General features: G+C 35.7%; 1 protein-coding gene across 2 annotated transcripts; it reads right to left on the reverse strand.

The window, feature by feature from the left end:
- Window positions 1-537: 537 nt before the first annotated feature.
- CCDC39 (coiled-coil domain containing 39) lies at window positions 538-53,174 on the reverse strand. Of its 2 annotated transcripts, XM_044255116.1 has the most exons (20): window positions 52,985-53,174; window positions 46,146-46,265; window positions 44,210-44,356; window positions 42,570-42,728; window positions 41,660-41,752; window positions 41,407-41,535; window positions 38,165-38,356; window positions 28,265-28,368; window positions 27,595-27,727; window positions 24,976-25,170; window positions 23,876-24,040; window positions 21,135-21,272; window positions 18,588-18,796; window positions 8,978-9,101; window positions 4,522-4,681; window positions 4,001-4,107; window positions 2,943-3,083; window positions 2,631-2,810; window positions 2,400-2,485; window positions 538-797 (listed from the first exon to the last, which is right to left on the reverse strand). In XM_044255116.1, the coding sequence occupies exons 1-20, from the start codon at window positions 53,072-53,074 to the stop codon at window positions 641-643; spliced, it is 2,829 nt and encodes a 942-aa protein (XP_044111051.1). In that variant the 5' UTR covers window positions 53,075-53,174; the 3' UTR covers window positions 538-640. The 2 variants fall into 2 exon arrangements, with proteins under 2 accessions (XP_044111051.1, XP_044111052.1); XM_044255117.1 differs by lacking the exon at window positions 38,165-38,356.
- Between the last annotated feature and the right edge of the window lie 18,915 nt (window positions 53,175-72,089).

A 72,089-nucleotide genomic window follows, 5' to 3' on the forward strand; every position in this document is an offset into this window, starting at 1 on the left:
TATTGTTTTTGGGGGGGAGGAAATAAATGCTATTTTGGGGTTAAAAACTTTAGAATCCTACCGAAAGAAGAAACAAAAAGACTTCTCCCCCCAAAGCCCAAGAAACATGTTTCTCTGACTAAAGCAAACCTAATTTTAGGATTTTCTAGGGTAAATGAGAATTTTAGTATTATAAACTATCGCAGGACAGCAAATCTTCAGAAATTTCCAGAAACACTATGTCACATTAGAACTGAAGTTGTTTCATGGCTAGCATGAAATAACTGAAGGAAAGTGTTTTCTAATCTAACAAACATCAAAATAACAGTGAAAAACATCATTTTTTCTGCTTATAGAACATGTAGCCTTGTTAAAGAATCTGTGGTTACTGCTTTCCTTTTCTGTGAAGAAAACAGTATGGCAAAGGCTAAGGAAATTAAGCATTTCTTTGTCTTATGTGAAACCTAAATTGCTTGACTTTTTTAACAGTTTCACATTTTCCACTAAGTAAACTTTCATCTAGTTATTGCATATTTCTAACACGATCTCAGTGGGCCTCTCATCACTCCACAGCACCCAAAAGTGCAGGGTGGAATTCACTATCTTAAAAGTGAGATTTTTGCTTTTGTGTTTACAACTTATACAAAAGAAGTTGAAATGTTTATTTGCTGCCCTTTTTGTTTTTATCATTATTGGAGCTACTGGTTGTACTTGGTGGCCTAGAAATGTTGTCAATCACTGAAGAGGAGGCAGGGAAGTTCAGCTCTACTACTTTAATTGAAGTCTGAGAGGCAGTACTTGTGGTACTTCTCGATGACCTACAGGAAAAGAAAAAGAGCACTATTTTAAATTTAATTCAAAATCTATATTACTGAAGACCCCCTCATTAATGGCATTAGATACCATAACCCCATAAGGAATTAGATCAAAAAATACATACTAGTAATACTACTAAATTTTGAAAGCATAACCATTAATGTCAAAAAATTAGTTCAAAAGAAAAAGTAATGAACATAGAGTTTCAGACTAGTTCAACAAATATTTATGAAAAAAATATTTTCAGCTATAATCAATTTAGAGGTAGAATCATTAAACATTAAAAAGGTTTTGTAAAAATCATTAAGCATAAAAAGGCCATGGGAATTTGGGTGCTGGCAAGAGTGACTATAATAATAGGTTATGTAATCTAAGCTAAAGATAAGAAAATGAGGTCTATTGACAGAATAAAGTGGTGGGGTCATTTGAAAAACAACTAGCTATACAATGCTGAAATGCTAAGATTTAAAAATATGGAAATACAGTGATGATCAGGTGATTGCTTACCATGTTTATATAGAGAGAGCTTTGTTCTATTTTAATACTATCTTTTAGGGATACCCCTTTTATATTCTGAAAGTTCTCTGTGGACAAGTGAAAAGTAAATGGCTGCTAAACATAGAAGGATGGGAATTTTAAACATAGGAGGTTGGGAATTTTAAAATTAGGATCATCATTAATAATTTTTATTTTGTCAGCAAAGCACAAGAGTTGATTAAACATCAATCTACCTGATAGAATTCTGGGTAAATATAAACTGTAGAAGTAAAGAATAATTTCCGTTCCAGCAAAGCAGCAAAAATGAAATAAAATTCTGACTACTTAAAAACTTCATAATGTGGCTTTAATTATAAAAATCATACTCCATATGTCTGTACATCTAAGTTGCCTTTTATGGTTTAAAAAATTCACTCCAGAGGTGCCTGGGTGGCTCAGTCAGTTAAGCAGCTGCCTTCAGCTCGGGTCATGATCCTGGAGTCCCTAGATTGAGCCCCACATCCCACATAGGGCTCCCCACTCAGCAGGGAGTCTGCTTGTCCCTCTTTCTCTGCCCCTCACCCTGCTCATGCTCCCCCCCCTTTCAAATAAATAAATAAAATCTTAAAAAAAAATTCTCCCATACTCAGGGTTAACCATGCAAGATGTAACCTCCAAAATTTTACCCTGCTGTATCCTACTGAAATAGCTAAAAGTCACAAAACACTCCATGTTCTCATAGAAACTGTGACTTCAGACAGAAACCAGAAGGAAAGAGTTTTGCTCTGCTGGCTGTTATCTGCATACATGATACTAACAGAAAGGTGGGTAAGAGTAAGAAGAGCACTGATAGATCCGGTGGCTGTGGTGGTATTTGCATAGGATAGAGTTAATGAGATGATTTTTTTTTTTTAAAGATTTTATTTATTTGACACAGAGAGAGAAATCACAAGTAGGCAGAGAAGCAGGCAGAGAGAGAGGGGGGAAAGCAAGTTCCTGCGGAGCAGAGAGCCCTACGCGGGGCTCGATACCAGGACTCTGGGATCATGACCTGAGTCGAAAGCAGAGGCTTTAACCCACTGAGCCACCCAGGCGCCCCACGAGATGATTTTTAAACTTGGACTTACCTTGTTGATAACAGTGAAGTCTGTGAAGGAGATCTAGAACTCTGGCGACTGCCTTTTGGACCAGCTGTAGGTAGTTCTAAACCATTCTGGAGGAATATTCAATAGCGATCATTATTAGTACCACTCCATTTTAGAAAGAATATTTTTAATTAGACTTCACTTTATGATAAGTGCCATATTTATTTCATTAAATGTTTAGAAAATATTTTAGCTAGAAGGTACTATTATTACCTGTTGAAAGTATGTTTGAAGGATAATACGGATCTCAGCATTTTCTTCCATGACATCAACTAGCATTTGATCAATGATCTTGTGGAAATGTTTTACTTCACGAAGTCTGATGTCTTGTTCTTCTAGTGTTTCATCTTTTGTGTCTTTCAGAAGTCGGATTTCCTTGGTGAGTTTTGCACACTGTTGTTAGTCAATAGTAGTCAATTATTATTTAAAACTATTTCCCAGAACTTAATATTTTTTAATGGATGAAGGAGGATTTGGAACTCCAAAATATATAAATATGACAGGTTTTTAAAAAGACAGCAATACCTGTTTAGTTACTCTCTCTAATTTTGGCTTCTGTTCCTCAGTTTCTCTATTTAGTTGAGATGAATAAGTCTGCTTCTCTGATAATTTTTCTTTGACACTATTTGTTAAATGTTCTATAACTTCTAAAGTATTTTCCATGCTCTGGAGAAAATAAAGTGTTAACATACTTATTGGTTAGAATCAATAACATACAACTTGCCATTTTTCAAGTATTCATTTAATTTTAATTCATTTATTTTTGTATATAAATACATTATATTGGTAGTTAATAAGTATAATGGTCTTTGGATTAAGTTTTATATAGAATTCCACTAGAAAGTACTTTTTTGGTACTTGGGGGAAAATAAGTCAAACAGGGGCTATTAAAAGTATGCAATTTTCAAAGATTCAAAATTAATACCATTGGTTCCTTCAAATATTAGGAAAAACATTTTTTTTTAAAGATTTTATTTATTTATTTGACAGAGAGAGATTACAAGTAGGCAGAGAGGCAGGCAGACAGAGAGAGGAGGAAGCAGGCTCCCTGCTGAGCAGAGAGCCTGATGTGGGACTTGATCCCAGGACCCCGAGATCATGACCTGAGCCGAAGGCAGCGGCTTAACCCACTGAGCCACCCAGGCGCCCAGGAAAAACATTTTTAATTTTTATATAGAGTTTGCCCAGCACATTGTTTTTCAGTGATGTAGCTTAGTAACTACTTTCTACTAGACTATTTTTATCTTTCAAATTTTATTTAAGGGGGAATCTTTAAGGTAATCTTTAAGGAATTAAATGAAATAAAAGTTCATTAAATAAGTTAGTAGATATATCATAATTAGCTGGCTGTGATTCATCTAATTAACCAATCATTATCTGCTGTCCATCCTATGCTTAGTACTGTGATTTTAACTAATTTATTTAATACTTTGGCCACTTATTTTTTTTTCTCATTTTAATTAAAATGAAACTTTTACTATCTACTTTTAAAAATTATCTTCTTTGTACACGATAACAAGACAGTAGACATAATGATAGTTAACTTTTACTAAGGGCTTATTTCTAAAGCCTGTAGAATTTACCTGGATATCTTCCTGTAGTTCCCTGATTTGTCTTTGTTTGTATCTGTATTTTTCATCAATAGCTCTTTTTTGTTCTTCTAGTTGGATTTTTTGTTCATACTCATCACCTAAAATTAGAGAATTCTTTAAATTTTTAACATGTTATGTAGAAAGCAAGCTTCAAGTCTTACATATGTTGAACTTACAACATCTTTGTATAGGTTAAAATCCTTATATCTCCTTGTTGAAAACAGTATGAGCATGTAATGTAATAGCCATTCTTTTGTCAACACACAGCAGCCAATAGGCCGCCATTTTCTTCACATTTGAAATTAATTCACAGAGAAGGGATATGCAATACTGCTAAACTAATAATGGAAATAACAACTTAGCCCGTATTTTAAAGGGAGGGGGGAGGTGATTTTCTGACTCCATTAAACCTGGTACATTTTTGTTTTCCATGTCTCACAATGTTCCTCTTTAAAAATAATTACCCTTTAATTGCCACATTCATAAAAAAAATTTTTAAAACTCCTACATACTGGATGGAGTGACTTTTTTAAAAGATTGTTTGTAATTGTTGTTGCAATTTCTCAGCACTTGCAAGGTGTTTTCTAAAGCATAGATTTCTTTTTCAGCTTTGTTGATCTTAGCATCCAAACTGTCACCTTCCCTTTGAAGTTCTTCTTTTTCTTGAGCGGCCTGTGAAATACAGAATAGAAGTGACTGCACAAAAGTATCGTGGGAGAGAATGTCTGCTTCCAGGGCAGGAAATAGTTACTCCCAACAATACCAATTTACCTTGGGGCCTACATGCAGCATTAAGCATTCATTCTTGCAATTGATTTAGAGTAGAAGACTAAATCCCCAAGATCTTCAAAACAGAGTACACAGGATATAAAATGATAGAAGTGTAGCAGCTAACCAAAGCTTACATTGAAACTTTCCAACAAAAATTACCAGAAAGCTAAGCAGATTTAAACTTTACTGGAAAGAGATAGGGTTAACTGGGACGTGGCTTCAAACTAGATCTATTTAATAAGGAGAATGCATGTTTCTGGCCTGAAAGAGGCTTTCTCATTTTAAGTCTTAGGAATATAAGAAGTGAGTAAGGTACATGTAGAAATGTAAATGCATATTATTTCCAACACAGTTACATTGTTATTAGAACTAGGATTTCAACATTTTTGAACAGTTAAATAATATTAAAACTGGAGTACTCACTTCAGTTGCACATACTAAAATTGGAAAAAATAAAATTAGTGTGACACCTGCACAATAATAACATTCAAATTTGTGAAGCACTCTATATTTTCAAAGGAGAGCACTGCATGATTCCACTCACATGAGGTGCCTCTAATAGTCAAATTCACAGGGAGAAAGTAGCATGATGGTTGCCTGGGGTTGAGGAGAGGGAAAAATGGGGTCTCTGTTTAATGGGTAGAGTGTTTCAGTTTTGGAAGATGAAGAAGTTCTGGAGATGGAGGTTGGTATTAGTTGCACAAGAGTGGGGATGTACTTCATACCACAGAACTGTACACCTAAAAATTGATAAATGGCCAATTTTATCTGTATTTTGCCACATTTAAAAAATGTTTAAAAATTAGAGAAAAATAATTGATAAATATGGCTGGGAAAAAAATGCAGTCTATAAATTGTTGAAAACCAAAAATTCTCAGTAGTGGGCATACTCAGTGACTTTTTTCAGCTTAAATGTCACTGGGCTAAACTCTCTAGAGTTGTATCAAAAAAGTTCCAAAGGCCTTCCGCAATTAAATGTTGACAGGGATAACATGAATAGATATTTAAAAGTGCCAAAACCCATTTTTAATCAAAATTAAATTATTTCATTTGTTAATTTATCCAATCCCAAGAATGTGTATTTAATACACATCAGAATGTGGCCATCTGGACAGTGTTTTGGTAATTCTTTATCTCTTAACATTTTCACTGATATTTATTATACTTCAAAATATATTAACACATTTTTACAGTAAATAGTACATAATAAAAGAGTTAATAAAATTTCTTAGATAAATTATAATCTATAGTCTAAAATTGGCAACCTTTTCATTTAAAAAGATACTGTAGTGGAAGAGACCTAGTATGAATCAAAACAGCTAGATTTTAGTTATGGATTTCTTATGAACGAGATGAGTAACATTAAATTAATACATCCTCCTTCTCCAAGTTCAGTTTCTTTGTTTGCCAAACAAAGGGGCTGACTTTGTACACTTATATATATTTCTTGATCTAATTCCATATATACCTTAAACTTCTAAAAACTCTTATGATTCTATCTGCTTCTAAATCAGATTACAAAATATATACCTTTTATCCTAGATTTGAAAGCTTATATTAGAAATAAATTTTTATACATTTCTGTCAGCATTTTAAAACATTTTGTAGTAATTTCATTTTCTAATAGTTTCACTAAATTGTGGTCAGAATTGGACTCTATCCTTATGAAGACCACATAAGACACACTGAGTCTAGCTACAAATAAAGTTTCATCTTCACAAATCTGGCACATGTAAAGTATTAAGAGTAAAACATTTAAATATGCTATGTATTGGGGCTCCTGGGTAGTCCAGTTGTTATGTGTCTACCATTGGCTCAGGTCATGATCCCAGAGTCCTGGGATGGAGCACCGCATCAGGCTCTCTGCTCAACAGGGAGTCTGCTTTTCCCTCTCCCATTCCCCTCTTGTGTTCCCTCTCTCACTGTGTCTCTGTCAGATAAATAAAATCTTAATAAATAAATAAGTATATATATAAAGCTGTATAAACATAAATTAACAAATAAATATGCTATATAATGTGAAATGGAATAATGTGGCAAGCTGCAGACCCTAGAAAGGATGAAAAGTGAAGAGTGGCATTAGGAAATTAGGAAGGTAACTGATTGCCTTGATTCATCTTACATATGCCTTATGCTGATATTTATCCAGCAACTTTGCTGTGAACAGAAGAAACACACACTTCGTCATAAAATCTGCCTGTTTTCCTGAGAAGTGGATGCATCATCATCAATCATCATCATCACAGCAACAATAATGACAGCTAACATTTACTGAGGGCTCATATTATTCCAGATACTGCTTAAGGGTTTATGTGTATTTCTTCACATATTTACTTCTCACAACAAAAGTAATAATATCCTCATTTTGCAAGTGAGGAAACTAAGCCCACAAAATGGTTAAATAAATTAATCAAAGTCACCTACTTGGTCAGTGATAGAACAAAGATATGGACAAACGCACTCTAACACCAGAGCTTTTAGGTAACATCACAGAACATATTGAAAGAGGAACTTAAGTGGAATTGTAATATATATATATTCTTCCCAACACTGAACAACCTAGAACCCACCCTTCACCCCTCAACCTTTAAAATCTGAGAGGAGGAAAGTCTTGTTAGTATCAGATTGAAGCCTGAGGTACTACAGACTGATGAGTTACAAGAACGGGTTTGAGAACTGGGATTCATTTCTCATGTAAGTTAGGTGGAATTTCCTGAGGCAAAGTGGCAGGCATATCACACTCAGTGTGTGTGTTGGGGCACACTCAAAGAAGGGCTAAGAAGGAAACTTGGAAGATTCAGTACAAGTCAAAGGAAAGGGAACATCTGTCTAAAAGGGCCATCCCCTAAGGGTGTGAATTGGGAGATCTTTCTACTCCCATCGGTGTATGATAGAGGAAAAATGAATTAACATTAAAATTTCCACTCCTTTCTGGTGTTTTAAGTTCCCAGAACTCTGTGTAAAGGAAATTGCACCTGTTCAGTTTCTACATGGGAAAAAGGAGTACGGCAGTACTCAGGAAGGGAAATACATCCAGTTCTTGATCACTTCTCTATTTTCCCTTATGGGTTACTAGGTAAAGATAACCATGAAATGGCAGACAAATCTCAAACACCAGAAGACAGCACGTTCACCACCTGACCTGTCTCTCTCCCATCTAATACGAAGACAAAGAACAGGTCTCTTCCTTTCTGGACATTTGCCATACCAGAGCTGCACTGGTAAATTAGAGAATAAGATTTCAAAGGTGGTACAGCTCCAGGTGATGATATGGTCTAGGATGCAGCCATATGAGTGGATGGCTATAGTGACATAAGGCCTTGAGCCTGAGGTGTTAAACAAGTTAACACATGAATAAACACATGAATAGTAAAGATATGAAAGTGACAGCAGGTTGCAAGGCAAAACAGATTATGAATCTTGAATAAATGGGGGGAAATGACATGACACAAAGGATAGCCCTCCCCCCCCCTAAAAGATCAAAGAGCAGTCAAGTCCAGACCTCTTTTTGATCTCATGGACTTGAGATATATAAAAATAATAACTTCAAGGTGCCTGGGTGGCACAGGCAGTAAAGCATCCAACTCTTGGTTTTGGCTCAGGTCATGATCTCAGGGTTATGAGATTGAGCCCCATGTCAGGCTCTGCACCAAGCATGGAGTCTGCTTGAGATTCTCTATCCCCCCCCTCTGCCCACCCCTCTAAAGCAAATAAATAAATCATATATTTATATTTATATATTTATAAATTTATATTTATATATTATATATGTAATATATATATGGCTTCAGGGGGTGCCTGAGTGGTTCAGTCAGATAAGCCTCTGACTCTTGGTTTTGGGTCAGGTCATGACCTCAGGGCTGTGAGATCAAGCCAGTGTCAGCTCTGCACTCAGTAGAGTCTGCCTGAGATTCTCTCCCTCTCCCTCTGCCCCTCTCCCTACTCATGCACTATTGAGCACACCTGCACTCTCATTTAAATAAATAAATCTTTAAAAAAGATAGCTTCAGTACCTCCATTTAACAACTAATGTCTTATGGCCCTAATCAAGTGTAATAGCTACAAAACTGCTATGAAATTTAAAGTTGCAAGGTAAAAAAAAAAAAACAAAAACAAAAACAAAAAAAAAACAGCAAGCCATTTGGTTTACAGACTACAGACAAAGATACTTCACAACTATGAAATCAATTAAATTACCTTTATCACATAATAGGCCTGTGTTTTCTCCTCTTCTCCTTCAGGAGGCAGCATAACAACAGTAAGAATTTCGTATCTGTTCTTCAGCTTATCAATTTTACTTAGCCTCTCATGAAACTCAGCACTAACATGGAAAGAAAAAGAAAAACACTGAAAAACAAATAACATACTCTCTTTTAAAGAGTATATTTTCTTATATAAGATATTTTCATTAATACTGAAGTTAGATGTGCCTGGGTGACTCAGTGGGTTAAAGCCTCTGACTTCGGCTCAGGTCACGATCCCAGAATCCTGGGATCAAGCCCTGTATAGAGCCCTGCATCGGGCTCTCTGCTGGGAAGGGAGACTGCTTCCCTTCCTCTCCCTCCGCCTGTCTCTCTGCCTACTTGTAATCTCTGTCAAATAAATAAATAAAATCTCTAAAATAAAATAACGAAGTCAAACAGGTTAAATATGTTCTCACTTTTCAATTTTCTAATTAGTGGGAAGCATCTCGGGTTTCACCCTATTTGAAAGCTAAGAAGTTAGGCTGCCATAGTTTCATGGTTGTTGGCAGAAGACACAAGATTCCTAGGTCAGAGAAAAAGGACTTTGCCATTCCTGGTACACCAAGTAGCATGTGCCTCCTGCTTGCAGAGTTCCAAAGTCCCATGCAAGTGAGGAGGAGCTCAAGTGGATGTTATATACACTGAAGGTTTATACCACAGCTGAGGAACCTCAAGCTTACATAGTCCAAATACCTTATAATAGGAACTAAGCAAATACATCCAATCTTTACTCCAGCAAGAGGATACCACCTCTAACTTCTGAGGCTATTTACTATCTAAACATCTTTTAAAAGATAGTTTAATGCAAATTAAAACCACAATACGTTATTACCTCACAGTCTTTGGGTAGCTAAGGAAAAAAAAAGAAAACAAAAAGAAGAGAAAAAAAGGAAAGTATTGGCAGGGTGCCTCGGTCGCTCAGTTGGTTAAGCTGCCCATTCTTGATTTCAACTCAGGTCATGATCTCAGATTCCTAGGGGCTCTCAATGGGGAGTCTGCTTGAGATTCTCTCCCTCCTCCTCTCCCCCTCCCACTACTAGTGTATTCTCTTGATCTCTAAAATAAAAATATAAGTAAATCTTGAAAAGTACTGACAATAATGTGGAGAAATTGGAAACCTTGTGCACTACTGGTGGAACTATAAAATGATGCAACCACTATGGAAAACAGTATTGCAGTTCCTCAAAAAATTCCAAATAAAACTACCATATGAGGGGCGCCTGGGTGGCTCATTGGGTTAAAGCCTCTGCCTTCGGCTCAGGTCATGGTCCTAGGGTCCTGGGATCGAGCTCCGCATCGAGCTCTCTGCTCAGCAGGGAGCCTGCTTCTTCCTCTCTCTGCCTGCCTCTCTGCCTACTTGTGATCTCTGTCAAATAAATAAAATCTTTAAAAAAAAAACTACCATATGATACAGTAATCACACTTCCAGTTACAAAGCCAAAAAAATCAGAAGTAGGTACCTGAAGAAATCTCTGGACCACAGTATTCATAGCAGCATTATTTATAATAGCCAAGAGGTGAAGCAACCCAAATATTCATGGACAGATGAATGATACACTAAATGTGGTATATACATGCAATGGAATACTATTCACCCTTAAAAGGAAATTGTATCACCTGCTACATGGACGAACCTGAGGACATTATGCTAAGTGGAATAAATCAGTCACAAAAGACAAATATTGCATGATTCCATTTACATCAAGTATCTAAAGCAGTCAAATTCATACAGACAGAAAAAAAATGGTAGTAACCAAGGGTTAGGAGAAGGAGGAAATGATTAATGTTTAGAAGGTATGGAGTTTCAGTTTCAGAAAATGAAAGAGTTCTGGAGATCTATTGCACTACAATGTGAATATACTTAATAACAATGTGAATATAAACTTAATAATGTTTATAATGGTATATTTTATGTTTTCTGTTTTTTTACAAAAATTTTTAAGAAGATAGTCCAGAACAGGAACGTTAGTACATTTCCTTGCAAGACACACAGAAATATGAGAAACTAGAAAGAAGTGCCTCCCATGATTTAGACTTTTTTTACTTTGCTGATTATTTTTTTCCTTTCATTCTGGCAGATTGATATTTTATGAACTTTTAAAAAACTTATTTGCCTACTACAACCTTATGAAAGTGTACTCCCCTAGTATGGTGAGAAGAAATCCTCAACCTACCAGTTTTCCTACTCCTAAAGAAAATTTGGTGGTAAAACACATTAAGAAACAGAGTTATGGCTTTGCTTATTTTTAAGTATTACTGTTGTATCATCACAAAATATTTAGTCAACTTTTATATGATTGTAAAAGACAATACCTGTTGGCTTCCAGCCTAAGATGGTAAACTGAGCACTAGTACATCTCTTCTCCTTCCAAAAATGGAAAAGAATAAAAGGAGGGGAAAAAAACTGCCACAGTTCTGGGAAAGAGAAAGACACAATTCTGTCATGAATTCATGAAAAAAATGGGAAACAAATAGGATTTGATTGATGGAGGGAGAGGGAGGATAGAGATAAAAACCAAAAATTATTAATGCAGAAATAAGAGCCACGTTTCATCAAAGAAGTCTGGAGAAAATTCAAATCCAAAAATAAGAAATTAAAAGACGAAGAGTGATCTCTTAGGCTGATATTAAGGTAAGTAATGAAAGGATTGTCTACAGAACATCTGGGCCACTCTCCTCAACCCCTCAAAGTTTATAGAAATGTTGGCAGGAGTTATTTATGCTCCAATGATAAACCCCCAAATTAGCAGAGTTCCTAGCATTGTTTGTCGGCACTGAAGAAAAAAAGTAAAAAAGAGCATGATATAATTCCAGGCCCCCACAACAATGGAGATTAATAAAAACCAAAGTTTCACCCATGAAGTAAATAGTCTTTATCACCCAAAATAAATTCCTTAAGGGACAACTACTATGGTCATTAAGGGGCAAATTAGCCCAGTGCCCATAAGCAGCCCTCCCATTTAGAGGAGAAACCAACTGGAGAAAAAGATCTATCTAATTGCAGAAGAAACCCATACCAGCTGCTATATCAATCACCATGATTATTAATTAAATATTTGTTATTAAATATAACAGAAAGCCAAGGACTATCAGACATTTTGGAAAGTTAACAGCATGAATGAAAAGAACAAAATCAGCAAACACAGGACATACCCTAAGAAGAAAAACAAAAATAATGCATGGGATAGAATAGAACTTCCAAAGTATTCCAGTATCTCTAGAAGATGAGAGGATATTGATTCAAAACTATCCATAAATAAGAATGGACTGCTTTAAAAGGAAAGACCAGTGAAGGAACAAGAATCCTTGCAAATAGTTTCCCCATCTCAACTTAACAGTAGTAAGTAAGAAAGATTAATCAATGATCTAGAGAAAGGGGGACAAAGAATGGAGAGTAGGCCGAAAGAAAGAGACTAGGGAGGGAAAAATAAGAATATCTTAAAAAGGGGAATAAAAAGAACAGAAATTTTAAAATGAGAGTAAAGTTAAGAAGTCCAGAAGACAGACCAACACCCACTAAAAGTAAGCAACAAATGCAGAACACAGAGTGGTGGTGTGAGGAAAAAAAAATTAAAGAACTAATAGAAAAATATTTCCCTGATCTAAAGAAAAACTTGATGAAATAATTGAGAGTTCACCAAGGTTCAAACAATAAAAATGAAAGCCAAAAACGAAAAGCCAAAACAAACAAACAAAAAACAAAACAAAACAAAACAAAAAAAACGCACCCAGACACATAGAGAAATTCTGAAACCCGAAGGATAAAAAAAGTGTTCCAAAGCTTTTCAGACAGAAAAAAAAAAAGTTCCTTACAAGACAAACTGAATTAGTCTGAGTCAGACCTCTCATAAAAACACTGTCATCTAAAACAATATGAAACAATGCTTTCAAAGTCCAACTGTAATTCAAATATGAACAGAATAAGCTTTAAACATTCAAGAACTCAAACATTTCAGAAACCATCAATTCTGGGAAAAAAAAATTCAAAACATACTCCAGAGAAATGAAACGGGAATCCAAGAAAATAAGATGACAAAGGATACACAAAACAGTATTAAACCAAAAACAAGTAAAACATATAGCTAGGTGGAATTATTGCTGGCAATTGACTGTATTGTTTATGCAAGTTACAAGAAAGGAGTTCTTTAAAAATAGAAACATAATATTAAAAACAATAAATAACAACCTGAAACTATAATTGGTGGTTTCAACAACACAGGTGAGAAGGAGAGAGGAAATGCAGCAGTAAGATGCTAGAAGTCTTATCTCTTTTATGAAGGAAAAAAATTGTAAGCTAATTAATCCTCAGTTTTCACAGAAAAATAGGAAGGTTGAAGTTTCTCTTGAATTTAAGAATAACCAACAAGGGGTGCCTGGGTGGCTCAGTGGGTTAAGCCACTGCCTTCGGCTCAGGTCATGATCTCAGGATCCTGGGATCGAGTCCCGCATCGGGCTCTCTGCTCAGCAGGGAGCCTGCTTCCCCCTCTCTCTTTGCCTACCTCTCTGCCTACTTGCGATATCTATCAAATAAATAAAATCTTTAAAAAAAAAGAATAACGAACAAAATAATAAAAATTAGAATGCATATATTCCATACAATAAAAGAAGAAAGAAGAGAAAAACAAAATTAGTAAAACCAATGAAAGACAGAAAAGACAAAAAGAATACTATCATATAATCCACTTCTAGGTATTTATCCAAGAGAAAAGAAAGCATATGCTCATACCAAGCACATATATGTTCAGAACAGCTTTATCTGTAATAGTTAAAACTCAGAAACAATAAATGTATACACAAATTGGGGTAGAAATATGCAATGCAATATTACTATTAGTGATACAAATCTGGGGTCAACAAATCATCCTGCCTGTTACATGTTTTTGTACAGCCCATGAGGAAAAAAATGCCATTTACATTTTTAAAATGTATAATTAAATAAAAAATCAAGAGGAACATTATATTTAATGAAAAATAAAAATTCTATGAAATTCAAATTTCAGTGTCTGTAAAGTTTTATTGGAATACTGGCATGCTCATTTATTTCCATACTATCTGTGGCTGCTTCTGCTCTTCAATAGCAGAGTTGGATTGTTGCAACAGAGACCACAGGGCCCACAAAACCTGTAATGCTTACTATTTAGCCCTTGTAAAAATTGTGTAAGACACTGCTAAACTAATGTTTAACCTTCAAAGTTGAAATTTAACTCTCACTCTCTGCAGATAATATAATACTTTGTGTGGAAAACCCAAAAGACTCCACTCTAAAACTGCTAGAACTTGTACAGGAATTCAGTAAAGTGTCAGGATATAAAATCAATCTACAGAAATCAGTAGCATTTCTATACACCAACAGCAAGACAGAAGAAAAACAAATTAAAGAGTTGATCCAATTTACAATTGCACCCAAAACTGTAAGATACCTAGGAATAAACCGAACCAAGGAGGCAAAGAATCTGTACTCAGAAAACTATAAAGTGCTCATGAAAGAAATTGAGGAAGACACAAAGAAATGGAAAAACGTTCTATGCTCATGGACTAGAAGAATAATTATTGTGGAAATATCTATGTACCTAAAGCAATCTACATATTGATTGCTATCCCTATCAAAATACCATCAACTTTTTTCAAAGAAATGGAACAAATAATCCTAAAATTTATATGGAACCAGAAAAGACCCTAAATAGCCAGAGGAATGTTGAAAATGAAAGCCAAAGTTGGTAGCATCACAATTCCAGACTTCAAGCTCTATTACAAAGCTATGATCATCAAGACAATATGGGACTGGCACCAAAACAGACACATAGATCAGTGGAACAGAATAGAGAGCCCAGAAATAGATCCTCAACTCTATGGTCAACTAATCTTCAACAAAGCAGGAAGGAAATATTCAATAGATAAAAGAGTCTCTTCAGCAAATGGTGTTGGGAAAATTGGACAGCCACATGCAGAAGAATGAACTGGACCATTTCCTTACACCACACACAAAAATAGACTTAAATGGATGAAAGACCTCAATGTGAAATAGGAATCCATCAAAATCCTTGAGGAGAATACAGGCAACAGCCTCTTCAGCCTCAGCTGCAGGTTCCTAGAAACATCACCAAAAGCAAGAAAAGCAAGGGCAAAAATGAATTACTGGGATTCATCAAGATCAAAAGCTTTTGTACAGCAAAGGAAACAGTTAACAAAACCAAAAAACAACTGACAGAATGGGAGAAGATATATGCAAACAGCATATCAGATAAAGTGCTAATATCCAAAATCTATAAAGAACTTATCAAACTCAACACCCAAAGGACATATAATCCAATCAAGAAATGGGCAGAGGACAGAAACAGACATTTCTGCAAAGAAGACATCCAGATGGTCAACAGACACATGAAAAAATGCTCCGCATCACTCGGCATCAGGAAAATACAAATTAAAACCACAATGAGATACCACCTTGCACCAGTCAGAATGGCTAAAGTTAACAAGTCAGGAAACAACAGATGTTGGCAAGGATGTGGAAAAAGGAGAAGCCTCCTACACTGTTGGTAGGAATGCAAGCTGGTGGAGCCCCTCTGGAAAACAGTATGGAGATTCCTCAAAAAGTTGAAAATAGAGCTACCCTACGATGCAGCAATCGAACTACTGGGTATTTACCCTAAAGATACAAATGTAGTGATCCGAAGGGGCACGTGCACCCAAATGTTTCTAGCAGGAATGTCCACAATAGCCAAACTATGGAAAGAATCTATATGGAAAGATGTCCATCAACAGATGAATGGATAAAGAAGTGGCATATTTATACAATGGAATACTATGCAGCCATCAAAAGAAATGAAATCTTGCCATTTGCAATGATGTGGATGAAACTAGAGGGTATTATGCTGAACAAATTAAATCCATCAGAAAAAGACAATTATCATATGATCTCCCTGATATGAGGAATTTGAAAGGCAGAGTGGGGGTTTGTGGGGCAGGGAAGGAAAAAATGAAACAAGATGGGATCAGGAAGGAGACAAACCATAAGAGACTCTTAATCTCACAAAACAAACTGAGGGTTGCTGGGGGAAGGGGAGGAGAGGGGAGGGAGGCTATGGAGAGGGTAGTTGGGTTATGGATATTGGAGAGGGTATGTGCTATGGTGAGTGCTGTGAAATGTGTAAACCTGACAATTCACAGACCTGTACCCCTGGGGCAAATAATACATATATGTTAATAAAAATAATAATGAAAAATTCACAAAGTTGAAATTTATAATTAGCTAAGTGTCTATCTCAAAAAGTTAAGCACATCAAAATAAACCCATAAAAATAGAAGGAAAAAAATAGTAAATGTGAGAGCAGCAAGGAATAAAATAGAAAAGTGGTGACCTGGGTGGCTCAGTCAGTTAAGCATCCAGTTCTTGGTTTCAGTTTAGGTCAGGATCTCAGGGCCGTGAGATCAAGCCCTGCATGAGGCTCTGGGCTTGACTTGGGGCCTACTTGAGATTCTTTCTTCATCCCTCTCCCTCCCTTTCTGCTCCTCCCTGACTCGTGCTTTCTCTCTCTCTCTCTCTAAAATAAAAAAATAGAATCTTTTAAAAATAATAATAAATAATAATAAAATAGAAAATGGATTCACAATAGAAAAAAATGAACAAGCATTGTTTCTTTTCAAGGAATAATAAAATTGATTAACCACTGGCAAGACCTTCTCTTCTAAAAAAAAGAAGTCACAAATAATATCAGGAATGAAAGGCTACAAACACTGCAACTATTAAATAATAAAATGATACTGTAAACAATTTTATGGCAATAACTCAAAATTTAGATAAAATGGGAATTTTTTCCTAGGGAAAAATATAATTTACTAAAACTTACTGAAGAAGAAATACAAAATCTGTGTTGTTCTATAACCAATCAATAAATTGAACCAATAGTTGAAAATCTTCAAAAAAGTCCAGGCATCCAATGGCTTTACTAGTAAGATCTTTGAAAATTCAAGAAAGATATAATTCTACTCTTTTACGAACTTACCCAGACTACAGAAAAATAAAAAACACACAGAATTATTCTATGAAAGCTGACATAACCTTAATTACCTGATAACTTGACAAGGACAACATAGAAAGGAGAATAATAACCACAGATGTGACAACTATATACAAATATCATCAAACAAAATCTAGAATTATAGAAAATGTAAGAGAAGTTTTGTTTATTCCTGGATTGTAATGTTGTTTTAACCTTGAAAAATCAATCGCTATATTTAACTATATTAACAGACTGAAGGAGCTGCATCATATCAATGAATACAGAAAAAGCATATAACAAAAGTCAACATCCATTCCTGATGAAATGAACTAAAACAACCTCTTAGCAAAGAATGAAAACAGATGGGCACTCCCTTGATATTTAAAAATTATCTCAAAAAAGTCTACAATTCATATTAATGATAAAATGATTCCCTTCCAGATCAGGTCCAAGACCAGGGGACCTACAATCACCATTGCCAGTTGGCACTGACCTGGAGGTCAGACAACAAGGACAGTGAGACAAAAAAAAAAGAAAAGTTAAAAGACTGAAAAGAGAGACACAAAACTGTTATTTGCTATCTATATGAATGAAATACCTAGAAATTAGAATCTACAGATCAACTGTCAGAATTAATAACAGTTTAAGCAAAGTTGCTGGATTGTTAATACATAGAAATCAACTGTATTTCTATAATGCTAGCAACAAATCAAAATGAAACGATTTAAAAGGAAATAACATTTACAGAAACATTTTAAAAAGTAACATGTAGGGGTGCCTGCATGGCTCAGACCACTGAGCATCTGATTCTTGATTTTGGCTCAGGCCATTATCTCAGGGTCCTGAGACAGAGCCCCACATCATGCTCCACGTTGAACATGGAGCCTGTTTAAGATTCTCTCTCTCTCTGCCCCCTGTCCTCCCCCTACTCATGCTTTCTCTCTATCAAATAAATAATAAATTAATTACTTAATTAATTTAATCATATAAAAAGTAGCATGTAGTCAGGAATAAATCTTTTTTATAAAAGATATGCAAAACCTCTAGGGAAAAACTGTTTTAATAAATGCAACCATAAGGAAAAGCATGTTATTGAACTCTCAACCACAAAACATACTTGAAAATCAAACAAGGGAATTAGTGATCTCATTGCAAAAGGATAATCTAGAGAATTAGAAGTTACCCAAAGGAAAGAGTGAGGAAAAACCATGGGTTTTTCATTAAAATGTGTCCAATATATTAAAAGCCTTTTCAGGGCGCCTGGGTGGCTCCTTGGTTAGGCCTCAGCCTTTGGCTCAGGTCATGATCTAAGGGTCCTGGGATCGAGCCCTGAGTCAGGCTCTGTGCTCGGCAAGGAGCCTTCTTCCCCCTCCCTCTCTGCCTGCCTTTCTGCCTACTGGTGATCTCTGTCAAATAAATAAATAAAATCTTTAAAAATAACAATAATAAAAAAAATAAATTAAAGCCTTTCCAAATAAGAAAAAGATGATCATCCAGTTAGTTCTTCTGACATCACTTTTACATTTTCAAAAAATTTTAGCAGTATTTTAAAGCACAAATTACCTTATGTTCTGCCGTTCTTGATCAACATATCTTATTTGTGATGCAAGCATTGTTTTGTGAACCTTAATTTCTTCGATTCGTTCTTCCATAGCTGTGTGTAACTGCTGTTTTCTTTTTTCCAGAGAAAGTACTTCTTCTGCCTTACTGTGAAGCATTTCTCGAGTACGTTTAACTTCAAGTTTTAAAAGATTATCTTCTATCATCAAATCCTATCAACATAACAAAATTGTCAGATACTTAAATTATTACTGTTATACACAAACCAAAATGCTTTCTTCTATTGCCACAAAAGTCAAACTTGAAAATACAACTTTTTCTGATTTGACCACTTACCAAGATAACTAGGATTAAATTTAGATTGCTCTCAGTGATAACTCTTGGTTTTTCTTCATTTTTAAGAAATGGATTTATTCCAAGTCTTATTATAATTCAATTTGAAATTTTTTAATTGAAAATAAAAGGAAGATTCCCAAAATCTTACAATATAGGAAATATATATATATATATATATATATTCCTATGGATGAAAATTTTTATATTCTAAACTAAATCTCACAAAATAACATGTAAATAAATTTCTATTCTACGGGCGCCTGGGTGGCTCAGTGAGTTAAAGCCTCTCTGCCTTTGGCTCAGGTCATGATCCCAGAGTCCTGGGATCGAGCCCCACATCAGGCTCTCTGCTCGGCGGGGAACCTGCTTCCCTTCCTCTCTCTGCCTGCCTCTCTGTCTACTTGTAATCTCTGTCTGTCAAATAAATAAATAAAATCTTAAAAAAAAAATTTCTATTCTAAACAATTCAGTCATGGATAGAGTACTGACAGAAGAGTACACAAATAAATCACTTTTCAGAATAGAAAGCCCAGAAACAAACACTCCAGAGTATAAGACTTAATTATTTCAAAACACAGCTTTTCAGTTGGAGAAAAGATTAGATCCTTACATCTCAAATATACTAAAAAGATATTCCAGATTAATGAAAAATTTACTGTAAGAGATAATACGAATGCAGTTACTGAAATATTAAACATTTGTTTGATTTTTAGTATGACAAAGAAGTTTCTAAGTATAAAAATTATTTAGGGAAAAAGTAATTGATGTTAAAAAAGTTTTTAATGTCAAAAATCTAAATAAAAATTTAAAGATAAATGGAAAAAATATTGATAATATGACAGTTAATATTTTTACATATGAAGGTCTTTTGTAAAGTAAAAGATATATTAAAATATAAACCTTCTAATGGAAATATGGGCCAAGATAATAAACTAGAAATCCAAAAAAGAAAGATCATGGAATATAACATACATTTTTTTGAGAGGACGAGAGCACACAGAAGTGGGGGTGGGCGTGGGGAGGGGGGCACAGAGGGTGAGGGAGAGAGAGAATCCTAAGTAGGCGCCATGCTCAGTGCAGAGTCCACATCCCACAACTCTGAGATCACGACCTGAGCCGAAACCAAAAGTCAGACACTTAACCCACTAAGCCACCCAGCCACACCTAAACATTTTTATTTAAACATAAATATTTTAAATTTTATGTTTAAACATCACGTTGTCACCAACTTAAAAAATATAGACTAATACAATGAAATACCATGTTTGCTCATCAAATTGACAACAATTTTATGAATTACAATATCCACACTTACTGATGATGAGTAAAATAGAATGCTCACACACTGCTGTGGGACTATTAGATGAACCCTCTAGAAGACAGTTTGGCTTGAAAATTAGTCTGGGGGCACCTGGATGGCTCAATCAGTTGAGTGCCCAACTCTTGGGTCTCGGCTTGGGTCATGATTTCACGGTCATGAGATCAAGCCCTGTGTGGAGCTTCCTACTCAGTGCAGAGTCTGCTTGGGAATCTCTCTCTCTCCCTCTGCCCCTCCCCTTGTTCATGCGTGCACTCTCTCGCTCTAAAATAAAATGAAATCTTTTTTTAAAAAAATAGTTTTAAGACACTGAAAATATTCCTTCTTTTTGAACTGTAATTACACAGAAATTTCTCCTAACTCACTGAACAATTATACAATGACATATATGCACAGTATATGGTAGTACTATATTTTCTTTAAGTGGGCTCCATACCCAAAGTGGAGCTCAAATTCATGACCCTGAGAACAAGTTGCATTCCACTGACTGAACCAGCCAGGTCCACCTGATAGTACCACTTAGAATAACCACACATGGGAAATAAATACATATCCAGAAAACAGGATATGGTTTAATAAGTTATGGAAACTCACATGCAATAAACTGTAGGAAGACTTTAAAAATAATTGTTAAAGAATACTTAATGTTTAATATTTAATGTTTGCCAACATACATGGAAATAGATAATATATATAAAATTTCTTTAAATAATATATATAAAGTCAATTTTATTCAAAAGACTAGAAGGAAATACTATAACTTTAACACTTTATCTTGTATACAGTGATTATAGTGAGTTATTTTCATCTTTATAGTTTGGTATATTTTTTAAATTTTCTATAATTAGCATTAAAATGTGTTTTTTAATATTACATACACATACGATTTACTGCACCTGTTTCAAAGCTCTGGTTTTATTAAGTTCTTTCTCTGATCTGTCATTGAAAAGGTTTAGTTCATTTATTTTGGTCATGAGGAACTGTTTTTCATCACAATTTTTACTATTTGACTTCTTGATAAAGTAAAGATCATTCTATAAAAAGGGAAAAGAGGTACATAAATATATATTTTAAAATAACATTAAATAAACATATCTTACATTAAATTATGTTCCATCAAATATTTATAATAATTGAATTTTTAAATCTCACACTTCATGCTCTAATGTTTCTAATATAATACACGTGAATATTCACATAGAAACATATTCCTTTTTATCACCTATTGATTTTTTGGATTTGGTTTTGGTTCAGTAATTCTGCAAAATATTATGTATAGTTCAACCCAAATTATTGGGTGATTGCCATTTATGGGGAGAAATATGAAGAGGAAGCCAAGCATCAGTTCAGTATACAGCTTACCTTTTGAAGTTCCTTACTTGATTCAACCCAAGTCACAGAAGGCAAAAACCTTCAGTCTAAAAAAGCATAGGGTTTTGGTTCCCAGTACAAGTTCTAGAATCAGATGGCCTTAATTACACATTAGTTATCTGACCCTGGTGGGCAACCTACTCTTCCTTAGTTTCCTCATCTCTAAAATGGAGATGACAGTACCTACCTGCCTGGGCTGCTGTGAGGATTAGAGATGTTACTGTCAAAGAGTATCTACAACAGTGTTTGACACACAAAAGTGCCATGAATTTTTCTTACTACTTAATTACATGTATAGTTATGTATTGGCAGCAAGAAAATGCTAGAAAAGTTCTAATTCCATCAGATGTGTAAGTGTGTCACACAGATCCATCAGATATTAGGTTCCTAGCTTTATAACAGCCTCCATCTCCCTACTCACCCAGACCTCGGAACAAGGTTTGTGCTCATAATCCCCTCTGGGTACCTAAAGCAAAAACTTTCTAGTTTCAAGACGTAGTTCTGTTCCTCTCTCTCCCTCTGTCTTTTACTCTCTCTTTCTCTCTGCCTCCCGCCTATGCCTCTCTCATCGCCTGTATTTCTCTTAGGTATGAAGAGAATTGCATTGCAGCAAGACTGCAAGAAGAGGAATTTTTTTTTGCATGTATGATTTCCTAAAATCACACATAAAAGATGTGATTTCATAAAATTGACTTTTAGAATGAAAAAAATTTTAACTTAAGGTGATTTTCAACCAGAAGGAATTAGTTTCTATTATTCAAAATATGAGATGGAATAGCACAGAAGAGGTAATGCAGAATGGCTTCACAATCTCATGGTACTACTGAGAAGAGGAGACCTTCATTAGAAGGTTAACTAGCTTTAATATCTTAAAAACTTCACTTGCATTTCTTGTAATTTATTTATCTCTCTATTAAAACCGAGTTGGGAGAGGCATTAAGTACTATACAGCTGTATAATGGACAGAGTCTGAGTAGTTAAAAGGCAGAACACTAGAACTATTCCTACACAGTAAAACAAATACCATTCACAGCAGAGTCAAGAAATGTGCTTGCATGAAAATGTCTCCCTCCTATCATTCAGCAGCATTCATATTCTTATCTTATTCTATGTAATTAAAGCAATACCATTTATCGAACACCTCCTAAAAGCACTGTGTTAAGATACACATTGCTTCTAATTCTCCCAAATACCCTAAAATAATATCAAATATTTTCTTTCATTTAATAGATGAGTTAACTAGGGCTCAGTTAACTGGGGCTCAGAAAAGTTGAAATAGAAGTACTGAAATAAACTTTATACTCACAACCACTTGTTTTTGATTTCAAAATACATGTTCTTTTCCACAAAGTTAAGGAAACAGTTTTTAAACATTTCATCAGGCCACAAACTACTCCAAACCATAATTTTATCATCTTAAATTTTTTTTAAAAAATTATTTTAAAAAGTAAGAGCTCCCTTACACCCTTGCAGTCCTGAAGGAATTCAGGGCAATCCTTCTTATAACCACTAGAGGACACCGATCACAAGCCTTTCAAACTGTAAATGACACTCTTATCTTTTGGGGTTATTCCATTCAGGTCCGTGAGCTCCTTTACTTACTCTCAATTAAACTTTAAAATACGATTTATATTACATAGGCTCCCCTAACATAGGATTTATATGACTATAAACAGTAAAATACCAAAAGATGAAGAACATTTTTATCTTATTAACAAAATAGAAGCATTCAAAAAATTGTAACCAAGTAAAAATATGAATAACAATAGATGACCCATAATGGTCATTTCAAAGATAAAGGGCAATCAAGATATTCTGGCAAAAACATAATAGAAAAATGAAATTTATCAATATTTTAAACCATTTACTGTTTAAGAGGATTTTGAAGTCCAGTGGGCTAGGCATCAAATCCTGGCACTCCATGTACTAGCTGTGTACAGCTTGGTTACATGTGTAACCATGGACAAGTTACTTGATTTGTGACATGAGTATTAATATCTCCCTCATAAGACACTGATAAAGATTAAATGAGATAAAATACTAAAAGCATATAATATACTTAACATATAGAAAATGCATAATCAATGGTAATGTTATATTCTCATAGTCAGTATAGAAACATGAACATTAGTTCATACATTTGTTATATATGCAAGTAGCTTGGCAATCATCCTTTCCAAACATGGTCTTAGAACCATGTTGACTTAAAACAGAATAACTAATGACTGGGATATTTGAAGCATCAAAAGTATTTTGGTTAAGTTACATGAAGTTTCTTGATCTGTGTTTCCAAAAGGCCAAATGTAGATTTTTTCTCTTCCAACATCTTTTTAAGTTCAACAATTTTTGTTTCAAGGGCTTGTTTTTCTTCTGAATTAATCTCTCCTTTTAACCGTGACATTCGGCGTTCCACTTGTTGAATGTAAAAATCCTGTTGCATTTTTTTAAAAACAGATAATGAGAAATAAACAGTTAAAACCATTTCTATAAATTTAAAAACACACTAAACACTTTCTTAAAGTTTAGCCTTAAGTGTCATCATTTACTAAAGTCACTTTAATTCATCAGTAATTTATAGTATAAAATCCTTCTTAGCTCTAAGCAGAGAAATAGCAAACCATTCCTCAACAATCTAGTGCATGATAATGACATAAAAGTAAGTAATCTTCTGAAAATATAAGAAGTCAGCTAGGAGGATATTCACCATACTACTAGGATGAAACCTCAGTAAAACCACTGGATTTATACAGACATGGATTTTTGAGGACCCATTTTCTAAGGGATACAAAAAAAAGTCATAAATTGTTAGCCATGGATGGCTCAAATATGGTGAACTTCCAATGAATTATTTTTAAAAGAATACTTCAGCATCTGTAATTTTGAGAAACTAAGACTACATTACATAAGGAAATTGAGATGTAGAGAGGGATGATATTAAAGAACTAACATAAGACAGAATATATAAATGAAACATATAAGTGAAAACTTCCACAGTGCTTTTAAACTATTAGTTTATGGGCCGGGGTAGGGAAGCCCATGTTTGCATGACTAAGACTCAACATACAGTTTTTCCAGGTTTCAGATATCCCACTCCTTGTTTTGTTTTACTCCAGGCCCAGTTGGCCCAGGTTCCTCTAAAGCATGGTTGTTTCTCACTAGAGTTGTCTATCCTCTCACCTGTTCATTTCAGATCAAGGAAAAAAATAGCTTTTAAGGCTCCCTTACCTTACTGCTGACCAAACGTGATATCCCATTTCAACATTTGTCTATCGTTAAAAATCTTTGCTTTTTCAGGACACTATGGTATCTTAACCATCACAACTATAACAAATCAATATGGAAGACATTCATAAGATTAATATCTACCTGACTGTACATAATTTCTTGCTGCTTCAAGGTTTCAAAATCCAGTTTATGTAACTGATGGTTGAGGTGCTTTAGAGAGGACCGAGTTCCTTCGATTTCTGATACAACAGCTTTTTCTTTCATTGTCTCAGTCTGTAATTCCTGAACTTTCTTAAATAGCACCTCTTTCACTATGTTCAACTGAACTTCCACTTCCTGGTGATAAGAATAATAGTGATCAATAAAATTATAGTAGCTTAAAATCTTTTCTTTTATGAACATTATAATTTCAGGGGTCATAAGTTAACCCCCCCAAAATTTTAGCCTTTAAGAATATAAGAATGCCCTTCCCACAATTTCAACAAATCTCCAACATTTCTTATAGTCTACTCTATTCCAGTACCTTGATCTGTCATCTTAATTCTATACCATGTCACCCTGACCTTAGAACTTGGCCATTCCACTGGTTTCCTTAGAAAATAAAATATACCAGAGACACACAACTTTCAAGTTCACAGAATTTGCTGAAGTCCTGAGGTTGTTACAGGAAAGAAATCATATCATGCAATCTCCCACCTTCTTCTGGGCACTATCCAGTGGTGAGCAGGTAAATGTTTATCCACCAGTTTTCCAAAGGATGGGAGGTTAAGGGGAAGAAGCTTATTTTTCATTGTATAAATATTCCCACTATGGCCAATTTCAAGCCACCAACATGATTCCATTAAATGCAGAGTTGGGAAGAGAGGCAGTAGCAAACCATTATATAGCATTTCCACTATACAGATATAATAAATGTAAGTAATCTTAAGAGCATAAATAGATAATAGTAAAATCTAGTAAAATAATTTTGAAGTGATGAGTGTTGAGTACTTATTTTACTTCATTTTGAATGTTATATATTTAATTATAAGTCTTAATAACATAATTTTTAATAGTAGCTATGTTAGCAGCTGACTTGCAAAACTCCAGGAAGTTCAGCTATCATTTGTTTTGAGCTGGTAAGTGCTGGCCCCAACATGCTACTGGCACTACCCTTTATTCACACCTTGTCTCCAGTTGGCCTCCCTACATGTGCAGCCTTCTAGGAAACAGAAACCAGTCCCCCATTCCCACTCCTCATTTCTTAAGAGGCAGATCTGTCTTGACCTCAAGGTTTCATGACCATGTGTTCTAGGCTTCAACCTAGAACACAACCATGTGTTCAAATAGATCTCCCATGCCAAGCAAGATCTGTTGAAAGTTATCATTTTAAATGTTGAAATAATTTCCCTCTGTGTTCTTACACCCAGATAAGCCTGTTTCTTTTTGGCAACAAATGAACCTCAATATGAAAAAAAAAAAATCTGTGACTGGCATATTTAATTTTTGACAAATTAAAAAACAATATAATCTTAAGAATGCTTTTCTATATAATGGACAATTGTTTTAAGACCTTCTCAAAGACTGTCTGGCAGTTTTAAAGTCAGTGCTTGGTAGTATAACACAGTACACTTCCAAAACTATAGGTTAGGATTTTTCCAAACAAAAACCAACAGCTACAAAAACCAAGATTATGAACAAAATGCTGCTATACATGCTGCCATAATAAACTGCAGCACACATGCTGCCAATCCCATTTTTTCTAATTAAGCTTATTTCTTCAAAAATGTCACCAGTTTTTAATGTCATCATCAAAAGGTCTACTTTATATGGATTTCAGTCTTTATAGACTTCTAATAAGTTCTAATACTGTCCTATTACATGTGCTACAAAAAATCATGCCTTAGGGGGGAAAAAACCAACTTTTTAAAAAATAATGTGATTTATACTCATATACCACTCAAGTCGTGACTTCATTATTCAGGGATTTTAAACATTAAACAGCACACCGAAGAAGCTTGATTCCATCCAAATATAAGTGAAACCATAGTTGATATTTAGCAAATGGAGGATATTGCCATGATATTACTCAGAAAAAGAGTAAAAGCAAGAAGTAGTATAAACAGTGTCAGATCACAGAAGTCACTTCAAAGTTTTCAAAGAGGAAATAATGAACCAGCCTTTTCCAGTTCCTCAAAAATTGGCCTAAATGTTACCAAGATGCCAAAGACATCCCAACAGAGTTAATAGAGTAGAACACTTAAGAGTCCATTTACCTATAAATGGTGCCAGACCGTCAGAGATAACAAATGATAAAGAAATACAGGGAAGGAAAGTAGACCATTGGGGGAAATTCGATCACAAAGAAAGGAAAGAGGAAAAAAAGAAAGAAAAAAAGATAAGTAGAAATCAATTTTAAAATATGGGCATTTTTCAAGGTACCTCCGCAATATAAGAGCATATATATGAATGGCAAGCAGACACACAGCAGGCATTGGGAAGGCACAAGATTACAGGTAGAGGGCTACTTGTGAAAGAAGACATCCAAGTCAAATGTCGAAAGTGAAGCAAAAGGAGAAAGAGAAACTTTAAGATAGAAGGCCAGAAAAATCCTTGGAAGCCACACACAAAGAGGGGTCCAACAACTCAAAATTCTGATAACAAATGTGATCACACCAGAAAGCAGAGCCTCTTAAAAGACCTCCTACTCCCTAACTGCAAGAGTCTAATTCACTATTGCAAGATTCACTGTGACTCTTAAGAACTAAAACTAAACTTTACCTTTACATTTTTTTCCTCCTCCCTTAGCATATCTTCCAAATTGGTAGCTTTCTCTTCTACAGACATTGTTTTCTCAGTTATCTGCTTTAATTTTTTTCTCACAATCTGATTATGATTTTTAATTTTCTGTAACCTAGAGAGAGTTTAAGAGGAAAGACAGAAAACATGTCTAAAAATTAATACAAATAAGAAACAGTTTATCCTAAGATTTCTTCATATACTGTGAAGGTGTCTTTTGCCATAAACTTATTCATTACCTTTTTGTTACCTTTCTGTAAACCTTATATATTTATTAAACATATATTTAATAGATCATAAAATATTGTTCCTAAGCCTTTACAAAGAAAAACCCAGAAAAAACTTTTTTTCAAGTTTAATCACTTAGCAGCTATCAGTTTACAATTATTAACAAGAGCTTAAATATTTGATAATTTTTCTAGAAGTAGTCAAGAACTAGGGTGCCTGAGTGGTTCAGACATTTAATGTCCAACTCTTGATTTCAGATCCAGGTGTGATGTGAGGGTCATGAGATTGAGCCCTGCATCTTGTCCCTCTGCTTCTGCTCCTCCCTCTACTTGTTCTCTCTCTTTCTCTCCAATAAGAAAATAAAATCTTAAAAAAATAGAAGTAGTCAAGAACTGTAAACATATTTAAATATCTTTTTTCTTACCTTGCTGTTTCTTCATGAATGTCCTTCTTTATTTTGGAAATATTTCTCCTTATACCTTCTAAATCACTGGAACTTCTATTCACCGTGGCTTTTAAAGAATCCAGCTATTCATTAGTTAACAGACAGAAATTAAATTTTTATTCTACATCTTACAAATTAATTTCATTTTTGAGAAGTTCTATTCTGAACATGTTAGTTTTTAACCTACATCACAACCATAAATACAGTGGCCATGTTGCTGTAAAACGTATTAACAGCTTTTCTTTTTGATTTGATATTATATTCTGGATGGCTTACAGCATGATACCGGCAAATTACAGACTCTACATCGATGTATTAAAGGTACATAGAGCAAAAGCATCACAGTATTGGATTTTGGCAATGATTTCTTGGATACAATAGGCAACAAAAGAAAAAAAGACAAACTGGACTTCATCAAAATTTAAAACTTCTGTGCATCAAAAGACAGTATCAACATAGTTAAAAAGCAGTCCAAAAATGTAGAAAATACTTGCAAATCATATACCTGATAAGGGATTAATATCTAGAATATGTAGATAATTTCTAAAACTCACCACCACCACCACCACCAAAAAAAAAAACAAACAAAAAAACAAACAAAAAAAAAAAACAAACAAACCAAACTGATCCAAAAAATGAGCAAAGGACTCAAATAGACATTTCTCCAAAGAAGATATACTAACAGCCAATAAACTCATTAAAAAAAAAAAAATGCTCAACAGCATCAATCCTTAGGGAAATGCAAATCAAAACCATAATGATATACCACCTCACACCTTTCCATGAGAATGGCTGCTACCAAAAAAGAAAAGAACAAGTATAGGCGATAATGTGAAGAAACAAATATTTGTGCACTCTTGGTGAAAATATAAAATGGTACAGCCACTACAAAAAACAGTATGTTGGTCCCTCAAAAAATTAAAAACATAAATACCATAATTATCATCCAGGAATTCTGAGATAATTGTACACCATGTTCTTAGCAGCATTATTCACAATAGCTAAAACATGGCAGCAACCCAAGTGTCCACTGACAGATAAACAGAGAAGCAAAACGTGATAGATATATATATATTTTATATATATATATTATATATACACATAATGGAATAGTATTTAGCCTTAAAAAGTAACAAAAATTTGACATCTGCAACACCATAGATAAACCTTGAGAACATTATGCTATGTGAAAAAAGTGAAATAAGCCAGTCAAAAAGAGAAATACTGTCTGATTTCATGTGTATGAAGTACTTAGAGTAGTCTCATAGAGAGAGAAAGTAGAATGGTAGTTACTAGGAGCTGGGAGGAGGGGTAGAATGGGGAGTTAGAGTTTAATTAGTATGTGGTTTCAGTTTTACAAGAAGAAAAGAGTTACAGAGATTAATGGTGGCGATGGTTGCATAACATTAGGAATTTAATACCACTGAACTGTATGCTTGAAAATGATTCAGATGGTAAACTGTATGCTATGTGTACTTTATCTCAAATTTTTAAAAATATGTTATTGATTTATTTGGGAGACAGAGTGAGAAAGAGAACATGAGCAGGCAGAAGGACAGAGGGAGAAGCAGATTCCCCACTGAGCAGGGAGCTCAATGCAGGGCTTGATCCCAATACTCTGGGATCATGTTCTAAGCTGAAGGCAGACATTTAACTGACTGAGCCACCCAATTGCCCCTACTTCATCTCAATTTTAAAATTTAGAGGAAAGAAATGAAGTACTGATGCATGCTACAATACGGATAAACCTTGAAAACATCATGTAAATAAAAGAATTTATGTGAAATGTCCAAAATAGGCAAATCCATAGAGACAGAAAGTAGACTAACAGTTGCCAGGAAAAAAAAAAAAACAGTTGCCAGGGCTGGGCAGGAGGAGGGAAGTAGAATGATTTTTAATGAGTAAGGGTTTTTTTTTTTTTTTTTTGAAAGACAAAGATAGCCTAAAATTAGATAGTGGAGATGGTTGCATATTCTATGTAATATTAAAAACCAGTGAATTATACATTTTAATTTTTAATATTTTTTATTTTTTTATAAACATATAATGTATTACTACCCCAGGCGTACAGGTCTGTGACTCGCCAGATTTACACACTTCACAGCACTCACCATAGCACAATGCCTCCTCAACGTCCATAATCCCATCACCCTTTCCCTACCCCCCTGGCCAGCCTCAGTTTGTTTTGTGACATTAAGAATCTCTGATGGTGGGGCGCCTGGGTGGCTCAGTGGGTTAAGGCCTCTGCCTTCAGCTCAGGTCATGATCCCAAGGTCCTGGGATTGAGCCCCGCATCGGGCTCTCTGCTCAGCGGGGAGCCTGCTTCCCCCTCTCTCTCTCTGCCTGCCTCTCTGCCTACTTGTGATCTGTCAAATAAATAAATAAAATCTTTAAAAAAAAAAAAAAAAAGAATCTCTGATGGTTTGTCTTCCTCCCAATCGTATCTTGTTTCATTTATTCTTTTCCTACCCCCCAAACCCCCCACATTGCATCTCCACTTCCTCATATCAGGGAGATCATATGATAGTTGTCTTTCTCTGACTGACTTATTTTGCTAAGCATAATACCCTCTAGTTCTATCCATGTCATCGAAAATGGCAAGATTTCATTTCTTTTGATGGCTGCATAGTATTCCATTGTATATATATACCACTTCTTCTTTATCCATTCATCTGTTGATGGACATCTAGATTTTTTCCATAGTTTGGCTATTGTGGACATTGCTACTATAAACATTCAGGTTTGCACGTGCCCCTTCGGATCACTACATTTGTATCTTTAGAGTAAATATCCAGTAGTGCAATTGCTGGGTCAGAGGGTAGCCCTATTTTCAACTTTTTGAGGAACCTCCATGCTGTTTTCCAGAGAGGCTGCAACAGCTTGCTTTCCCACCAAAAGTGTAGGAGGATTCCCCTTTCTCCACATCCTCGCCAGCATCCGTCATTTCCTGGCTTGTTAATCTTAGCCATTCTGACTGGTGTGAGGTGATATCTCATTGTGGTTTTGATTTGTATTTCCCTGATGCCGAGTGATGTGGAGCACTTTTTTACGTGTCTGTTAGCCATCTGGATGTCTTCTTTGAAGAAATATCTGTTCATGTCCTCTGCCCACTTCTTGATTGGATTATTTGTCCTTTGGGTGTTGAGTTTGCTAAGCTCTTTATAGATTTTGGATATTAGCCCTTTATCTGATACATTGTTTGCAAATATCTTCTCCCTTTCTGTCAGTTGTCTTTTGGTTTTGTTAACTGTTACCTTCCTGTGCAAGACTTCATCTTGATGAAGTCCCAATAGTTTATTTTTGCCCTTGCTTGCCTTGCCTTTGGCAATATTCCTAGGAAGAAGTTGCTACAGCTGAGGTTGAAGAGGTTGCTGCCTGTGTTCTCCTCAAGGATTTTGATGGATTCCTGTCTCACATTGAGGTCCTTCATCCATTTTGAGTCTATTTTCGTGTGTGGTGAAGGAAATGGTCCAGTTTCATCTTTCTGCATGTGGCTGTCCAATTTTCCCAATACCATTTGTTGAAGAGACTTTTTTCCATTGGACATTCTTTCCTGCTTTGTCAAAGATTAGTTGACCATAGAGTTGAGGATCTATTTCTGGGCTCTCTATTCTGTTCCACTGATCTATGTGTCTGTTTTTGTGCCAGTGCCATACTGTCTTGATGATCACAGCTTTGTAATAGAGCTTGAAGTCTGGAATTGTGATGCCACCAACTTTGGCTTTCTTTTTCACTATTCCTCTGGCCATTTGAGGTCTTTTCTGGTTCCATATAAATTGTAGGATTATTTGTTCCATTTCATTTTTTAAAATGGATGGGATTTTGATAGGGATTGCATTAAATGTGTAGATTGCTTTAGGTAGCATAGACATTTTCACAATATTTGTTCTTCCAATCCATGAGCATGGAACGTTTTTCCATTTCTTTGTGTCTTCCTCAATTTCTTTCATGAGTACTTTATAGTTTTCTGAGTATAGATTCTTTGCCTCTTTGATTAGGTTTGTTCTTAGGTATTTTATGGTTTTGGGTGCAATTATAAATGGGATCAACTCCTAAATTTCTCTTTCTTCTGTCTTGCTGCTGGTGTATAGAAATGCCACTGATTTCTGTAGATTGATTTTATATCCTGACACTTTACTGAATTCCTGTACAAGTTCTAGCAGTTTTGGAGTGGAGTCTTTTGGATTTTCCACATATAGTATCATATTATCTGCAAAGAGGGAGTTTGACTTCTTCTTTGCTGATTTGGAAGTCTTTGGCTTCTTTTTGTTGTCTGATTGCTGAGGCTAGGACTTCTTGTTGAATAGCAGTGGTGACAGTGGACATCCCTGCCGTGTTCCTGAACTTAGCGGAAAAGCTCTCAGTTTTTCTCCATTGAGATTGATATTTGCAGTGGGTTTTCATAGATGGCTTTGATAATATTGAGATATGTGCCCTCTATCCCTACACTTTGAAGAGTTTTGATCAGGAAGGGATGCTGTACTTTGTCAAATGCTTTTTCAGCATCTATTGAGAGTATCATATGGTTCTTATTCTTTCTTTTATTAATGTCTTGTATCACATTGATTGATTTGCGGATGTTGAACCAACCTTGCAGCCCTGGAATAAATCCCACTTGGTCATGGTGAATAATCCTTTTAATGTACTGTTGGATCCTATTGGCCAGTATTTTGGTGAGAATTTTTGCATCTGTGCTCAAGGATATTGGTCTGTAATTCTCTTTTTGATGGGGTCCTTGTCTGGTTTTGGGATCAAGGTGATGCTGGCCTCATAAAATGAGTTTGGAAGTTTTCCTTCCATTTCTATTTTTTTTGGAACAGTTTTAGGAGAATAGGAATTAATTTTTCTTTAAATGTTTGGTGGAATTCTCCTGGGAAGCCATCTGGCCCTGGGCTTTTGTTTGTTTAGAGACTTTTGATGACTGTTTCAATCTCCTTACTGGTTATGGGTCTGTTTGGGCTTTCTATTTCTTCCTGGTTCAGTTGTGGTAGTTTACATGTCTCTAGGAATGCATCCATTTCTTCCAGATTGTCAAATTTGTTTGTGTAGAGTTGCTCATAATATGTTCTTGTAATTGTTTCCATTTCTTTGGTGTTGGTTGTGATCTCTCCTCTTTCATTCATGATTCTATTTATTTGGGTCTTTCTCTTTTCTTTTTGATAAGTCTGGCCAGGGGGTTATCAATCTTATTAATTCTTTCAAAGAACCAGCTCCTAGTTTCGTTGATTTGTTCTATTGTTTTTTTGGTTTCTATTTCATTGATTTCTGCTCTGATCTTTATGATTTCTCTTCTTCTGCTGGATTTAGGCTTTCTTTGTTGTTCATTCTCCAACTCCTTTAGGTGTAGGGTTAGGTTGTGTACTTGAGACCTTTCTTGTTTTTTGAGAATGGAATCTATTGCTATATATTTTCCTCTCAGGACTGCCTTTGCTGTGTCCCACAGATTTTGAACTGTTGCATTTTCATTATCATTTGTTTCCATGAATTTTTTCAATTCTTCTTTAATTTCCTGGTTGACCCATTCATTCTTCAGAAGGATGCTCTTTAGCCTCCATGTATTGTGTTCTTTCCAAATATCCTCTTGTGATTGAGTTCTAGCTTCAGAGCATTGTGATGTGAAAATATGCAGGGAATGATCCCAATCTTTTGATACCGGTTGAGACCTGATTTGTGACCCAGGATGTGCTCTATTCTGGAGAATGTTCCATATGCACTAGAGAAAAATGTGTATTGTTGCTTTGGGATGGAATGTTCTGAATATATCTGTGATATCCATCTGGTCCAGTGTGTCATTTAAGGCCTTTATTTCCTTATTGATCTTTGGCTTGGATGATCTGTCCATTTCAGTGAGGGGAGTGTTAAAGTCCCCTACTATTTTTGTATTATTGTCGATGTGTTTCTTTGATTTTGTTATTAATTGGTTTATATGGTTGGTTGCTCCCATGTTAGGGACATAGATATTTAAAAATTTTAGATCTTCTTGTTGGACAGACACTTTGAGTATGATATCATGTCCTTCCTCATCTCTTATTATAGTCTTTGGCTTAAAATCTAATTGATCTGATATAAGGATTGCCACCCCACCTTTCTTCTGATGTCCATTAGCATGGTAAATTGTTTTCCATCCCCTCACTTTAAATCTGGAGGTGTCTTCAGGTCTAAAATGAGTTTCTTGTAGGCAGCATACTGATGGTTTTTTTTTTTTTTTAATCCATTTTGATACCCTGTGTCTTTTGATTGGGGCATTTAGCCCATTTACATTCAGGGTAACTATTGAGAGATATGAATTTAGTGCCATTGTATTGCCTATAAGGTGACTATTACTGTATATTATGTCTGTTCCTTTCTGATCTACTATTTTTAGGCTCTCTCTTTGCTTAGAGGACCCCTTTCAATATTTTCTGGAGAGCTGTTTGGTGTTTGCAAATTCTTTCAGTTTTTGTTTGTCCAGGAAGCTTTTTATCTCTCCTCTATTTTCAACGACAGCCTAGCTGGATATAGTATTCTTGGCTGCATGTTTTTCTCATTTAGTGCTCTGAATATATCATGCTAGTTCTTTTTGACCTGCCAGGTCTCTGTGGATAAGTCCGCTGCCAATGCAATATATTTACCATTGTATGTTACAGACTTCTTGTCCCAGGCTGCTTTCAGGATTTTCTCTTTGTCGCTAAGACTTGTAAATTTTACTATTAGATGATGGTGTGTGGACCTATTCTTACTGATTTGGGGGGGGGCGGTTCTCTGCACCCCCTGGATTGTGATGTTTGTTCCCTTTGCCATATTAGGGAAATTCTCTGCAATAATTCTTTCCAATATACCTTCTGCTCCATTCTCTCTTTCTTCTTCTTCTGGGATCCCAATTATTCTAATGTTGTTTCATATTATGGTATCACTTATCTCTCAAATTCTCCCCTCATGGTCCAGTAGTTGTTTGTCTCTCTTTTGCTCAGCTTCTTTGTTCTCTGTCATTTGGTCTCCTATATCCCTAATTCTCTGTTCTGCCTCATTTATCTAGCAGTAAGAGCCTCCATGTTTGATTGTACCTCATTAATAGCTTTTTTAATTTCAACTTGGTTAGATTTTAGTTCTTTTATTTCTCCAGACAGGGTTTCTCTTCTATCTTACATGCCTTTTCCAAACCCAGCTAGAACCTTGAGAATCATCATTCTGAACTCTAGATCTGACATATTACTAATGTCTGTATTGATTAGGTCTCTAGCCTTCAGTACTGCCTCTTACTCTTTTTTTTTGTGGTGAGTTTTTCCGCCTTGTCATTTTCTCCAGATAAGAAAATATGAAGGAGCAAATAAAATACTAAAGGGCGGCAAAGACCCCAGGAAAATGTGCTTTAACCAAATCAGAAGAGACCTCAAATCATGGGGGGAAGAAAGGAGGTAAAAAGAAGTTCAGAAAAAAAAATTCAAAAAAGAAAAAAAATAAAGAAAAAATATAAAAAATAAATATATTGTACACACACACACACACACACACACATATATATATTAGACTGGTGACTAGAACAGGGTCACCCACTTAACTTTGGGAGTATTTTGGTGTCTTAGAAGAAACTACCTCCCCAAATTTTAGAACAGGGTCTAGAACAAGGTCACCCACTTAATTTTGGGAATATTTTGGTCTCTTAGAAGAAACTACCTTCCAAAATTTTAAAAAATGAAAAACATATATAAGGGTAAACACAATGAAAGGATGGAATATGAGTATAAAGATGAAAAAAAATTTTTTTTAATTTCTAAAAGGAATTGATAAGATAAGTTGGTTGGGAGAATAAAGAAAAAGAAAGTGTAGAGAAATTGCCCAGGCTAGAGACTAGAATAAGCCCAGTGTTAGATTTAGGGTGTATTTTGATCTTTTAGAAAAAGAGATTTTTTTAGAATTTTTTAGAAGAATTTTTTAGAAGAAATTTTTTAGAAGAAAAATTTTTTAGAAGAAAAAACTCTATGTGTATACAAAAAATAAAGTTAGATACAATGAAAGATAAAATATGACTATAATAATAAAGGTTCAAAAAAGATCATTTTTTAAGAAAGGTATTGTTAACATAAACTAGTTTAAAAACGTTTAAAGAGGAAAGGATAAAAGTTAAAAAAAATTTAACAGAAGGAAAAAAAAAATAATTAATTAATTAACTTTGCAAGACTAAAGAATCATAGGGAGAAAGCCATGAATTCCATGCTTTGCTTTCTCCTCCTCTGGAATTCTGCTGTTCTCCTTGGTAAGTGAACTTGGTCTTGGTTGGATTTCTTGTTGATATTCTGGGGGAGGGGCCTATTGTAGTGATTCTCAAGTGTCTTTGCCAGAGGCAGAATTGCATCACCCTTACCAAGGGACAGGCTAAGTAATCCTCTAGGATTCGCTTTCGGGAACCTTTGTTCCCTGAATGCTTTCCATATAGTTCCGGAGGACGGGAATGAAAATGGCAGCCTCCCAATCTCCGGCCCAGAGGAGCCAAGAGCTCAAGGCCCAACACCTAGTGCACCCTTAGAGAAAAGCGCTCAATCACTCCCATCTCCCTGGCCTACAGCCATGCTCCTAGCTCATCCAGCCTGTGACCAAGCATCTCATTCTCTGGCACACAGCTCTGCCTGGAGTCTCCGAACCCTGCAGATCCCTGGGCTCTTCCGGGGGGGTCTCCCCGGATCTTGTGGGGACCCCACTCAGAGCACTGGCCTGTACCACAGATTACAGTTCAAGGTAACCTCAAATTGAGAGCTCACTCCTCGGCTCGGTCTCTGTAGCCGGGTTCCCTGCTCTTAATACCTGCAAGCTCTGCAACACTCAGACACCCTCGATCCTTCTGCGACCCCGCGGGACCTGAGGCCATGCTGTCCCTGCACTGGCTTCACCCCGGTTTAGCCTCTGGAGCGATGTCCCTCAGTGGAGCAGACTTTTAAAAGTTCTGATTTTGTGCTCTGTTGCTCCACTGCTTGCAGAGAGCCAGCCCCTCCCCCCACGGATTCCCTTCTCCACCAGTCCTACCTTCCAGAAAATGGTTGATTTTTTGTTTCTAGAATTGCTGCTCTTCTTCTCTTTGATCTCCTGTTGGGTTTGTAGGTGTTCGGAATGGTTTGTTAAGCTACCTAGCTGATCTCCTGCTTCCTGATGTTGTCTCAGCCTGCTACTTCTCCACCATCTTGACTCCTCCCCCAAATTATATACTTTAAAAGGGTGAATTATTATATGTGAATTATATCTCGATAAACAAATAATGAGTGAACAAATCCTGACATTTTTTAATACAATTGATTTAAACTTAAAAAGTTTTAAGAATAAACAATTATCAGTGACATTTAATTTAGGCAAGAAATATGCTTATTTTACTTCTTCAGGATCAAATTTAATTACTCTTCTTGGACAGAAAAAAATCTTTCCTTCTTTATCAGAAATAAAAAGTGTAGGGGCACCTGGGTGGCTCAGTGGGTTAAAGCCTCTGCCTTCAGCTCAGGTCATGATCCCAGGGTTCTGGGATCAGGCCCCACATCAGGCTCTCGGCTCATCAGGGAGCCTGCTTCCCTTCCTCTCTCTCTCTGCCTGCCTCTCTGCCTGCTTGTGATCTCTGTATGTCAAATAAATAAATAAAATCTTTAAAAAAAGAAAAAGAAATAAGAAGTGTAACAACTTGTACAATGAAATGATCTACACTATTCCAATTTCCAATCCCTTCACACCACCTGTGATATGCCTGGCACCCCTCTTGCTTTCACCCAGCAGGGCTAAAATGCAGTACCCTAAAATTCCAAAACATGAAGGGACATAAGAAAAAGGAACTAGAAGACAGTTCCTTAATCAAAAGAGAGCTTTTATGCTTATTTTTATAGTAATTTTCATAAATACACAAGCCAGTCTTTTTAGTTGACATACCTCATCTTTCAGCTGACTTCTGTTTGTTTCATGACGCTGATACTCCATTCTACATTTTAAAAGTTTACGATCAGCAACAGAAATTCTTTTCTCATATTCTGTGTTATTCCCAATCTCATTTTCCAAAAACTTGATCTTTTCTTTAACCAAATTTTCTTTTTCTCGTATTTCCTGCTTTATCCTTGTTAATGCCTAAGGTTTAAAAATATGTTAAATATATGTTTAATACAATGAACAAAAGAAAAAGGAATTTAGTTTTTATTTTTCTATATTCAGTATTCTATCAAAACTTCTTAAGAAAGTATTTTCTTTAAAGAGAGTCTACTTTGGGGGCACCTGGGTGGCCCAGTTAATTAAGCATGCAACTCTTGATCTCAGCTCAGGTCTTGATCCCAGGATCTTGAGTTTGAGTCCTGCATTATGCTCCACACTGGGAATGGAGCCTACTTTAAAAAAAAAAAAAAAAAGTCTATTTTTATATGAACAAAAACAAAGTATTAATATGTTACGCAGTTACACATCAGTATCTATAAGGTCTTTTTTTTAAAGATCTTATTTTCTTAACTGGTACTTTGCTGAAGAGAAAAATGTAAAGCTTTCATAAACAAAAGGTAATATTCTAAAAAATATAACACTGTTGAATATTTTTACATAGAAAGTTGAATTTCAATTATTTTATTATAATAATATTTCACAGGACCAGGTTTTTTTTCATCTTTTGAGAATAATATTTTAGTTATTTGTTTCAATAAGAATGTCTTCACTGAGGGGTTTTGCTGGTCCTGGAGATACAAAATAAATAGAATATACAAGGTAGTTACTGAGACATGGACAAAGCACCATGAGAAAAAGAGATGATGAAATCTACCAATGAGGAATTATTAAAAGGCATTACTTAAGAAGCTTCTTTTAAGTTAGGCCTAAAAAGATAAATGGAGATGCATAAATAATGTGGTGAAAGTATAGGGAGGGCAGGGATGGAATGGGGATGTATCAGGAAGGGGTGGGTACATATGAAAGGAATGAGGCTGGAAAGGTAGAATTAGGGTCCAATTGTGAAAAAATTCAATTTTTTTAGCTGCCATGTTTAAGAGGTTCACTTTTTAAGTAGTATGTAACAAAGATGATTCTAGAGCTGAGGAATAAAAAGCTCACTTGGTTTTTACAAGTGATGTTGATGGCAACATGTTAAAGGAATTGGAGGAAGAGGTAAAATTTACTCTAAAATGTAATTCCAAAATGAGGTCCCACCAAACATTTAATCCCAGAACATTAGGTTGAGGGAGGGTATATGTTCTAAAATTAGTAACTTTTAGGAATGCTGCCTCTAGGGCACCACGGTGGCTCAGTCAGTTAAGCATCTGCCTTCAGCTGGGGTCATGATCCTGGGGTCCAGGGATTGGGTTCCCTATAGGGCTCCCTGCTCAGTGGGGAGTCTACTTCTCCTTCTCCCTCTGCTGCTGCTGCTTTCTCTGTCAAATAAATAAAATAAAATCTTGTGCCGCTTTATCCAATACCAGTGATTTCTCTATACCAGTGATTACTTTAAAAAAAAAAAAAAGAAATGCTGCATGTAATACTGTACATATTAGCATATTAAATGGATATATATGTCTGTAATGTACTACAGTTTTTTAAAGATTTTATTTATTTGCGAGAAAGAGCATGAGCAGGGGAGTGGGGTAAGGCAGAGGGAGAAGAAATGGGGAATGGGTTATGGCATTGGGGGAGCAGAATAGGGCAAAGGTCAGAGGGAAAGGGAAAAGCAGGCTCCCCCCTGAGCAGGGAGTGCAACTTGGCGCTTGATCCCAGGCCCCTGAACTGAATGAAGGCAGAAGCTTAACTGATTGGGCCACCCAGGTGCCCCTGAAAAGCATTACATTTAAAAAAGCATTGAGAAACAAACAGGGTTTTGGAAAGGAGGGCGGTGGGGGGATGGGTGAGCCTAGTGATGGGTATTAAGGAGGGCACGTATTGCATGAAGCACTGGATGTGGTGCATAAACTGAATCTTGGAACACTGAAAAAACAAAATTAAATTTAAAAAATAAAAGAAGCAACATTTAGACTGCTGAATTTTCTAGACAACACAATCTATAAAAAATAAAAATATGTGTAATAGTGTTTAAAAAAGGCATTGTAAATTTATTTAATCCCACATTTTCTCTATAACAATCAACACTCTAGGGCACCTGGGTGGCTCAGTGGGTTAAGCCTCTGCCTTCGACTCAGGTCATGATCTCAGGGTCCTGGGATCGAGGCCCGCATCGGGCTCTCTGCTCAGTGGGGAGCCTGCTTCCGCTTCTCTCTCTCTGCCTGCCTCTCTGCCTACTTGTGATCTCTGTCAAATAAATAAATAAAATCTTTTGAAAAAATCAACACTCTATAATGTAGCATTATATATATAAAACAATACATACTTATCTTACTTAAGATGTTTTGACCTGTCTTTGGTTGTATATATCATGTTCATTCAACCAAAGACAAGTCAAAACACCTTAAGTTTATAAATGTAAAATGATCATTCTAGAACTTTCTGCCTTATATTTACTTTACTACCACTTAAACAGATACTTTAATACCTACTTCAACATTCACATTTTTAACAATGTTACACAATTATAACAATTAACACTCTATAATGTAGCATTCTATATATATACTTAAGTATAATATAATACAATATATACTTAACTTACTTAAGATGTTACCTCTGAAACTAGCAAAAGATAACACTAAGTTTGTGTTTAATCAGTGTGGTACTCCTTTGCTTCCAAGTTTCTTCCCTACTATGGATGCCTCAGTTTGAAAAGTGAAACTTTATCACAGTCTAGGTTTCTTTCCTGACTCTCCCTTTTTGTTTCTTGGCCAACCATGAGATTCATTTCTCTATACCAGTGATTACTCCAAATAGCACATATATTAAATCCAAAGCAACTTGGACAACCATGTGTATGTCAGAGCATTGATTTACTGCACTAAAATTATCCACTGACTTTCTCTTGTCTCACATTTCAAACAGGCAGGATCTAGTCTTCATAATTATAATGCCATAAGTAAATAATCTTCATAAAATCACATATCTAAGTGCAAAGAGTCAGCTTTGAAAAACATTTACCAAAACTACTGAACCCTACTACAAAAGTGATTTTTAAATAATGTGAGTTACATTTGAAATGAATACGTTAAATACAAAAGAGAATACCACAGTTGAACATTGCAAGGACCAAACAACTATTTTACCAAGGCACCGTTATCAATGTCTCGATCTCTCTTCTGCATCTGTTCTATTGTGTTCTCCCACTGTTTAATGAGTTCTTGTCTTTCATTATGAATCTTACGAAAATCTTGTGCCGCTTTATCCAATTCTAACTGTCAGAGAGCAAATAACATTTTTGTGAATTTAAGTGCTTTAGCATATATCCCTTCAACAATTAAGAAATAAAATATTTCTTTATTGTCTTATTTCTTAATTCTTAATTAGAAATAAACTAACCTGTGCACTTAGAGTCTCTGTAAGTTCGTTGTCAAGTACCTTTCTTCTCTGATGACATTCCAAAGTCAGTCTTTCTAATTGCAGGGTCAATGCCTATAATGTAGTTGCATGTAAAAATATTCATAATTATCATTTAACTTAAAAGCTATTAGTATATCTCACATTAAGTACTATTATATTATAGATACACACTTACTTGCTATCTAAAATAACTATACATTGTCTTTTCACCCCAAAGAGCACAATGAAAACTCAATTATTTCTAAAAAGACTTTTAATACATTTTAAAGTTAGAAAAAAATAAACAATAATTTGCCATTTAAAATTATTTGAAATAATGTATTTGGTATTAAATCTATTAGAAAATAGCATGTTTCATAATATTAACATATAACACATTGAATTACAAGTAGATTTTAAGTAATGTTATAATAATATATTAAATAATACTATTGCCTCAAATCAGCAAACATTGTATATTACAAACTATTATTTAGACAAAAAAGTTAAATTATTTATACATAATTCTAATATAAAACTTTCTTCTCTGAAATGTTTTCATTTCAAAATACTTTTGAAAACTCTTCTCAATCAGGATTCTTAAGCTAGAGTCTGTGGATCCTTAAATGGTTAGAGGATTTCAGAGGATCTATAAAACTTTCAGCAAAATTTTATGAGTATTTGAGTATACTCACTTTTCTAATAAAACTTTCAGCAAAATTTTATGAGTATTTGAGTATACTCACTTTTCTAAAGAGAGGATCCTTGGCTTTATGAGACTGTCAAAGGGGTCTCTGACCAAAAAAAGTTCAAGAACTATGGCATTCAAATTACAAACCTAATTTAGGTAAAAAGGTTCACATTCTACAGATTTAGAGAAAACCTAAGATTACAATTTATAATTTCTCACCCTAATTTTATTATCATCTTGTTGTGCATACTTCTGAAGAGTGAGGGCATCACTATCTTTATGAGCTGATTCTTCTAACCAGGCTTCCAATGCTTGCTGGTCCCAGTTCATCTGACATTTCAAACCATCCAATTTTTGAGTAGTTTTAAATATGTTGTTCTAATTTCCAAAGAAAGGGGGCAGGGAGAGATTACAAAATATTATTTACTACACAAACTAAACTAAAACATAATATTACATGTTACAGAACATATAAAAAGGAAGAAGTAATCCTGTCCCTTTCCCAACTTCCAGATACACATAATGCACATCTTATTATATAACTATCATACTTGTATTTAATTCTTCAGTTGTAAAATAAAGAGGAAATGATTATACAAAATTGAGAATAGTAGTTGAGTCAAAGACGGCTTAAGAAGGCTTTAGGGAAAGTCTCCCAGAGCAATCTCTAATATTAGTCACTCCGCCAAATCCACCCCATATGGATATATGATCTTAGTAAAAATAATGTACTTAATATGCTAACTCAAGCCCAAGTCAAGTCCCCTTCAGCTCCACTTCCAATCAGATTCTTCCCACTAAGAGACGTCTCCTATGGAAATTTTGGATACTTCTAATTGAAATAAATATAGTTGTTAAGAAGATAAAAATATTTCCGTAAATGAATCAGTCAGTCAGAGAAAGACAAATACCATATGATTTCACTCATACGTGGAACTTAAGAAACAAAACAGATGAACATAGGGGATGGGAAGGAAAAATAAAATTAGATGAAAACTGAGAGGGAGGCAAACCATAAGAGACACTGAACTCTAGGAAACAAACTAAGTTTGCTGGAGGGGAGGTGGGTAGAGGGAAAGGATAATTGGATGATGGACATTAAGGAGAGCACTTGATGTAACGAGTCCTGGGTGTTATACGCAACTATGAATCACTAAATTCTACCTCTACAACTAATAAAAAAAATTTCTGGAAATGCATTCATTTAACAAATCTACAGTCAGAAAACAGATCAATATGCAAATAAATACAAATTAATATAATAAAATATGTATGTATATGTGTACATATGCATACACATGTACATTTCTACATGTATATGCACATGTAAAGAGAATTGAATTTGTTTTGTTTTTTGAGAACTGAATTTGGATAGATCTCCCAAATCAGGCAACTAAAACAAAGGAAAAGAGAAAAAGAGGTTACAGTAGTTTATTGTTAGAGTTACAGACTAATAAATTAATATAAAAGGTAAAAATTTTGAATGAAAAATGAAACTCAATGTTAAAAATAATTTTTTATTGTGGCCTTTTAAAAATATATGAATGAATTATGCCTAGTAACATATGATACTTATGAATAAATTATGCCTAGTATCACACAATAGACAGCCAGTATGGTACTCTGCACCTGGTGGCTCAATGACTGTTTGGTAAATGAATAGTGGGAAAATAAATATAACTTTCCACCATTTTATTCAAATGACAATGCCGCATGCTTTTCATTGTCCAAAAAACAATGTAAGTAAATGTAGGGAAACTAAAGAATGCCTTTACCATACAGAAAAAAAAATCAGTGTTTGATTGGTAAGGGAAGAAAGAACAATAGCACAAAATTTTAAGTAACGTTTCAATACACACTTCCTTATCACTTTTCTTTTCCCGTATTGAAGCCATTTCATTTTCCAGTCGTTGGATTTCATCCTTCACTCGTCCCAGTTCTCTTTCAGCAATGATCTTAAAATGTTCTTCACTTTCAATCTCATGCTCCCTAGCTTTACAAAGAGACTACAAAATAATTTGCAAGATAGAAAGACTTTTTAATTTTTAGTATTATAGAATATTTATAATAATCCATTAGCCCCCCAAAAAAGTTCACACAAAATACTTAGATTAAGTATTATTAATTCCACTTCCCTGAAACCTAAATAATGTTAGACTTTATGATTCAATGTAGTTTGTGTTGCGTACTAGTTATAATAAAGTCAGTTCATGGAATGACCTAGGAGAAAATATTGTTGTCAGCAAGTTTCAGATATTATGTTGGTCTAGGGAAATTGAAGAAAACCAAAGTTTATAATGGTAAGACTTAAAAATACTTGGGAAATGGGATGTTTCCATAGACTGATTACAGATTCTAATTAAGAGATAATTTTTAAATGACTATATAAACACTGATGGTTATAAATATTTCCCAAAACATATTAATAAACCATCAATGCCTTTGTGTTGTTTTACTTAACAAAATAGTATTTGTTGACTGTTGACTTTGGAGTGCTTCGAAGTTATCACCATCAGTATTATTTTTAATTATTAGAGCTCTTAGTGCTATATGAAGTTTATTGTCTTTTGTGTCTATTATCTGATTTAATTAAGGTTTGACTATAATGAAATATACCTACAGAGAATCTCTAACTTTCAAATCCCCAACTCAGTGATTTAATAACTTTAAGAAAAGATGTTCCAGTTTAATTATTCAATCTTATTAAGATTCAAAAATTTGAAGTGTTGCTTTTAAAGTTCATTAAATTTGTAGTTTCCTAATAAGACTTATACACAATAAAATGGTTACTTATCTGTATTGATTATAAATTGGTATTAAAAGCATACTTTGTTCAATTTAAAGAATTACATATCTTTCAAAGAAAGGTAGAATGCATTTTTTAAAAAATAGTTTGAAATGGAAGTTAGTAAACTCGTCAGTGCTGATTTGCTGAGCTGATTTGCTGGGCAAAATCAGGGAATGATGTTCTACACATGAACAGACTATCTATAAAACAGAAGCTTACTTAACTAATCATCTTAAGTTTTAAGTTTATTATTTGTAATAATATTTCTTTTTTTTTTTTTTTAAAGATTTTTATTTATTTATTTATTTGACAGAGAGAGATCACAAGCAGGCAGAGAGGCAGGCAGAGAGAGAGGAAGGGAAGCAGGCCCCCTGCTGAGCAGAGAACCCGATGTGGGACTCGATCCCAGGACCCTGAGACCATGACCCGAGCCGAAGGCAGCGGCTTAACCCACTGAGCCACCCAGGCGCCCCTATTATTTGTAATAATATTTCTAAAATGGGTTATACTTTCTCTGATTATCTTAAATAATACCCTAAATACAATTTAACTCTTCCATTATCGCAAAATCCTAAAATACTGTGGTGCCCTAAGGGCTACTGAAGTGTGTGAACTATTTGCCTCTACTCAAAATGGCCCAGCAGGTTCCACTGAAAAAGTGAAAAGGAGGTGGAAATGCTATCACATGTTATATTACGTCTATTTTGGCTTAAAATCACTGATCATTAAACCCTTCTCATATAATCTGGTACCTAAATATTATAATATACTGTTTGAATGATTTCTTCTTTCAAATATATTAGTTATTTCTGAACTTGGTAGCAGCAGTGAGTTCCTCAATGCCTTTTTTTCCTACCTATTTTCAGGTTCAAGGTTATGTTGACAACAGTTTAGCTATGCTAAAGTTTCCTGTTGGATCCCTAAAATAAAATCACAGGTGTAAATGCAACGTGAAATGTTCCATGACTACATATGGCACAATCAACATTATATTGGGATAACTGTACCTGTGTAAATGAAAATTCTTGCCTAACATTTTTGAAGTGAGAAGTCATAGCATTAATTCGATCTTCATAGTCACGTAGCTGGTCTTGCAAGCTCGACCTTTCCTCTTGCAGCTTTGACAACTGTAAATAATGTGTAGTAATTTAGAGATTACTATGGGAAAATTAGCATTATATTAAGACAATAGAAATCTCTCAGATTTCTCAGAAATCTCTCAGGGACCATTGCTAAGATGCAATTTTCACACAGCAGTACTTAAAGGGAAAAAATGAGATTTTATTCTGTAATTAAACTGCAAGATCTCTAGAACAAACAAGAGCATAATAACAGACATAACAATAACACAAAACATGAACCATAAATTTGAAAAATAGTGGGACACCAGGTATAATAGCTCCTCCTGAACTCCTACACAAAACCAACAGATTGAGGGCAAGCCAGATAGAACAGAAAAACTAACTCTCATGTCCTTAAACCCTGTTTTTTTTTAAGATTTTATTTATTTGACAGAGAGAGATCACAAGTAGGCAGGCAGAGAGAGAAGGGGAACCAGGCTCCCCAGTGATCAGAGAGCCTGATGTTGGGCTCAATCCCAGGACCCTGAGACCATGACCTGAGCCTAAGGCAGAGGCTTAACCCACTGAGCCCTCCAGGCGCCCCAAACTCTATTTCTTAATGTATTTTATGTGTCATTGAATTAGAACACTGAGTAGAAACAAAATAATGCAAATGTATAACAAACCAACAAAAAAAAACTTTAATTACAAGATAAATTCTCAGGACAATTAGAATATATCAACTCTCAAAGCAATATAAAAGCTCAACAAAACAAAAATATCCTTTCCTCTACCCTTGATCTGCAGTTCCCAAAGTTGGGGCTACAACCCAGGAGGTATACAACAAAATCCACTAAAGTACAAATGACAATATTTGAATTTTTAAATAAGGAAGAAAGAAGATAAATACTAATGTACTCTATGTTATATCCTGTATTTTATTGAACATACTAAGTAATATTAAATGTATTTTTTTATTTTTTATTTCATTAATTTGTTTTACTTTTAATTCTACTTTGTTGTTGTTTTTAAGATTTTATTTATTTGACAGAGATAGAGAGATCACAAGTAGCACAGAGAGGCAGGCAGAGAGAGGGGGAAGCAGGCTACCTGCTGAGCAGAGAGCCCGATGTGAGGCTCGATCCCAGGACCCTGAGATCATGACCTGAGCTAAAGGCAGAGGCTTAAGCCACTGAGCCACCCAGGCAACCCTGTTTCTTTTTTAAATTTATTAAGAGCAGTCCTTTATTTACTTACTTTTTGTCACATCAATTACCATGGACTAAATGTTTATGTCACCCACAACTTCATATGCTGTCTTTACCCACATGTGATGGTATCTAGAGGTGGGCCTTTGAGAGGTAAATAGGTTTAAACTAGAACCTGAAGGTAGGACCCTCATGATGGAATTAAGGTCCTTATAAGAAGACAAAAGACCAGAGAGCTTCCTTTCTTTCTGCCATGTGAACAAAGGGAGAAGGCAGTCAGGTGCAAACCAAGAAGAGGGCTCTCACTAGACCCCAACCACGCTGCGATCCTGATCTCAACTTCTAGTCTTTCAGAACCTTGAAAAATAAATGTCTGTTTTTTAAGTGACTCAGTCTATGGTATTTTGTTATAGCAATCCAAGCCAACTAAGGCACTGATTTAAAAATGAAGGCATTTATTGGCTCGATCCTGGGATTGAGCCCCACATCGGGCTCCCTGCTCCGTGGAGAGTCTGCTTCTCCATCTGCCTCAGCTTGCTGCTCTACTTGTGCCCTCCCTCCCTCCCTCTCCCTCTCTATCTCTCTCTGTCAAATAAATAAATAAAATCTTTAAAAAAAAATAAAATAAAAACAAAGTCATTTAAGCCTGTAAATTTTCTCTCAGTAAGATTTTTGCTATTTCTAATAAACATAGTGTTAATCACTCTTTTTATTGTTTTCTAAAAGCTGACTTTTCCCTATCAATTTCTCTATAATAGAAGTGCTATCCAGGAATATATATCTGAGAAATTGGCCTAATAATTTAAGATGGATGTCTTAGTCAGCTCAGGCTGCCATAATAAAATATCATAGATTGAGTGGCTTAAAGATCAGAAATTTATTTCTCACAGTTCTGGGGGCTGGGAAGTCCAGGACTGAGGTGATAGCTAGCCAATTTGGTTCTGTTGAAATCTCTCTTCCTGACTTACAAACAGTGCCTTCTAGCTGCATACTCAAATGGTGGAGAAAGAGTCTGTTCTGGTCTCTCTTCTGCTTCATATAAAGATACTAATCGCATCATGGGAGCCACATTCTTATGACCTCCTCTAAGCCTAATTACCTCCCAAAGACCCCACTCCAAATAACATTTCATTGGAGATTCAGGCTTCAATATGTGAAGTGGGGGACAATCAGTCCATAACAATGGAGGATAATTTTTAAAATTATATATTACAAAGGTTGTTGGCTTATGATTAGAGGATGTGGCCTATAAAATTCCTACCACTCAGGCATCTGGACGGCTCAGTTGGTTTTGTGACTGCCTTCAGCTCAGGTCTGATCCTGGAGGCCCAAGATCAAGTCCCACATTGCGCTGAGCAGAGCAGGGAGTCTGTGTTTCCCTCTGATCCTCCCCAACTCATGCTCACTCTCTCATTCTCTCTCTCTCAAATAAATAAAATCTTTAAAAAAAAATTCCTGTCACTCATTTCTTTAATTGTGGTAAAATACTCATACCCTACTTTTTATCATTTTAACTATTTCTCGGTGTGCCTTAAGAGTGGCATTAAGTACATTCATGTGTTGTGCAAACACTGCCACCACCCACCTAAAAATTTTCATCTTCCCAAACTGAACCTTTTTGCCCATTAAACCCTAACTCTTTTCCCCCCTCCCCCCAACCCCTGGAAATAGCCATTCTACTTGTTATCTTTTTGAATTTGATTACTCTAGGTATGTCACATAAGTGGAACCACACAGTATTTTACGTCCACCTTATTTCACTTCGTATAATGTCTTTAAGGTTTATCATTCACTTTTAATGTATTAAGGATTTTGTCCTGGTATAGTAAATGATCCACCTTTGTAAATGTTTTACTGACATATTCTTTAAAGTATTTATTTGGGGTGCCTGGGTGGCTCAGTCAGTAAGCATCTGCCTTTAGCTCAGGTTATGATCCCAGGGTCCTGGGATGGAGCCCCACATCAGGTTCCCTGCTCAATAGGAAGCCTGCTTTTCCCTCACCCACTCCCCCTGCTTGAGTTCCCTCTCTTGCTGTGTTTCCCTCTGTCAAATAAATAAATAAATAAATAAATAATTTTTTTAAATAAAGTGCTTATTTAAGGGATATAATGCTCTCTGTTTTCATTTTTATTATATTATTCATAACTTTATATCCTTATTTTTAACTATTAGAATTGTCCAATTCTGAGGAGGTCAATATTAAAGTATCCTACTATTTTTTTGTCAAAGTCTACTTGTATTTATAACACCTTTTACTTTTATATACTTAGTTATTATGTTGTTTGGTGCATACAGCTTTATGACTTTTTTCTTCATCAGTTTTAACTTTTATGATTGCATAATGAACCCAGAGCAAAAGCATCTGCTTTTTAAATGAAAGCATAACAATTCACTCTCCATGAGCTGATAATCCCTTCCCTACAGAATTCCCAGACAATATTTTTGTTTCTAAATATAAAAGGTCATGCAAGGACCACCAGATATTTATTGAAAACTTATATCATGTGAGGGATATCAAGATAAACATAAAGATCCCAGAGGAAACATAATTCCAGGGACAAAGAAGAATTAAACATACACACATGCACACACACACACACACACACACTCAGCCAGACTGTAAATGATATTGTACTTTGAAAACAAGACCACATACTACAAAAAAACAACCAGTAAATAACCTGAAAATTAAAAATATGGTTGGCAGGGTTGCCAAAATAAAAACTATAATGTAAAAATGAAAGAAAACCCTAAAAGTTTCCAGAGATTAAAATTGTAAACTATGAAGGAATGGAAATTATTCTAGTATCAGATTACTCAACCAACATCGTTACTGGAAGATAACACTTTCCAAATTCTGTGCAAAAAAAATATTTTTAACCTAGAATATTCTATCTAGCCAAAACCATCAAATGTGAGATTAAATAAAAAATACCTTCAGATTCAGAGTTTTCCTCCTATACACCCTTCTCAGGGACACACAAAAAAGTACTTCATTATTTTAAAAAAAAAAGTACTTCATTATTTAAAAAAAAAAAAAAAAAAAAAGAAGATATGTGATCTAGGAAATAGAGCATCAACCCAGTAAAGGAATAAAGGAAATTCTCAAGTTAACAGTTGGAAAATAGGCCCATGAAAAAAATAGTCCATCTTATAAAACATAGTACTCTAGAAGGAAGAAGTAGAGGGAGAAAAAAGACCTGATACTATGATTTAAAGAATATAAACTTAAAGCAGTCAATGCAAGAAATCAACTGGAAACCAAGGATGCAAGGAATCAAAAGCACAGTTCTACAGACCCTTCTTGAAACAACTATTTGAAGATAGAACCTAACCAGTCAAAAGATGATTAAAGTGAAAAGTCCATGAAGAGGTAAACTGAATAAAACTGGCTGCATTAAGGATCATCAAATCAGTTTACATATTACACTAAGACTAAACATTTGTAGTAAATTTAGGACATTGAGCAGAATGAAAAAATAAACCTTGATAATATAAAAATAATAAAACAGCTATTTTTTAATGGGGTAAAAGATCATGGAAAGAAGTGTGAGAGCTAATTTCTTTGTTTTAAAAATGAGAAATGAAATGAAATGGTAAATTTCTCATAAAATTCTCATATTAAAAATGAGAAATGAAAATCAGGGAGTCAACTCTTACTGTCAACAAATGAAGCAAAGCGTTTTTTCAACAATAATTTAACCGTTTCATTTATTTTCTTATATAGTTTTTCCTAATGTCAAGAAAATTTTTTACCAATTACTACTTGTTGTAATCAAGTAATATATACCTAAAATTCAACAATCCCTTTATTTTTGTCTCTTAAGACAAGTAAAATTAAATTAATATTTTTATTAAATAAAAATTGTTATGTTAAAAACAGTACACATAGCCATTCTTACAATACTTCTGTTTTTCTTTTCAATCCATGTATTTATAGACCACGATATCTAGAATATTTGTTTAATATCTTAATAGTTACACTTCTATAGTCAACAATAGGTATTTTAAAGAGGGAATACTCCATTTTTTATTTTATACACTTCTGTTATACGTGAATGGCTTAAACTTACCAGAGTTGCTTTCTTAATGCCATTGTTTATTCAGGTGAAGCAATTAAGACCCTCACTCTTCTTCTATTTCTCTGTGATATTTTTAAAATAGCTAATATAATTAACTGTGTATATAAAATCATATGAGACAAATATTATGGTAATAATACCAAAAGCTAATATCTGAAAGTTTAATGTACATTAATGTCCTTAGAACTGTATTACAATCCCTTGAAACATTTATTTCCAGTTTACAGAAGAAGAAACAGGCTAGTAATTAAGTCTAGTAATTAAGATCTGAACAGGCTAATAATTAAGATCTTAACCCATGGCTGGATACTTCTTATATATATTACTCTTCAGTACTCAGTGCTAAATCTGTTATATTCCCTAATGTTGTTCTTCACTAAAACAAACAAAAAACTGCAGCCTACTAAGTTAGACATGAGTAAAAAAGTCAGAATATTTTGAAAAAAAAATCTTCAAAAACAGTGAGGGATTTTCATTTTCATTTTTCAGAGGAAAGAAAACCTCTTCCTTTCTACAAACTAACATAAACATCATCTGTTCTTCTTGGACCCTCTTCTACACAACACATTGCCATGTGATGGAACTTTAGGCTGACTGTTAAAGGTTTTTAAAAGTTTTCTGAGCTGGCTGCAATTTTTTTTTAAAGATTTTATTTATTTATTTGCCAGAGAGAGAGGGGGAAAGAGAACACACAAGCAGGGGGAGTGGCAGGTTAGAGGGAGAAGTAGGCTCCCCGAGGAGCAGTTGAGCAAGGAGCCCCATGGGGGACAAAATCCCAGGACGGGGGGGGGGGGGGGGGCGTGTCATGACCTGGGCTGAAGGCAGATGCTTAATTGACTGAGCCACCCAGGTGTCCCCGGATGCAATTTTATTTTTAACAACTATTACGCATTGGTTGCAAGCTGGCATAAAATATTCCTTACAACGTAAAATATTTTATATCACTCTGTGACAACATTCTCAGTTGGAAAAGCTGCAAATTGTACATTTTACATTCTTACTAGACGTTCCTCTTGAAAACATTTCTCCGAGTCACTTTCAACTTCCAACGTCACAGGCAGAAACTCAAAAAGAAACGTCAACCAGAACGTGTTTTGTTTATAAACATCCGTCAACAACTGTTGCTGCAAAAACCTCAGAAGTCCCTTTGCAAGGCGTGCTTAATTCTGAGGAAGGAAAAAGTGGACGTGGGGACTAGCCTTTCCTCTCCTGCCCAGGAGGCGGGAAGTGCGTACACGGAGCAGGAGAGGAGGAGAGAGAGTAATGACTTAGGCTTTACAGCCCTGAATATCAATTATTGTATCAATTTACATTTTGTAAGCTTAGCAAGTTCCGAAAAGGGCGGGCAGGTGAGAGAGAAAGATGTTGAGGCTGAGAATCAGGCAGTGAAGAGATGAAACTGGGGAAGAAGATGGGAGGAACAAAAGAGTTGGGGTATTCCTGCCTACCAGAAAACTTCCCCCTTTTACCGCGCCTTCTTCACCTGATCCTTACCTCATCTTCCAGTATCTTGTTCTCCTCATTTGCCACCGGTATAGCAAACCCATCGTCCCAGTGCAGCTCCGCCAAGAATTCGCTACTCATGGTGGCAAGCCGATAGGGGACCTCCGACAGGCTGCGGAAGAAAGATCCGTCCTCCCGTACAGTCGAGGAGCCCCACGCCAGGCGGTCGCCGACCCCAGGAAAGCTCCCAGGTAACCACCGCCGCAGCCCTAGCAACCGTCCCGCGCCCTTAGTTACCAAACAGGAAGTGCTCAAACCGCAAGGCAAAACTTCCGGCGGAGAGCTGGGTCCCTAGATCTTGAGCCGCTTTTTCTTTTTGAGCTCCCAGGGAAGCGAAGCACCTTACTCCAGAGGTTCGCTGGGGTTGCCAGGCGCCAGCATAACTCTCCCTCCAACTGCGGCCTGGTGTCCTCTCACCAGGCACTCCCGGAGGGTGTAAAGTCCGTGGCGCCTGCAGTCTAGGCTACACAGAGTATGGGAATGGCGTTGCGCGACGCAACTGCTGGATCGCAAGCAGAGGAGAGCTAAGGAAAACGATAAACCAGACTTCTTCTTCTTCTTTTTTTCCTTTATTATTTGAGAGAGAAAATGAGAGAGTGAGAGCATGTGAGGAGAGAGGTCAGCAGGAGAAGCAGACTCCCTGACAAGCGGGGGGCGGATGTGGGACTAGATCCCAGTACTCCAGGATCATGACCTGAGCTGAAGGCAGACGCTTAACGAGTGAGCCACCCAGGTGCCCCTTCATTTCTTCCTAATCTCGAAAAAGGAATCAGAGCCCACATTATCATGAAGGCATTATTCCGCTGAGGGGGCGCCCCCATTAGACTGGCAAGCACTTCGCCAATTCGGTAATTTGAATTACCAGCTTGGCACTGGTAGACATTTGAGTTTACAGCCTCTGTTCTACAGCATCTCAGAAATGGAAAGAATAAAACGATCAACTAATCTAATCCTTTCATTTTCCAGATTTAAAAAACTGAGGTGAAGCGATTAAAATCAGCAGGACCTAAACCAGGATGGAGATATACTACAAACTATGCTGTCTGCAATGAGAGATGTTCTTGGCTGAAATACCTCTACTATGGCATCAGGAGCTTAAATTAATTTTGCTTATCCAATAAGTAACTGTCGCCTCTTTTGCCCTTTTGAATTTTACTTTACCATTATGTTGTTACACTTTTTATTATAAAAAGTTTAAATATAAAAAAGTAAGGGGGCTGAAAATAAATAAATTGGAAAAAAAAAAGTAAGAGGGGGGCGACAGGTGGGAAAAAAGAATAGAGCAGGGTATAATGAATGCCCACATACTCATTATCTTGATTTAACATATTTTGCCACATTCACTTTATCTATATTTTTTGCTGAAGCATTTTAAAATCTCGAACATCATGACATTTCATCCCTAACTACTTGACCATGCATCACTAATGTTTAACATTCAATGTTTTCTAACAAATACAGTATAATTATCACATCTATCAAAGTTAACAATATCAAAATTCTTTAATATCATTGAATAACCATTTCGTGTTTATATTTCTTCAGTTGTCCTGAAAGTGTCTTTTTACCATTGGTTTATTACTATATTTTTGAAATCTTATAGTTTTGTTTCCTCGTGTTTACATGGTTTTCCATATATTTAAATCTTATGGACTATTTCTCCAGTCTAAAAGACTAGAATTAGCTTTTTGTATTTTTAAAAGCATTTACCTTTTATCTTCTATCTTTAGAAACATTTTATACACATGGCATACTTTACAGATGTATTAAATGCAGCATATGTGGCATATGTTATTTCACTGAATGACATTACTCAGATGCAATAAAATTTCATTATTCTTAGAAACAACTTTCATAAGTTTGACCATACATAGTATATTCCATGCATCAAAGTGTAACGAACACATTCCTTCACTGAAATACTGTGCTTATCTATATATACAACTATCATTTTTAGAAAGAATTTTTATATGTGTGCCTTATGGAGTATATTAAATGCAGTACAGTATGGTAAACATCATTCACTGTAAACAACACTGTACTTACATATACATCAATCTTAGAAATATCTTCTATAGGTAGTAGAATTAGCACAGAATTTTATTTCTCACTTCTGCAATGCCTAAATTCCCAAGGTGGTGGAAGAGAAAGGCAGCTAGTAGGGGGGATTTCAACCTGTGTGGAATAATGGAAATTTAGAGTTTAAATATCTTATAAAAGATTATCTTTAATTTTATAATAGTTTAGTCATCCCTACTAATGAAAATGTTAGTATTCAGCACATATTAAGATGGCATATAGTTATTTATACTGGAGATTTGTCACAGCAATAGTGCTTCCTAAAATTATTAGTTTGTTCTGTACATATGTTTTAAACATTCTTTTTCCAATTCCTCATCCCCATTACTAATGTGAATACTGAGGAAGCTGCCTCAGCCTGTACCAATCTGTTGATCCACCCCTCTCAGTGTTAGCAGGAGCTGCCAAATACATGACTGCAGCTGTCTTTGCTGTTTACTTCTGTAGGCCCCAAGGACATAAGAAGTCTGGCAGACAAATCCATGCAAAAAGTCCCATTTCCCCCCTCAAGGATTCTATTTCTTAAGTTTCAGGAATTTCCTTTCCAGACTCTAAGTGATTTAATATTCAGCCTGTCTTTAAGGAGGGAGATTACACCTTACCTCCTAAAAGGAGAGTACCTACATATATTATTTCAAAAATTTTCATAGTAAGATTATCTCTTCTCCATTTATTTATTCAATTATTAATTTATAGCACTATGGACTGATATATACTTCATACTTCAGATTCCAAACTACGCTGTTTTATTGCTCAATTTGCTCCAGCTTTAGCCATTGGCCCCTGTCTCTTTGACATGCCTTCATCTTTTTGAGCAATGCCTTACTTTCTGGCACTGCAAAACCCCCAGGATCATCTTGTATTTTTCCTTAACCAGCCCAAGAATTAGCCATTTCTCCAAGGAGGACTGGTTCCTTTTGGTGGAGAACAGCTTTTAGAAACCAAGATCTGGGCTCCAGGTATGTTTGCTGCTATGGGGCTGTCATTATTTCTGGGCCCTCTCAGCAGACAGAATTAGATAACATCTGTATGTACATTAACCCAAGAATTCATACATATCTGTAATTGTGTCTGTATCCATCTACCTATATCAACTAAACATTAGTACTTACTGATTGATGTCTCTGCCTCCAATCTAGTGCCACAGAGTTCATTCTAGCCTGCATTTCTTATTTGAAACTTCCCTTCTGACAGTAAGAAACTCTGCTCCCACTATTCATCACCCATTTACTTATTTCTTCAACCTCAATATATATTTAAACTAGTTCCATAATTATTAACATATACTCTCAGTACAAGTCTTTTCCAGGACATGTATTTTTATTTCTCCTTGATAAATACCAAGGGATATAATTGCTGACCATAGGGTAAGGTGTATATGTTTACTTTTATAAAAACATGCCCAACCTTTTTGATTTACTTAGAATTAAATCCAAACTCCTTAACCTATCTACAAAGTCCTACGTGATCTTGTCTTTGCCTGTTTTTCCAACCTCATTTCTTGCCATCTTTCCTCTCATTCACTCATTCACTCATTCCTCTCATTCACATATGTTTCAGCTACTCTGGCTTTTTAAAATTGTTTTGTTAGAGCTTTGTAAAACGAAGGTGTCTTCCAGCCTTGGGGGCTTCATATATGTTGATCCTTCTGCCTGGAACATTTTCCCTCCCATGACTAGATTCTATAGTATTCTTCAGGGTTCCATAGTCTTCAGTTTTTATATAACCTCCGTATAGAGATTTTCCTTGCCCATTTAATCCAACATAGCTCTTTCCTGTTATTCTTTCTTAAAGCAGCGTTTTCACATTTAGTCATTTCATTCAGACAACTCACCACAAATGGCAGTTAATGTTTTTATTTGCTTGTTTCCTTTTTTATTTTTAATCTTTGCCATTAGATTACAATATGCATGGCAGTAGGAACCAGATACATTTTGTTCACCCTATATTCAGAAACTGGAAAAATAACTATACATGGTAGTGCTGAAAGAAATCAATATATTGATTATATTGATTTATATTATATTGAATATATTGATTCAGCAAAAACCTGATGGAAGAATCAATATATTAATAAAAAGAGGAGTTTTAAATGTTTGTAATTAAATCTATCAGTCTTTATCAATAACTTTTTTTTAAAACCACACTAAGGAGAGCCTTTTCCAGAAGACCCTAAAAATGATGAACACAAGTTTTTCCAATATTCTTAGAATTATATATGAAGGGGTGTCTGGGTGGGCTAGTCAGCTGGGCATCCAACTCTTGATTTCAGCTCAGGTCGTGATCTTGCCTTTCTGGAATTGAGCCCTGCATCAGGCTCTGTGGTCAGGGTAGAGTCTGCCTAGGATTCTCTTTCCCTCTGTCCCTCCCCCTTACTAGCACTCTCGAAATGAATGAATGAATGAAAGAAATCTTGTTTAAGAAGAATTATATATTAAAATTTAATGCACACAAAATTTATGTTTGTGTATCAGAGTAAGTAGATTCATAGTTCTTTTTCAAAACAAATAGCAATTTCCTCAGTACCACTTATCAAATAAATATCTTGCTTTCTGACTTGAAATGTATCCTTCTTAAAAACAAATTCTCATATATACAAAGATATGTTCCTGGATATATGGTATTTCACTGACGTATTTATCTACCTCTATAAAAGTACCACAGTTTCTTAATATGGTAGGGCCAAACACACCAGCTAGCACCACCATCACAATTATTATTGTCTATCCTCAACAACTTCCTTCAAATCAAGTTGTTAAGTTCCCCATCTCCCTTCCCAAAAAAAGAGGAAGACTCAGAATCCTAGGAATTTCACTGAAATCTCTCTGAATGTCCATAATAATTTCAGAAAAACTGAAACTTTTATTGTCTTCCTATCTAGAAAAATGGTAAATGTCCCCATTTTCTCAGATTTTCTTTTATGCAATTCATTCTTAAATCATTGCATATGATTCAGATTCAGAGCATTTACATATAAACTCAGAATAAACTTCCAAGACTGCCTGTGGCCACAACATGCACTTAAGCAACAACGCTTCTATACTGCTACCACTTAGCTACTCACTCCCACCTGAGGAAATCCATTTATTATAAAATAGATAATGATGGATATTGACATAACAGTCTTATCAGAAAAATGTCAGAGGAGTCTCATAACTATCCTGTTCCTCAATTTCCTTACCTAAGCAAAATGTGTTTTTAGTGGTGAATATACTGACCAGTATCTATTAATATCTTGCAGACTTACACATTTCACAAGGACTGTATCAGACCCTTGGATGCTCTGCTGGACCCTATTAATGAAAAAGATGGAGATAAGTCTTTACAAAGGAACATTTACATCACTCCCAATATTATGCACTATTTTTGAAATCATTGTTCCTTTTTTTAATGTTTTTATCATTGTTTCTGTAATGTCACAGTAATCACTCAATACTTGCAAAATTAGTGAATAGATTATTCCTAAGGATTTACTTCCCCTGGAAACAGGAGCCCATAACTATAGTTAAATAAAACATTTTCTACTACAGATAAACAATAGAAAAAAGACCTAAATTATAGACTTTCTAATATCCTTTTCTAGGAAATATATATTCACAAACTTATTTTGCCCACAGCAACCACTAACTTGTAAAATAATATTATTAAGTTGGGTACTCAGAGGATATTTGTGTGTGTGTATGTATGTATGTGTGCGTGCAGGTGTAAAATCAATAGCTGTAGATGAGTAACTTTAAATCATTGCTAACAATTGTCTATGACTATTTCTTACTTGCAAGGACAAAGGGAAAAAGAAGTATTTTTATATCAAAGTATTCTCATCTACCAGAAAAACAAAGCTCCAAACCAAAGAATTGACTAAATCAATACTATAAGAAGCTCTGATATTCATGGGTTCATACTTTTGCTAGTGGAAATCCATATTTTACAGATTTTATTCATTTACTCTAATCCAGTAGATGGTGCTACATGTCTGTATATGTAAAGTACCACAAATGCACTTTTTTTCCTTTTCTTTTTTTTTTTAATCTTTTCTCTCTTTCTTTTTTAGCCAGAACTCTCATCAAGGTTTACTATTATAATGAAGCTCATTATTCCTGACATCTGAGCCAAATCTCTGGATATAGCATTAAAAATGTACTTAAGGAGAAACCACCACTCCTCCCACCCCAAATAGCAGTGGACCAAATACCACTTTTCTTTTTCCTCAGCTCATTCTCACTCTAACATGACAAAATTTTCAGTGTTACACAGAATTCTGTATCAGCCCATTAAAAACAAATTAGAATCCCTCCTATTCTTCTAAGTATGGCTAGTTGCTATTATTATGAAGCAGCCATAACAATGATGATAATTAATAATGAAAGCTTAAATTAAGAATATAATGGGTAGATCTACCGTTTAAGAAGATAACATGGCAAAAACTTCGGTATATAAATTTTTGTAAAGATAAAGTTTATTTATTTATTTTTTTATTAACATATTATGTATTATTAGCCCCAGGGCTACAGGTCTGTGAATCACCAGGTTTACACACTTCACAGCACTCACCATAGCACATACCCTCCCCAATGTCCATAACCCCACCACCTTCTCTCTACCCACCTCCCCTCGACAACCCTCTGTTTTGTGAGATTAAGAGTCTCTTATGGTTTGCCTCCCTCCTGATCCCATCTTGTTTCATTTATTTGTAAAGATAAATTTTATTGTAAAATCAGCTATTAGGCTTAACCATACAAACTGTTTCTTTGTGCATCATCAAAAACTGAAAGCTCTATAAAAGTAGAGATTCTGTTTAGGTATCAACACAAATAATCCATATCAGCCAGCAACCTACAAACAGTTAATTTATGTTACTTATGTATTATTAACATGAGAACTAAACTGGGCATATAATCTGAATCAGAAGGTATGTATTTTTTGTCTCCTTTTCCATACAGATTGTAATTAGCTCACAGATTCAAAATGCTTTGAAATCATTATATTATAAACCAAGAATAAGGGGACATCAGCTACTAATTTAAAAATTAGAACATTTTCAGTACCATACTAGTTTATTGTATTAAATTTTGATTTAGTTAACTGTGATGTGATTTTATAATGTCCTTTTACATTCTTTATTTTTTTTTACTCTTTTCATTATATCCAAAGAAAAATGAGAGCTGTAGTCACTAACTTTAGAGGAGTTCTATACATAATATAGGTATTAATAATCTGCTGACCAAAGGCTTAATAAAATGGTTTTATTCAGTGAATTAGATCACTTGAAGGACCAGACTCTAATACAAATACAGAAAAGTCAAAAGTAACCTTTCAGATGACTAGTTTGTCATTTATGCTTTCCTTCATTCATGTTTTCATTAACTCTTTGACCAGTCCTTGAAAAAACTCACAAAGGCAAAATTGAATTGGCTACACCTAGGTAGGCTATACAACATGAAAAAGCCACGATCTTAATCCAAGAATGACATCTTAATGAAAAAGACAGAAAAAAAATAGTCAGTTATAATATTGATAAGGTAAGGTAATATAAATCAACTTACATACCTACTGAGAACAAGGTCAGGGTGGGGTGCCACAAAATCTCCTTTATACCTAGTTTACCTGGAAGCAGTAACATTGATTCAATGATTACATGAGCCACAAGGGACACAACTTCTTGGAAGTGGCTTGTTTTTTGCCTTTCTGAGGTATGATAACGGACATAAGGAGAGTTTTTCATTCATAAAAGACACATCACATTTATTAAAAGACTGACCTAGTCTTCAAGTCACAAATTTGAAAAAGTGTTATCTTTCCCTCAAAGAGTTTACCATTAAGTAGAGAAACCAACCCTTAAATAGAGAAGCTGCCTTCGAACTGGTAACTGCCTTCATAATTGATATCTATAAAACTGTCTCCACACCACAGACAAAATGATTCTTCTAAACTTCAAATCTCAGTACATCATCCCTCCCAAAAAGGACTCCTCCTTGGCTCTTGGTGGCTTCCTTAGCATGGTTTATAAGGCCCTCATGAACTTGTCCTGCTTCCTCCCCAGTCTGATCTCTAACTTTCCCTCACCTCACACTGGGAATTCTAGCTCAAATGAATCTGTTTACTTTTCTTCAAGATCTCTCTCACTTCGGGGCACCTGGGTGGCTCAGTGGGTTAAAGCCTCTGCCTTAGACTCAGGTCATGATCTCGGGGTCCTGGGATCCAGCCCCACATCAGATTCTCTGCTCAGCAGGGAGCCTGCTTCCTCCTCTCTCTCTCTCTCTCTGCCTGCTTCTCTGCCTGCTTGTGACCTCTCTCTCTCTCTCTCTCTCTCTGTGTCAAATAAATAAATAAATAAATCTTAAAAAAAAAAAAAAAAAAGATCTCCCTCACTTCAAGACTTGGCATGTGTTTCTTCGGCCTGGGCATTCTTTCCAAATTTGTCCAGCTAGTGTCAACCTTCCTTGACCTATTCATGCTTCCCTACCATCATGGGACACTATGTGGCACGTAAACTTTTTACTTCTAAAAAGTAAAGACTGAGTCTATCAATTCACTATTGTGGCACTTAGACTTTTTACTTCTCCACATCTCCTACTATACAGTAAGCAATATAAGTCAGAGAGTATCTAGCTTATTTAACCCTGGCTTCCAAGCATTAAATACACAGTAAACATTCATTCATTCATTCATTGTATAGTCTTTGAGCACCTAATGTGTGATGTGTTCCCTGTAGTAAGTGATAGGGACATGTATCAGTAAATAGAACAGAGTAGGATGTTGCCTTTCAGAACTTTCATTAAATTAACTAAAGCAGACCAAGTGCACACAGTTTGGCAAAGTTATCAGGACTCTTCAGGGAAAGAATGTCTTCAGGTGGGAGGGATTTGGGGACAGATGAGTCACCCCCACTGGAATAGGGCCTTACCTGTAACTTCAAAGATGTGGCTACGGAGGTTCCTGGTGAAAAGATGAGGAAAAAAGTTGTGGAAAATCTTAAAAGTAGGAGGTGAAGGGAAGGGAGGAATTACAAGTAGGTCAACACTGAACTACGGGGATTGGAGTGGCTTTTGTAGTGTACCATTTGCCTAAGAGAGGAACATGAGTTGAGCCAGGGAAAGTTGAAAGGTACACGGCCACAAAAATATTTTCTTGCGGATAACAGGGATACATCAAATAATTTTGTTTGGGAGAGATAAATAGAAAAGAGATCAGTAATGAGGATCTGAAATAGCAAAAGAGAAAAGAAGCAGATAGTCAGGCTTTGTGACTATTTGGAGGTAGGATTAACCATGAAAATGTTCTTCTCATCCTGTCGAAAATAACAGGGACCAGTGGGCTTGGGATGAGAAAAGCTAGCTCCAACATCTGCCAGCAGTACTGTGCCACAAATAGCAAACTTTTCAAAACTTCCTTAAAATTATTCCATCGAAGTGTAAATGTGTTTTTGCCTAATTTCCAAGCCTTACATATTCTCCCACATGCTTGACAATCTCACTGTCATGAGAGTACATAGTAACAACTACAGGTACCTGCATGTTTGTGTACATCATCAGCGTGTCCTTATTCTCCAGGGTCCATGATGGACACAGAAAGACACAGACAGGAGGTAGAGATCCTGTGTCATACACCGTCCTGGTAGTTAGTAAAGGAAATACTAGTGATAGATTGGTAATGGGCTTCTTTGCATCCAGTATTGCTCTTCAAAATACAAAGATTCTTTCATTTCCTTCTTTGTTCTTTTCTAAACTTTCTAATATCTTTACAATGAGCAGAAAAAATACTTTTAAACAACAATACTCCCCCCCCAAAATCCTTGGGAGGTAAAGGGGAGTCGTGGCAACAATAAACAAAATATATATATATACCTACCATATAACCCCTACATAGAAAAAGGTAGGGTAAGATACAGAGAAATATGTGTTTGTCTTGATGCTATACACACCATACACGAGAGCACAGCATTAAAAACAAAGCCGGTATGGGGCTGCAGCTTGCACCTGCTGCAGTATGGCAAAAGCACCCCTCCACTAGGCTAAGAAACTTGGCTTTTTTATAGTTAAGTCTTTAAGAAACACTTCAGAGAGGTGGCTTTCTTTTATTCAATGAGCTATAGCTCTTCATATAAAGTAGAAGTTCACTCAAAATACTTTTTATCAGCTGTCAATTTGTTTCTTAGCCTGCACTTGGCTTTATTTCAGGTAGCAAAGGTTTTTGCCCTGGGAGAACTAATTGTTGCCTATTACTCTAGTGAACTGGATATGGAAGTAATTGCTATTCTTCTGCTATGTTCCATATTAGTATTCACATACAATCTACTCAGTTTAGTCCGTGTACCTAGATAGTTGGAAGTGCTTGTTTGAAACTGTCTGACAGATGTTATCAGCATTGAGACAGCTGTGAAGATACACTCAGTCTTTCCTCTTGGAATCTGTTCAGTGTGTCTGCCTGTACTCTACTGTGGACCAAGAGTTTTATGCTACCCATTGTTTTTCCTCTCTGCACACTGAATGCTGATTTGTCATTCCCATGTCATTATCTTACTCCAAACTCTTTTGTGAATGAGTTTCTTAAGTTTCAGTGAGAATTTCTGAAAATACAAACTATTCTACCAACTCTTTCTTTTAACTCTACCTCTCACTGAGGTTCATGTAAGGGTGGCTAGTAATGGAAGGAGAAAAAGGCAGAGAGAGAGATGCACACATTAACCAACAGTTTTCTTTTATGAACAAGAAAATTGGCCGTTTTCCTATTAGCATATGAGGAACCTAAGAATGTTCCTTGTTGTCAAGGCAACAGCTGTTCCTTGGGTAGCAGCAATAGAAAAGAAGCCAGAGCAATCTTTATAGGATCAAGTCTTTTTTATCATCAAATCATAGAAAGAAACCTTGAGAGTCTACCCAGCCTATTCTCTTGCCTTCAGTTAATATCCACTAAAATAATTTAAAACCAATACCCCCCAAAAATGTCCTATTTTAAATAATTCTGAAGAGATTACATAGCTTTACTGGTAATCACTTGCAATGTTTTATAATTCACACTACTAATAAATTTTTCTCAATCATTCACACTTAAATCTTTCATGCTGCAGTTTGAAATCCACTTCCTATAGTTCTATGCTCAGTGGAAATAAACAACTAATTATACACTTTCCTCTCTGAGAGAGTCTTGCCTGTACTTGAAAGAATAACAAAATTGTCTGACTTAAATTCCTCAGAGTGAATAATGCTAGGTTCTTCTACCTTTCCAGCCATTTGTACTGTAGGTTTCCTCTGATGACATCCTATACTCTGCAAGACGATCTCTAATTAGGGAACCCAGTACACCTTGTGACTTAGAGAAAGCTGACCAGCAGTGCCCAAAAAGAGCAGGCTACCACCCCATCCTCAGTTTATCTACTCAAGTGTCTTAGGTTAATTTAAACTGTAGAATTATATTCATCATAAGTATTTTTGCACAGACTGGCTAATACAACTTTTGCGGCCTGGTTCGAGCATAATCACTCATTCCCTGTTTGGTAGTTGGGCAACTGATTTTGCTTTTAATGTAGCCATCTATCACTTTTCCTTGTAGAATCTTGTCTTTTTGGTTCTTCCTCTCAAGATAAAGTTCACCCCCTCCTGCCCTCACACTAGCAGGTTTAATGAGCATACTTTCTGGCCTCACTGTCCATGTCACTAACTAATAAATGCTGAGCACTAGTCACAGGAAGACATCCTGAAAATATGACTTAAAAGATATTTATACTGGTCCACAATGCACAAAAAATGTATCACCTAGAACCAGATACATCCTTTTACACTAGATTTTCTGTGCCATTTTGACTTATTTATGACCTTAGTGCCTCAGCTGTGGATGAGATAGTTTCTGGTCCTAATTTTTTTCATCCTTATAAATGGAGAGAGACTGCATACATAGATTTCTGGATCTCTTTTTTATGCTAGGCACTATACTAAGTGCTTTATTTAAATTATCTCATCATAGCCTCACAGTATGCCTGTGAGGTAGATATTAATTATCATTCCCATTTTACAGAAAATGAAAATGAAGCTGAAGCTTAGTATGGCCAAAGATATCCCAAGATATCATGGCTACTGGGTGATAAACTAGAATTTGAGATAAGGTAGCCTGGTCTCCCATACTTTTAAACACTCTGCCATGGAGGCAGGAAAATGGATGCTCCACTTATATCCTGCTATTAGGACCATACATTAATAGAATCCTTCTGGAAGGTAGTTTGGTACTACATATCAGAATCCTTAAAGAAAAACGCATATCCTTTGCTCCAGTATTTATTTCTTCATTTAGCAATCACTTATATGGTACTTGCTATGTGCCAGATACTGCTCTAAGCATTTTCCATATATTAAAAATGAACCTTTATGTCAACACTGTAATGGACTAATATCTCTATTTTACAGAAAAGCAAGTTGGGGCACTTAGAAATTAAGCAAGTTTTCCAAAGCTTCACAATTTATAAGATATAAAGGGGGCTGTGGCTGCAGAATCATATATTAATATGTTGGAAGAGAAGACAGTAGATAAAATAACATTATGGTAGATCTATTTATCTTTTTTTAAAATTTATATATGGGCACAAAAAACAGACTAGAAGAATATAATAAGAATAACAAATATAAACAGTGGCCTGTATGTTATGAATGGGTAATTTTTTTTCTTGAATATATTTGTATTTTTCTTACTTTGTTTCTTTTTTTTTTTTTTTTACAATGAAAGTATGTTTCTTTTCTAATTAGCAATTCTTAATTTGAGAGCAATTTGGGGGCACCTGGGTGGCTCAGTGGGTTAAGCATCTGACTCTTAATTTCAGCTCAAGTCATGATCTCAGAGTCATGAAATCAAGCCCTGCGTTGGGCTCCACTGGATATGGAACCTGCTTAAGACTCTCTCCTCCTTAATCTCAATCCCTCCTGCACCCCCTCCCCTGCTTGCATGTGCATACTCACTTGTTCTCTCTCACTATAAATAAGTAAATAAATAAATAAATCCTAAAGAGAATCTAATAGAATATCTCTGGGATCTTTTTAACAGCAGAACGGTGCTTATATTATGCAGTTTATATGAACAAACATGCTTAGAAAAAAATTTAATTGGAAATCTAGTCTTTCTAGTCCATCCTTTACTGGCTAGCAAGCAAGGAGGATGACTTGGTTTGCTTTAATGAAGCTTTTATGTGAGCTAGTGAACAACTCCTAATTTATTAATTTAGAAAAATTCACTCAACATGAGAACCATTTAACTCCTCTTGCTGTATTCCCCGGTTATGCTGAAGGTATTTGTGATTCTAGAATAGAGTAATGGTTAAGAACAGGTTCCAGGGATCAGGCCTCTATAGGTTCCATCCCTAAATCCACCCATTTTAGCTATGTGACCTTAAACTCTCCAGGCTTTATTTTCCTCATCAGTAAAATGGGTATACTATAGCATGAAGAATATAGGGCTCTTGGGAGAATTAATTAAGATAATGTATGTTAAATACCACTCTATCAGGTACATAATAGTCAGGCAAAAAATTGGTAGCTGTTTTTATTATTACTGTTTAGTACTGTTTAATGTCGTTAAAAAGTACATTGGAGGTTCTCTACTAAAAGATACCATGTACCTTCTAAGTGGTATTCCCACCTAAAGAATTTAAATTTTTCTTTAGTGGGGAGATGAAAAAAAGCAGGGAATCATGTATGATCAGAAATATTTAAACTTATTAAAACTGTCAATATTTTAAATGACCCCTGTAGGTTTCTAAGGCCAGTTTTAAAAATCAATGTGGGGGCGCCTGGGTGGCTCAGTGGGTTAAGCCGCTGCCTTCGGCTCAGGTCATGATCTCGGGGTCCTGGAATCGAGTCCCGCATCGGGCTCTCTGCTCAGCGGGGAGCCTGCTTCCCTCTCTCTCTCTCTGCCTGCCTCTCCATCTACTTGTGATTTCTCTCTGTCAAATAAATAAATAAAATCTTTAGTAAAAGGCGAAAGATTTATACGATCTGAAGAGTCAATGTGATTACTGGCCTATATTAGTTAATAATGAACCATTTTTATGAACTATTCAGAATCCATTGTCAGCCTGATTATTTTTATTATGCCACAGACTGTTTGCTTTTGCATACATATACATACAGTCTTGAATCAAAATGTGGACCCTCGTGGGTCATAATCCTCATCTGACACCAATGCTATATTGACTACTGCCGGTTTCTATGGGAAAGGAATATTAGGTTAAATTCTTTGTCTTACGGACAAGAAAAATATTAGCAAAATAGCTTTATCTCATAGCACACTAGGGCCTTTTCCAAAAGAGACTTCTTCCATGTATCCATGTGGGGAATAATGAATGCGTGCACACACAGGTACACACACAGACACACACTTAAACTTCTTTTGAATAAAACAAATTAAGGGAGTGGCATTCCCATCCTTCTTTTTTTTTTTTCCAGTTTTTTTTCCCAATTTATTTATTTTCAGAAAAACAGTATTCATTATTTTTTCACCACACCCAGTGCTCCATGCAAGCCGTGCCCTCTATAATACCCACCACCTGGTACCCCAACCTCCCACCACCCCTGCCACTTCAAACCCCTCAGATTGTTTTTCAGAGTCCATAGTCTCTCATGGTTCACCTCCCCTTCCAATTTACCCAAAAGCACATACCCTCCCCAACGTCCATAACCCTACCCCCCTTCTCCCAACCCCCCTCCCCCCAGCAATCCTTCTAACACCATTTTATCTGAATTCAAAAGAAACAGCTTTGGGAAAATTCTTGCTGTCTTTTGCCAATAGAGTTGTTACACCAAAATCTGAACCAGCTTCTCAACTGGATTTGGTCGTGTGAGTCAAAGCAGAGCTTGTGTTGTTGTACATCTCCCTGCCTCTCCCCCCTCCCCACATTAGTTGAGCCTCACTGCTCTTCACCATAATCCTCCCAGCCCCACTCTCCACGTTGGTTGAGCCTCACTGCTCCAACAAGTAATGCACTTCTGACACAATGGGGGACGGCAGGGGCAGTGTGGGGAAAATCAGATAATGCAGACACAAGCTTCACAGACTTGCTTCTTTTCGAGTGCCACATTATGAACTGGCCAAGTGAAACATGAAGGTATTATCCTGCCTTATCTGGTGGTTGAAAGGGGTGCAGCCTCCTTAATGGTACGATTTTTGGCTTGTTGCCAAAGGATTCTCACTTTAGCTGCTTCACATGTTCACCCAGCATGCTGTCTCCTCACCTCCGTGAGCTGTTTTGACTCAACCTTCTCTGAGATGAGAGAAGAGAACCTGTCAGGACCAGGTAATGTCTCTGCCAAATGGGTTCTCTGAAGAGCAAGTCAGTTCTGAAGCCTAGTTAGAAATGTCTGCAACTATAGAGTGAATTTAGGGACTCTGGGTTACCCTAAAGAGACACTAGATTTCATAGTGTTTCCCACTCTCGTGCATCTCCACAGGATTGGCTTTAGTCTTCTCACAGGAAACCTGTCATTCCTGGATCACTGTCTTCCTATTTCAGAGAGGAGAGTATAAACACACACACATACACATGCACACATGCATACAAACACACTCTTTTCAGACGACTCCACATAGAAAAGATCCAGGGTTGTTTTTTTCTACATGTTCCACAAGTCAATCTAATGCCTAATCTAGAGTTTGAGAATAATTGCCCACAGCATTCCTACAGTCCTATCCAGAGACAAACTCAAGGGCTAACTTTTTAAATTTATGAATCACTCTGATAGAACAAAAACACTCTGAAGTTCAAAGTTCCTGTTATTGCTGACAATAATTAGAATAAAATGTATAGCACTACTTTTAAAAACATACCCAAAATGGATACTTAGTTTTTATTGTTATAGCAAAATAGTTTAGTTTGCCAGACCAACAGCATAGCCCTTTTACATCATAATTCTACAAAAACCAACACACAGACCATCATTCTGTTGTTGTTCGTGTAACCCTAAAGAAAATTACTTAGGGTTTCTGAGGTTCAGTCTCAATATGGGTAAAATGTATTCTCTGCTTACCTCCTAAAAATTTTCTAAGGATTAAAGATAAGTAAAGAGCCCTCCCCACTATCCAGTTAGTGTATAGCAGGCACCCAATCCAGGCCGACATCTTTCCCTTCTCTGTTTCTGTGCTTCCTTCACAAACAACTAGACTTTGCTTTCCACTGGACCAGAGACCTTAATTTACCTATTCATTCATGATGCTAAATAGCCATTCTATTCGAGTAATGCATACCATCCTAGGAATTCAAAGGTGTTTTTAGGTAATATTTCATTAAATGACATAAAATTCTGATGTTGAAGGAGGCAAAGATTCTCATCTTCATTTTACATACACTTGAATTCTTTGAGGTTTTGTGCTTCCAAGAAAACAACCAATCTGTGACCAAGATGTAATTAAAACCCACGATTTCTAATTCCCAGGCTTTGACTCCAACCTCTGAAAATGCTTCAATTCAATGAAACTAATGGCACTTTGGTCTCTGGAATTAGATCCTGTTATCAATGACTTCCACATGGAAAGATCATTCCAAAATGTGTAATTAACCAAGAAAATGCAAATAAACCAATTTGTACCTGCTATTTAGAGGTAAGACATTGAAATGGCTTGAGTTCGTTATTTGAAAACTTAACCTTTTTCTGCTTATAGTGTAGCTCATGTTCTCCAGTTCACATATTTTTTTCAAAAATTACATTTTTAGTGAAATATTTTAGATTATTTGTGATTCTATTACAGAGCTTGGAATGGAGAGAGAGAACTACATGTTATCAGGCACGACAGGAAGAACACCCTTCTTTCAATAACCTTTGGCAATTCAATAATAAACATTTGTTTAAACTCTGCTGTGTACCAGGCCCTGTGCTGAGTGGGGTAGGAGTTAAACTCTCAGTCTAGCCCAGTCAGAAACATGGTAACACTTGGTCAATGTTACTGAATGAAAGACCATACTGGGATAGGTAAATACTGAACTATATCTTCTTAGAAGCAGACAGTAATTGTATAAGACAGGTCTATAATGGTATGGTCTAGACTAGACTGCCCAGAGGAAGAAATTTTTAAGCTAACCCTAGAAAACTACTTCTTTCAAGTAACAGACACTCAAGTCAAAGTAGTTTAAGGGAAAGAAAGAAAGAAAAAAAAAAAAGCAACTATGAGCTGGCACTATTAAAACAAGGACTTGAACACCAGAACTTTTAGTCTCTCCACCTCGCTTACTTGAGACATTGGGGACATAGTCACTGGCAGCTTTGGGCTAAATATCATTCCAAATTAATGACTCACAAGGAAAGAATATCTGTCTTCCTACCTTCATTCTAAGAAGGACTCCAACTGGCCCAGCTTCAGTTACTTGCTCATCCTTGGATCAGTCACTGTGGTCACAAGCCTGGGTCATGTAGGCAAAATTGAGGCACTACTGTGTTTGGCATGTCTTCCAGAAGCACATCATTGCAATGGGAGAGAAGCAAATTCTTTTAGGAAAAGAGTTTCAGGTAAACCAAAAGAATGGATTCCATTGCAGTCTATTAAGATAGATTGGCCAACCTCAAAGCTAACATGGAGAAAAGGGTCATTTTAAGCATAACAGTTTCAGCAAAGGCCCAAGGGGGAAAAAGGAAGAGAAAAGGGAAAATTAAGTGTATGCTGAGGAAATGGATGTTATTGCTGGTACACAGCAGGAAAGAATGGAAGATTGGTTGGAATCAGATAGTGTGTGTATTTGAAGACCTATAAAGAAGATGGTGCTATGTTCTTTAAGGTACAGGGTTTTTAAGGTTTTCAGAGTCACATAATACACTCTACATTTTAGAAAAATAATTCACTTATATCATAGAGGATATACTAGATAGAAATGCTAGAGACAAGGAGATTGGGTAGGAGAGGCATGGTGGACATGTTTTTGCCTGAAGGCATTCATTTCTTGGGGAGAACTTCCTCTCCACTTGTCTTTGTGGGACTGTCAATCACCATGTCCCACAGAACCATAAGGCTGGGCCAATGTTAATGCTATATTTCCTGGGACACGACTGGTTTGTGGGTAAGCATGTAACTCAGGCAGGGCCAAATTTGGGTACTTTATTGAGGTTTAACACACGGATACTTCCAGACAATACAGTCTAAGGATATAGACTGAGTATTCCCAGCAGCCATCTGGCCATTACAAGGAGTCTGTGTAAAATAGATGTCAATACATTAGAAGTATGCAGGTAAAAGGAAAAAGACACCTCTGTCAATGTTGTGCCATCCCTGGATTGACAGTGTCTTGAAATTCCCATTTACATGTGTCAGTATTCTTCATGTGTGTGTCTTTTAATTGCATTTATTTCACTCGACAACCAAATACAGAAGATACCAGCCATTTACTAAATAGCTATTACGTACCAGACACGGTGCTGGGTGCTTTATAGGCATTATCATATTAAACCTTTACAATAACCCTGAAAAGCAGATATTATGATTCCCCATTTTTATAGATGGAGAAAATCATGACTCAAATAAGTTCTATAATTTTATTTAGTTATTAAGAGTTGGAAATTGTATTCTAAAGATTTGTTCAGGGGCACCTGGGTGGCTCAGTCATTAAGTGTCTGCCTTCAGCTCAGGTCATGATCCCAGAGTCCTGGGATGGAGCCTCATATCAGGCTCCCTGCTCAGAGGGACTCAGCCTGCTTCTCCCTCTCCCACTCCCCCTGCTTATGTTCTCACTCACTGTGTCTCTGTCAAATAAATATATAAAATCTTTTTTAAAAAATAAAGATTTGTTCAACTCCAAAGCCTTTATTTTTTCCACTTTACTATATATATGCCACATTGCTTCTGATCCATTAGAAGGCTATATTCTCAATAAAATAATAAAAGCCTGAAATAAGGGTTATAGCAGCCAGGATAGGAGGAAAAGATAGAATCAAGAGATATTTAAGGAAGAGAAATAATAGTTCTTAGTGATCTTTTTTCAAAGAATTTTAAATGTTGAGGAAACATAATAAATCTAAGATTATGAAATCAGGTTAATCTAAATATAGGTATAGGAGGA

The sequence above is a fragment of the Neovison vison genome, chromosome 6, assembly GCF_020171115.1.
Source record: "Neovison vison isolate M4711 chromosome 6, ASM_NN_V1, whole genome shotgun sequence".
Lineage (NCBI taxonomy): Eukaryota > Metazoa > Chordata > Mammalia > Carnivora > Mustelidae > Neogale > Neogale vison.

Coding starts and splice junctions, on each gene's coding strand:
- CCDC39 (XM_044255116.1), bottom strand. CDS start 53,074: ATGAGTAGCGAATTCTTGGCGGAGCTGCACTGGGACGATGGGTTTGCT. Junction 42,729..44,209: donor AAAAGAAAAGTGATAAGGAA/GTGTGTATTGAA, acceptor TTTGGAAATTAG/AACAACATATTTAAAACTAC. Junction 41,753..42,569: donor AAGATGATAATAAAATTAGG/GTGAGAAATTAT, acceptor ACTACATTATAG/GCATTGACCCTGCAATTAGA.